The sequence below is a fragment of the Ascaphus truei genome, chromosome 1 (genome assembly GCF_040206685.1).
Source record: "Ascaphus truei isolate aAscTru1 chromosome 1, aAscTru1.hap1, whole genome shotgun sequence".
Lineage (NCBI taxonomy): Eukaryota > Metazoa > Chordata > Amphibia > Anura > Ascaphidae > Ascaphus > Ascaphus truei.
The window spans coordinates 521,463,178-521,535,266 of NC_134483.1; the positions used below are offsets into that span (position 1 = coordinate 521,463,178).

At 44.5% G+C, this 72,089-nt stretch overlaps 1 protein-coding gene across 1 annotated transcript; it reads right to left on the minus strand.

The window, feature by feature from the left end:
- Window positions 1-15,366: 15,366 nt before the first annotated feature.
- On the minus strand, window positions 15,367-59,540 carry KRCC1 (lysine rich coiled-coil 1). The gene is made up of 7 exons (XM_075571893.1): window positions 59,286-59,540; window positions 38,807-38,913; window positions 36,735-36,836; window positions 36,438-36,648; window positions 34,916-35,164; window positions 26,251-26,347; window positions 15,367-16,672 (listed from the first exon to the last, which is right to left on the minus strand). The coding sequence occupies exons 1-7, from the start codon at window positions 59,419-59,421 to the stop codon at window positions 15,895-15,897; spliced, it is 1,680 nt and encodes a 559-aa protein (XP_075428008.1). The 5' UTR covers window positions 59,422-59,540; the 3' UTR covers window positions 15,367-15,894.
- Between the last annotated feature and the right edge of the window lie 12,549 nt (window positions 59,541-72,089).

Sequence of the window (72,089 nt, forward strand, 5' to 3'; positions counted from 1 at the left end):
GGACCCCTGCTGTGTTAATATGATGGGCCATTTAGTCTGCAGTGGACCATCTCTGACCACCAAGCCCTATAATGAGTTTCAACCCAAGAAATGGACGGATAATGGCCGCTGCATCTGTATACCAGGGTGGGGGCCCAATTCCTATTCCCCCTATTGTACATAGTAGCCAGCAACCGGCAGGGCCTGGTTAGGTCAGACATTATCACAAGACATTCGTATAGTAAGGTTTGGCATTTATGAAATAATCCCGTTCAGATCCTATCAAAAGGACCTAACATTACACTTCTATAGTAGTCCCGATATATATCCCTTGTGTGTATTGCTGCACTATTATCCTCCAGTGTCTCTCTTTAGGTTTGTGTTATCTAGGGGCCCTTGTGGGTACCGGGCACAGTGTTGGAGCTCGTTTGTATAGTTTATTGTACAGTTGCAGGCCTGTTTCTTTCACAAGGACTTGGAGAAACACTTACTGTATGTGCGGTCAGTGGCATGGTTGTGTGATCCCCTTGTGGGTTACTCATGACTACCAGGACTCGATAGGCTGAAACCTGTCTTTGGACCTTGACCATCCTTTCCGTGGCTGCTCCGACCCTGTTAAAGCTGGGATGGTTCTGTTTGAGTGCTGATCTTTGCTGACATCGCTCCTTGGGACAGGGACTGCACGCTCTTCCTAGTCTGTAGCTTTGCCCCCCTCATACTCCGCTTGGGACTTTTAACCTCTCCTCGGCTCCTCCTCTCCTGATACCCAATCCCATAAACCCTTCTTGGGGTTCTTAATTATTGTCTCAAGAGCTTGTCCATCAATCTTAGATATCCTTTGAAAGGGGTTACATATAAACCATCAAGGAGGTCCACTCAATATTGAGGTGTATTAAGGATTTTGTATTTGGCAGAAGAAAAATATTCCTGCAATTTCAGCCACAAACATTTCAGGAAAAGAGAATGTGATGGCAGATTACATAAAACACAATCCGGTTATGCCAAATTAATATTCTTTACTTCCTCCAGTATTTCAGATAATGGTGACAGCTAGCAATACATTTAATAGGGTACAAGCAGAAGGTTCCGCTTTATTGTGAAAACCTTACACATCCTCACATACAGGCATACCCCGCATTAACGGACGCAATGGGACTGGAGCATGTATGTAAAGCGAAAATGTAGTTAAAGTGAAGCACTACCTTTTTCCCACTTATCGATGCATGAACTGTACGGCAATCGTCATATACGTGCATAACTGATGTAAATAATGCATGTGTAACAGGCTCTATAGTCTCCCCGCTTGCGCACAGCTTCGGTACAGGTAGGGAGCCAGTATTGCTGTTCAGGACGTGCTGACAGGCGCATGCGTGAGCTGCCGTTTGCCTATTGGGCGATATGTCCTTACTCGCGAGTACTTAAAGTGAGTGTCCTTAACCGGGGTATGCCTGTATATTGTCTAGACAGCATGACTATTTGCTGGAATTTCTGGCCTGTTTGTTTTCCCTCCAATAGCCATGATCCAGTTAGTACTGAAAAAGATCAAAAGCCATGAAGAGCATGTTTTTCAGAACTAAAGAGATTGTCAGTAATGTATCCCTGGGAACTTCATCTCATGGAATACCATTCCCAACCCATCTTTCGTTCATTTAATGACCTTGAGTCTGAGAGGTCAATACTAACATACAGAGATCTGTCAGACCCAGTGAATGACATCTTATTGCAAGCAGGGGGAAAAAATACATATCAGGCTTATTACAGAGTTTGGAAATATATGTCAATCAAAACATTGTTTTCAGAAGTGGGAGTATCAACAACATTTAGGATTTTCTACAAGTGTTTCTGTAAGGGTCTGCAACCTGCGTCCATTAAGGCCTTGGGGAGCCTTCCTTGAGTAGCCCATTGCACCTTTTCTTTTATTTTAAACCGCTTGCTGCCAGGAGGACCATCAACAAATCTGTGACAGTGAAGAGGGTTAAAGGTGCAGTCTATTCCCGCCCCCCTCGATATGAAGATGGAAACCAGGGATCTCCACAGCTGAACCACATTAATTCAAGCTGCAGGGACCCCTCGGTTCTAGAGGAACAAATCGGGAAAGGGAGCACCGGATGACATCGCAGCTTACTGTGTGCCCATGTAATGCAGGAGTTTTAAACTGCAATATTTTGTTTCCCCTGGAGGGGGCGGTACTGGTGCTACGTTTACAGGTATATCTTGAGAACCAGGGGAGTTCCAGAGTTGAAATAAATACAAGATAATAAAAAATGCACAAATGCGCACCAGGGATTAGTGGAAGGTAATTTATTAAAAATACACACAAACTCTGAGGGGATCCAACCCCACCTCAGAACAGCTGTGCAGCTGGACGACTAAGTACTACCCAGGAGAACACCTGATGGAGAACACCAGGAGAACACCTGATGGATCTCAGCACCGCGGTCCTGACGAAGTACTTGGTACGAAACGCGTAGAGGTCACGACAGGTCATCCTGCGCGTGTATGCTGGTAAGCTGAGACGGAGCCTGCAGGAGACAGCAGCGGTTTTTTCCATCTCCGGATCCTGTGCAGCCACCGCGAGTCTGCTGACTGTCTCAGTGTGAGTGTCCGTTTCCCCTTGCTAGTGCCCAACCCTATGGCGGTTTCTATACAAATCTGTTGATAGGTTGTTTTCATGTTTGTTTTTTTCTTTCATGTGTTTTTATATAAATTTTACTGTATTTGTATACTGTGCAGCTTAGGGTTTAGTCACCATCAGGTGTTCTCCTGGGTAGTACTTAGACGTCCAGCTGCACAGCTGTTCTGAGGTGGGGTTGGATCCCCTCAGAGTTTGTGTGTATTTTTAATAAATTACCTTCCACTAATCCCTGGTGCGCATTTGTGCATTTTTTATTATCTTGTATTTCAGGGTGCCCTCCCCCCTTTTTAAGGGGGGTTCACCTAGATTTGAGAGTTTCTGGGGAGACGCTTTATGTACATGCTGCAAAGGGATCATCCACACCATCATACAGAACGAGCGCTGAATATCCTGTTTTTTCTACTTTGAAATAAATACAGTTCAGCTCTAGGGACCCCCTGCTTTCCATCCATGTTTAAAAAAAAAAAAATTCAAGCAGGGGAACTGTTCCAAAATTACTTAAAAAACAAAAACAAAAAAACACCAATTTGGTCAAACAACGTATTGCAAAACATTCTCAATAGATTTTGTAATCTGCTATTATTCCATGTCTAAATGTTTTTGTTTTTTTTTAACTCAACAATGATCATATCCAAGTGTTTTTCCTTGGTTGAGCATGAGGTAGATTTGGTAATTGTTACTGTGCTGTGGTTACTAAATATACAATAAATGATGGCACATTATAAGTGTTACATGATGTTTTGCATGTATCGCAATTGCATTTTTTTTTTAGCAACATTAGTTTATTCTGTCAATGTTTTTCGACGCTCCACACATATTATTATTGGCCCTGCTGTCCCCAAAAATTGGTACATATGGGTCCCTTCCACCAGTAATTATTGCTAAAAAAAATCCCCCCAAATGTATTACCCTACTGATTCGTCTACCAAAGATCCACCAAATGTCTCTGCAAAAACAATTAGCCTCCCTCCCCAGGGCACCTACCCCCATAATCCACCTCCTAGAGTAATGGCCAATAAGTCTATTAGCCAAATGTGGCTAATAGGGATTTTGAACAGACAGTACATAATATACATCCCCCCCACCCCAACAAAAAAAATGTAAAACACAAACATCATATAAAAACTGGCATTTGAATCTATTGATCGTTACTGATCGTCACTTACCCTGCTGAGATGAAGGCCGTCCTCCTCATCCTTAGCTGCACAGATATCCAATAAAGGGCTGATGTCCAACCATAAAAATTCAAAACAATCCTAGCCGATGGCCAATAAAAAAAAATTAAAATTAAGAAAATCCCTTCCCGAAAGCACAAAAATAAACAAAAACCAATATGGGAAAGTAAATCTAAGCCCAATGACCTACTTATATTCTGCTTCCATCCTGGGTGTCCGTTGGTGGATCCTCAATGACCTGAAGCCCTGGATCCTCCATTCATGGCAGAGTAGTCTCCGGTGAGAAGTTGATTTCTTCATTTCTTGAAAGCGGTAATTTTTCTTTTCTTCTTCTATGATTTTCAATTGTCGCCTGCTTCTGGTCAAATGAGACGTCCCAGACCTTACATAAGACCTGTGACATCACATTAGACCAGTCACATGGTACACCAACAATCAGATTGGTTGATGTGCCATATGATGATCCATCACTTTTGTCTGAGAATACCTCACTTTTGCTTGAGAGGACAATCACAATGGTACATCAAGCAATCGGATTGCTTGATGTACCAAGTGATTCTTCCCTTTTGTCTGTGCTGTGACGTCCCCTCACATTTGGCTAATATGGCTATTGGTCATTACTGTAGGGGGTAGGTTAGGCTAGCCAGAGGTTACAGGTGGGATAAGAGGGGGGATTAACCCCTTGTATGCAATAATGATTGTACCGTTATGACATACAACGGGTAGTAGGGTATTTCTACTAACCCCTTGGTTACCTTAGTGGCCATGATTGCATGAATTATTATGTGTATTCCAAGGGGTTAAAACACAGGTCATGGCTGAATTATTTGGCCTAGTCCAGGGTATTCACATTGGCTAACTATATTGCCTGAGCAATAAAGGAAGCCAAAGTTGCTCAATTCAGAACCCTGGACAAGGCCAAATAATTGTTTGATACCCAACGCCAGGTATAGTCATTTCATACAAAAAATGCGTTAGCAATGTGTAATTTCCCTTGTTAACTTTAACGGACTGCTGAAGATATGCACTGAGGTGGTCCCCACCTCTTTTGCATATCATTACCACAAACGCCCGTTAAAAAGTTCATGGCAGGTTGTTGTTACTTTAACACAGCACTTAACGCATCATTTAACGGCTTTTGAAAAGACCATTATCACTTAGAGATACGTCAACACAAATTAACAGATCATTACTTTTTAACAGACCACGGAGTATCACAAGACCAAAACACCTACTAGAACTTTGCAGTAAATCAAATTCTCAAAGTTACAATTTTTTAGTTATAGTTTTGTCTCACCGTTTTCACTGTATTGGTAAATGGGGCTAAACATTTTTTTTAAGGCAACCAGAGAATACAGTCTCAAACAATAGTATCTGTTATGAAACTATAGACAAAACAATATATTAAAATTCCATGGTTTCAACCTTTACGCTTATAAACCATCAAATATACAGAGCCACCAGAATAAAAAACAAAACAAACAAAAACTGGACTACAAAGAGACGCAAAATGAAAACCCCCATCCCTCTAATAGTGACCTACAACCCCATCTGGAAGTACTGCACAGGATTACAAAATATCTTCATCCTCAAGTATCATCCCAAGGATGAGATTGAAAGTATTCCCAGAACTTCCACTGCCCTTGTACCGATTAGCACAGAAACGACTGCTTTTTAGAAGCACCCTTTCACAACCCAGATAACACCATCTGGGTCGAAGTGTCAGTTTTTGCATTGTGATCAGAGTACATACTGTATTTGTTATTTCTATTTGGCGCATCATGGAGCTCTTGTATTCAACAACTCCGAGAACACAAAACATTTCCCTGACTATATTGAAGATGTGAAACCTGCGGACATGTCTGAACCACAGACAGAATCTTAATCCCACATACTAATAAGGAGTACAAATTCAAGGCTAATTAAATTGTGGCTCATCAAATGTGATCCATCTAATGATATGCACTTAATGCCCAAGTAGCAGTTTTTATGTGGGTGAAGCAGTAGAAGTCCTTATAAAAATTATCAACATGCATTGCCACACCATAAACGGGCAAAAAATAGACGGTTTCTAATCACTTCTGCAGCCCAAGACATTAAAGTAACCATCCTGTTTTCATTACCTGCAAATTCGACACTTTATTCAAACTTTATCCCCAACGTTGGAATTTCCCCCTCTCACTGGTTTCGAGCGGCTCTGTAGAGAAACAGCCCACCAGAAAGGTCTTATAACGCAAATTTGTGGAGAACTGGAGAGGGCCATAGAAGCCCCCACACACTACTACATGCTACATTGGGCAGCAGAATTGGATCTAGTTATAGACCGAGAGGACTGGGAAAGTATTTGGGAAACTGCCTCAGGAACTTCTATATGTACCACAATCAAAGAAAATATATACAAAATACTGTTTCGCTGGTATCTTAACCCAGTTCGAATAAATCAAATCTACCCCCCGGCTTCCGATCTATGCTGGAGGGGCTGCGGTCAAAAGGGGGACATGGCCCATATTTGGTGGACATGTCCGGAAATTCAGAAGTATTGGGAAACTATACAAAATTTAATAAAAGAGGTCACAGACCTCATAATACCCATTGACCAGCTGACCTACCTGCTGGCCAGACCCATAGAAACACTGGACCGACCAACAGGCAAATTAGTCTCCTTCATTCTCACAGCGGCTAGGTGTGCGGTGGCAGCCGCCTGGAAGAAGGTGTCTCCCCCCTCTAAACAAACAGTAAAAAAAGGGTGCAAGAGGTGATGGAAATGGAGAGACTGTCAGCCTTTTTGAAAAGGTCCACTACCCCTTTCAATAACATATGGGACCCATGGCTAACACAAATGACTCTCCTGCGCCGAAATGCCTCATAATGGTAGCAGAAATCACCAGAATAATACAAAGGCCCAAGCTGTGGACACCAAGGAGAAGGGGAGCAATGCCCCCTACGTACCCCCCCTCCTCCACCCCTCTCCCCCCTCCCACTCTCTCTTCCCTTTTCTGTTTCCACACTCGCACCACCCCGGCAGACCCCGGAGGGTCAGGGGGACGTTGAGACTTTTTCCCCCACTCCAGATAAAGTGAGAAAAAACCTGTATTAGGCAAAAATATTGTCAATACTTGAAATGCTGTGAAATGTTATAAATGCCTAATAAAAAAATTTGAAACAAAAAAGTAACCATCCTGAAGGGGAACAGGATACAAACTCATGCCAAAATGTTGTCATGTTATCCCACATAAATTACAGACCTATACCTCTATTCTTTAAAAGAAGGTCTCGTATTTAACTCCCTAAACACAAACTCCTGCTACACAACTGATGCACATCTTATAGCAAGAGAATTAACAGCTCTACTCTAAACCTACAGATGAAGCCAACGTTATTGCATCCATTATTGTGTGGTAAAGCACTATATTGTGCGATTTCGCAACTCGTGGCTCCATTGTATTGAATTGCAAAGTTAGTGTTTAAAAAGTACCATCTTTACCATTCATTTGTTTGTATTTTTTAAGAAAAAGTCTTAAGTCTATAGGTTAATGTGGCTGTGGCCAACGAAAATAGCATTGTGGTGATGCGAAACGCGCATTAGTCGCTCCAGTAACAGGTAGTCTGATGGCCGGTCGGACACCTGTTTCCTTGCTCACTGCTAAATCTGTTGGATTTTAAATCCGAATCTAGACTAATAAGACTGCAAATTAGTCACTAGTCTAAATAGCTGGCAAACACAAAGGGCTCCTTTTCACTAGTTCTGTCTAAGGGCTGTTATATAGTGTGTGCGGCAGTGCTCGCGTGTGCCTGTTCGAAGGCGCATGCACGTGCCGCATGCTTTGTGTGTGTGTGTGTGTGCTGTGAAGGTACCATGTGTGTGTGTGTTTGTGTGTTTATGTGTGTATGTGTGTACACACACACACACACACACACACACACACACACACACACACACACACACACACACTGCTGATAGCGGCGTGAAAAGATGATTTTCCCAGTCATCCCCGCTGTCTGTCAGCTCCCCGCTGTGCGCGCGCACGGCCCTTGTATAGAAGGGCTGACTAACCTCAGCCATCTATAACTGCTGTGCGCGCACACGGCGTAACACGCGGCCGCACTGTAGAACCAGCCTAAGATTCACAACAGAGGAATTGCAGTGTCTGGTATCTTGCTACTGTAGCTGCTCTTAGTAGTCCGATGGCCAGTATAAACCTAAGTATGCAGTCATTTTGAAAGCCAGCTGAGCTTATTTTGATAAGCAATTAAGAGTTAAGGAAATCCTCACATTATCATTACTATTCAGCAAGCCAACGGGTCTCTGGATCTACTCAATTACGATAGGCTCCATACTTGAATATTTTTGCTACTGAATGGGAATATAACACCTTCATTTGCCAGACTGCTGACTGGATTTTAAATATACGTGTCACTTGTCTATTTGTAAATAAATGATGTTACTTCCCCTGTTAGTAGCTAACTCGATTGCTACTACTTTCATGTTATCTATGATGTATTCATGTTCTTAAAATTCATTTATACATCACTCATCTTTGTCACACCATTGTTTCACTGCTTATTGTCAGCGGTTATGCGTGCAGGGGCCAGCGTTCTTTGAATTACATATACTTATCTCTGAATTCACCTTAACCTCCTATAATAGTTTGTAATTTGTTACTAACTGAGCAAAAGTTGCTTTAGAGCATTGCTTATTGTAATGGGTGCTCGCCACAAACTGGACGGCTCCGCAGGGCCGAGATAGGGATATTGACACACCGACCTGAAGCCACGTCCAGTGTGCAGGTTTGTAGTCGTGTAGCCGGGCCAGCAATAGAGAAGTGCAGATTGTAGGGGTCACTAGCCGAGGTCAGGGATAGGACAGGTGCGGATCGTAGGAGTCACTAGCCGTGGTTGAGGACTGGAGTGGTATGGATCGTAGGGGTCACTAACCGTGGTCGAGGGTAGAAGAAATCAGCGGAGTCAAAAGCGGGATAAGGCAAGGCAATACAAAATAAGGCAAGGCTGAGTGCTTGTGACCAGCACGACATCACAAGAAGTTTATGCTCAGCCAAATTCCTGGTGAAAGAGGCTGAGCCTACTGTAAATAGCAGGAACGACGAATTGGATGCAGGATTACTCCTGCAGGCAAGCAGAAGACCCAATCAGGTGACTGGAGCTTGATGGGCGGAGCCTGCGCCTGATCCTTACAGTACCTCCCCCTACACCCCTTCAGGAGTGACCTCCGGGCGCTCCAGGGATGGCTTGGCCGGGTATTTCTGGTGGAAGGCCCAGACCAGACAGGGAGCATGCAGTTGATCCCAGGGAATCCAGGACCGTTTCCTCTGGACTGAATCAATTCCAATGTATGAGATACTGGATACCCCCTCAGGACTTCCTGGAATCGAGGATAGACTGGACCTCGATCTACTCGTCCATCCACAGGAGTGGGACCATACGGATCCTGTACAAATGGTTTTAGCAGGGAGACATGAAAGACCGCTGGAATTTTCATGGTGGTTGGTAAGCGTAGTCGGAAAGCTACTGGGTTGACCCTTTCAATGATCGGGAAAGGGACGATAAATTTTGGTGGCAGTTTCGTGGTGGGCGCCTTCAACGTGATGTTTTTTGTTGATAGGCATAACATGTCTCCAGGGTTGTATACCGGGGCTGTACGACGATACCTATCCGCTTGCCTTTTCGGGTGGTTACTGCTTTCCGAAGATTTTCCTGGATTTGTCCCCATAGTTCCTGAAGCTGCCGAATCTGGTTATCCAAAGCTGGGACGCCGGACACAGCTCTGGCTGAAGGAAGTGCTGATGGATGACATAGTTCGAGAAGAACGGCGACTCCTGCGTTGATTCGCTTAGTAGGTTGTTATGGGAGAACTCTGCCCATGGCAATAGATCAACCCAGTCATCCTGAGTTTTGAACACGAAACAGTGGATGTACTGTTCGAGAGACTGGTTCGTCCTCTCAGTTTGTCCATTCGACTGGGGGTGATAGGCGGACGAGAAGTACAGCAAAACTCCAAGTTTCTGGCAAAAGGCTCGCCAGAACTTGGAGATTAATTGTGACCCTCGACCCGAAACAATGACCAGTGGAGTCCCATGAAGACGGAAGATCTCCCGGATGAACACCTCATAAGGTAGAGGCATTGGGCAGGCCCCCCAAAGGGATGAAGTGAGCCTGTTTTGAAAAACGATCCATGACCACTAGGATCGTGGTCATGCCCTGTATAAGGGTAGCTCCATGATGAAGTTCATCAATATGTGGGTCCACGGACGGTCTGGAATCAGGAGAGGTTGTAACAGACCCATTGGTGTCAAGGTGTCTTGTTCTGGGTGCAGATAGGACAAGTAGCCACGAAAGTCTTCACATCTTTCTGGATCACGGGCCACCAAAATTTCCGCTCCAAAAACTCCTCTCTCCAGCATGCCCCATGCTCTTGGAGCTATGACCCCACTCCAAGGCCCTATTTCAAAAGGGGTGTGGTTACAAAGAGGCAGCCCTCCGGGACGTCGAGACCCTCTAGGATCTGAGGCTGTCCCTGAACAATGTCCTACACAGTGTCAAAGACGTCAGCGGAAATGATGCGTGAAGTGGGCAAGATAGGTTCTTCATGATCCTCAGCAAAATCGTACACCAGGAATTGACGATAGAGCGTCTGCTTTTACATTTTTGGAGCCGGGGATATATGATATGATATAGTTAAAGCGGGAAAAGAACAGTGACCACCTTGCTTGCCGAGAACCCAGTCGACGGGCGCCCTCTATGTACAACAGGTTCTTATGATCGGTAAGAATCGTGACAGGGTTTTCAGAACCCTCCAAAAAGGTGTTTCCAGTCTTGCAGAGCCATTTTAATAGCCAAGAGCTCCCAATTGCCTACATAGAAGTTGCGTTCTGCAGGTGAGAACTTCTTGGAGAAGAACGCATATGGATGTAATTTAGCCTTCTAGTCCTTCCATTGGGAAAGGATGGCCCATACACCAATATCAGACAAATCTACCTCCAGGGTGAAGGGAAGAGCATGATCTTGGTGCACCAGATCTGGAGCAGATGCGAATGCCTTAAGTTTACCAAAGGCCACCAAAGCCTTCGCAGGCCATTGTGAAGGATCCACCCCTTTGCTGGTCAAGGTTGTGATAGGAGTCAGGACTGAAGAAAAGTTCTGGATGAACCGACGATAGTACTTCTCAAAACCTAGGAAGCGCTGAATGGCCTTCAAGCCAATAGGATGTGACCACTCCAGAAGGGCCTTTACTTTAGCTGGGTCCATAGAAAAACCCATAGCTGAAATTATGTACCCAAGGAAGGAAGTGCTGGACTGGTGGAACTGGCATTTTTCTAGCTTTGTGAATAGGTGTTTCAGGACTTGTTTCATATGACCTGGATGTTCCTGCAGTGATGTGGAGAAAATCAGGTCATCCAGATACACGATAACGTATTTGTCCAGAAGATCCCGGAAGATTTCATTAACAAAGTTCTTGAATACTGCCAGTGCACTACACAGACCGAACTGCATGACCCAGTACTCATAGGGTTCATCATGAGTATTGAATGCCGTTTTCCACTGATTCATCGCCATGGCGAATCAGGACCAAGTTGTAAGCTCCTCGTAAATCTAGTTTTGTGAAAATGGATGCTCCCTGCAACCGATCGAAAAGTTCAGAGATAAGGGGTAACTGATACCATTTTTTTTAAAACCGTGATCTTGTTTAAAACCCGATAGTCAATGCACGACCATAGTGACCCGTCCTTTTTCTTTACAAAGAAATAACCCGCCCCGGCAGGAGAGGACGACTTCCGGATGAAGTACTCTGAAGGGTCTCCTGAATGTACTCCATGATGTGGGTCTCTGGAAGGGACAGCAGATAGGAGCAACCCTGGGGGAGGGGGGGGGAGAACAGCACATGGTAGCAAGTCAATGGGGCAGTCCAAGGATCGGTGCTGTGGTAGTTCCTCGGACTGGACCTTGTAAAACACATCCCAGAAGGTGGCATAAATGGTGGGCAGATCCAACGGTGTAGCCTCGGGCGGTAGAGTAATCCCTGAATGAGTCTGTATTGGTACCGAGCAGGTCTCTAGGCAGCGAGGATACCAGCAAATGAGTCAGGACTCTGTCCAATCCACGTGAGGATTATGGAATAGCTTCTTGATCAAGGGGATACCGTGTTTCTCAACGAAAGCCTGATCAATGAAGTTGCTATCTGACCCGGAGTCCAGGAATGCTTGTGTCTTGACCGTGAAGGATTTCCCGGTCAAAGTGATGGCAAGTAGAAGCCTAGCGGGTAGGACCGAGGGAGAAGAAGAAAGTGTTCCCAGTGTGACTCTCCTGGGTCTCACTGGGAAATGGCATTTCCTGACTTATTGGGACAAAGAAGAGCCTGATGTCCAGCAACGTCACAGTACATACACAAGCCACTACTACTGCACTGCTTCTCGTTGGCCGAAAGTTTACTTCCTCCAAGTTGCATCGGTTCCTCACGCTCCGGGAAGCTGTTGGGAACGGAAGGTGCAGAACGAGGTTGCAAAGATCGACCGCCACCGCCTCTGTGCTGGGCTCTCACGGCTCTCCATTCCTGTAGACGTTGATCCATTCGGATGCATAGAGCGATGAGATCCTCTAATTCTGCAGGACATTCCAGCAAGGCGAGTTCGTCCTTGAGACTCTCAGTAAGGCCTTGCCAGAATACCGCGACCAGTGCTTCGTCATTCCATCCGGTCTCTATGGCAAGAGTCCGGAACTAGACTGCGTAACGGGCCAGCAATCAACTGCCTTGAGAGATATGCAGCAGGGGACGAGGAAACCATTACCTTGCATCCTGGAGTGTGGAAGACCCTACGGAGTTACTATGTGAATAAAGATAAGTTACTTGTGAGGTCCGGTCTCACCCCCAGATAGGTGAGGCCGAAGCCAAAGCTTCATTGGTTAACAGTGAGACAATATAGGCCACTTTAGATCACTGAGACACAAAGCAGCAAGGTGCCAGTTCGAACTGGATAAAACATTGATTTAGGAACCCGTGACAGCCGAGGGGGTCTCCGCCATAGCGCTTAGGCGTAGGGAGTCGTGGTTCAGGGGCGGCGTGGGTAGAAGTAGGTTCCAGAACAGCCACTACTGGGGAGCAGGATTAGATGCTGCGCGTCGTACCTGGTCTGTGGCAGATTGTACCACTGGCTTGGTTCTGAGTCATGCGCATAATTTTCGTCCAGGTACTGTTCCAGTCTTTTGAACAGGTTGGCGTGAAAGGTCAGAACTCAACCCACCTCAGCGGGGTCCACGTTTGTGGGGCTGAGCATACTGCAACGGGTGCTCGCCGCAAACTGGACAGGACCGCAAGGCTAAGGTGGGGATATTGACACACCGACCTGAAGCTGCGTCTAATGTGCAGGTTCGTAGTCGTGTAGCCGGGTCAGGGATGGAGAGGTGCGGATTGTAGGGGTCACTAGCCGAGGTCGGGGATAGGAGAGGTGCGGATCGTAGGGGTCACTAGCTGTGGTCGAGGGTAGGAGAGGTGCGGATTGTAGGAGTCATTAGCCTTGGTCGAGGGTTGGATCGTAGGGGTCACTAGCTGTGGTCGAGGGTAGGAGAAATCAACAGTCAAGAGCAGGATAAGGCAAGGCAGAGTGCTTGCGACCAGCACGACGTCACAAGAAGTTTATGCTCAGCCAACTTCCTGATGGAAGAGGCAAAGCCTAAATAACAGGAGAGACTAATCGGATGCAGGATTACTTCTGCAGGCAGGAGAGAAGCCAGACCCAATCAGATGGCTGGAGCTTGACGGGGTCGGAGTCTGCGCCCTATCCTCACACTAAGATCTAATGTGGCTGAGTCCTTGAGATACTGTATGCAGCAGTTGACGATTCTGGACTGCTCTGTGTGATCTTAAACGAGTGTGTCTATGCCTCCAGTACAAAAATGAGAAAAGTGCTGTCCAACCCAGAACCAAAATGCAGATGTGTCAACTCTAACACAGGTTCTGTGAGTAATTAATTTGGACTCAGTCTTACCAATTTTTGCATAATCAGTCTCACGCAGACTTTCACAAAGTCTCACGGATAAAAATCAGTACTTTTCCTTTTTTTTAAATCTCCATAACCACTCAAATCTGTGATTTCAATCCTTGGAGAAGAACATCTCTGAAAATTAAAACGTAAAAGTGACATGCTTAGTGACAGTGGTTAACACTGAACATACATCTATTTTGAAATAATGTTTAATTGGCTGTGTGTTAAAGGAGCAAACCAAGCAATATCCTACATGTGCTTTTTAAAAATAAATAAATAATAAGTTCTGTAGTATTAGATAATACTACCTTTTTTATATTTTTAAATTCAACTCAATGCCATTTTAATGCGTTGTAATATACTGTACTGAGCATCCTTTGATTTCTATAGCAGGTTTTAGCCCAACTCCCCAGCAGTGCAAGGTCTTTGCAACATTTTCCTGTTTGTGATAATTTGTTGTCAATATTCCCAGCAGTTTGAGCTATAAACTGTAACACTAGATAATGTTACCTTAGTAATCTAAGAATACATTGAAGCTGCTGAGTTACACTGACTGAAAGATTGAGTGAAACTGAAAGGCAGCCATTTAGTGAACCCTGGGAAACAGGATTTTGATGATCGATCACGGGAGAACCAATCAATTGGCATCTTAGGTAATTAGTTTTCAATAAATGTCAGTCGAGTGAGCCTCTGACTAAGCCACCTGCGCTGAAGCAGGGACTGGTTGAGCTACCTGTGCTGAAGCAGGGATATCCTGAAAACCTGACCTGTTGGGGGAGCCAGAGTGGAGTTGAGCACCCCTGCTTTATAGCATATAGGCAGCAAGTTTTTAATAGTTCTGTTTTCCATTACAGATTATAATCTGCTTCCCTTTCACCAATCCCTTTATAAAACATCTTCTCTTACAGTAATGGCTTTAAATACAAACACACTCCACTACCTCTTCCATCTGTCTGTTATAGGCCTAAAAAGCCCACTAAATTAACACATTATTTTTCAGCTCTGGGGAGCCCACTGCATTTAAATGCACGCCTAATAGGAAGCAGCAACGGATGATTTTGCGGCTCCCTATGGGTACGTGGGACCTGCAAGTTCGGGCAACCATTTTGATTTCCCTGGAGGGAGCACAGTTAAGTATACGGAGTATCTTGGGACCCGCAGGGGATCCCTGAAGCCAAAAACTCCAACCTCCCCCCCCCCCCGGTTCCAATGCTAAAAAAAAAATCCACAGGTGGGACTGTTGCTAGGAGCAGTTCCGCCTGCTCGTTTCTTTTTGACCATCTCTCTCTTTTTTTTTAGCATGGTTGGGAAGCAGGGGGTCTGGGGAGCTGAACCGCGTTGACTACCGGGGAAGGTGCCTGCGGCATTCCCTCCAGGAGAAACAAAACCGCGTTTACATATCACACGTTACACGGGCCAATCCGCGTGGATTTAAATCCCAGGAGTGTAACCCCCTGCTTCCCACCTGCGGGTGATGGGTGGAACCAAGCGAGGAATGTTGCTTTAACATTAGCATCCTACAATAAAATGATGAAATGAAGGAAATTATTTGTGAAACACAATGAAATGCGACAACTGTAAAGCCTAGAGGATTGTTTTTTGTTTTTTTTACTGATAGAAAAGTTGCTCAAGGGTTAACATCAGAAAATGATACACACTGTCCTTAGGTTATATTACCTTGTATGTAGCAGCTGACAGATTTGTGCCTAAAGAAAATGCGAGTAGAAGGAAATACCAATTTCAAGTGTTTCACTGAAAACAAAAATCACCCAAAGTAGGACAAATTCCTAACAAACAAAGAATAAAAATAAATTATGCGTTTTTTGCGAGACAGACCTGCAAAATGCAATACAAATGCCAGGCTGCCAACTATTGTGCCCTGCAGGTCTCTTTCACAGTTTGACTAGCATAGTGATAAAATATTAACTGTCCTCTTGGTGGCATCCACTTTCCTAGGTACTGGACCCATGTCTTGGTGATTAATGTGCAATTTTTTTTTTGCTAGCTTGATGACAACATTTCATATTTTAAACGAATGTGCCCTCCAATCTTTGTACAGACTGGAAGTCGAATGAGTTTTTGTCCATCCCCACTCTAGGTGCTACCGATTTCAGAATCCCAGTATGGACTCATCCCAGAGTATTTCCTCTTCTGTTCTTTTGTCCCCCTCCTTCTTATCCTTCTTGGGTTTTTTAGTCTCTTTTTCAACAGGCTGTTGCTCTTTCTTTTTCCTCTCTTTTCGGTGCTTGGATTTGTCACCTGCTGCAGACTCGGTCTCAACTTTCTTTCCCTTCTCGCCTTCTTGTCTGTCATCATCTCTTCCTGAATCTGTGTCCTTTTTTTTCCTCTCTGCACTCTCATCCTCTCTTCTGAATTTGGCACCTTTCTGTTTATTCTCTTTCCGGTGCTTCCTTTTATGCTTTCTGTCTTTTCTATGAGATCCACTGCTCTCGCCTGAGGACAATCCCTTACAGTCATCACTAGAATCCTGACTGGACGGAGTATGGACAATGTGTTGGGTGTTTTTAATGTCAAAGTACTGACCCTTCTCTGGATTTTGAGATCTGCAAACATTTTCCCAATGTGAAGACCAAGGAGACACCCTATTACCTGCTGGTTGTGATGGATTGTAAGCTGGATAAGAGATGGAATTATCAAAATATTCGTAAGGGACACGTGTCATAGTTTTCATGTGTTCTGGTGGGGGTCTACCCTCAAATTCCTCTTCTTCATACTCGCAACTATCATTGTAATCCTTTTCTTGCCTGAAGTAAGTCTTAGGCTCCAGTCCTCTTGCCTTCTGAACTTTTATGTAGTCTGCTAATTCATCTTGGAAAGAATCATACGACTTCTTTGATGTTTTCATTAAGTTAGCCAGCATGCTTTCTCTAAAAAAAAAAAAAAAAAATATATATATATATATATATATATAAAGTTAGGTTTAAAAAGTAACTGCAATTAATTTTTTTCTACAGGAAAAAAAAAGGAGAAATACGAAAAAACTGAAAAGTGATTTACACAAGCTATTAAAATGCAATAATGGACATAACTTGAACGTGGAAAACAAATATATAGAAATAAAGGTTATAGAAGGGCTTGCATTCGAAAATACAATACAACAGCCATATCTGGAAACTTTGTATTAACACTATATATATAAAAAAAAAATTGCCACATCTTTATAGTTGTGTTCTGAGATTAGATGTTATGGTTACAACTGCTGTCTGAGAGCTACACCAATTGCATGTAGTGAACACGTACAGTTTCATTCTGTTGCTGCAATTTCATTGTAATATTACGCAGATCTCAGATTTACACATCACAAACAAAACTATCTGCATACAATAGTACAAAGAAATTGTATAGACAAACACTACATACTGTACAGTAGTTCAGCGGAAGAAAAAAAAGAGCAAAAACAGTGCACTGCCAGGGAGCCAGGTGGTGGAAAAAATAAAATTCTATTTATTCAGCAACACTCAATAACATAACCCCAGAGGGTGAGACAAAAGCTCCTACGCGTTTCGGACCATTTATTGCCACACACACACACACACACACACACACACACACACACACACACACACACACACACACACACACACACACACACACACACACACACACACGGAAATATTACTGTATGCTCATTTGCATGTCTTAGACAGGTCTGCAACCCCGCCTTTCACCATTATCACCCAGCACTTCCACTGCAGCAAGGGATTCTGGGAAATGAAATGCAAATGTGCACAAAGTGTCACCTTTTGCTTCAAACCCATTTTTAACATGGTTCCCTATAGGCTTAAGCTTGCTGCATGGTCACAGCTTTGAGCACAGCCAGGGTAAAAATGGTTTTGAAGCAAAAGGTGACACTGTGTGCACATTCCCCCTGGGTATAAAAGCTGACACACCACCAAATTGAGGCGGTTGATTATGGGACAGTGTGATACCCTTTTCCATACCAGAGGGTCAAGGAGATTAGGAGGGGCTCTTGGGGCCTCAAGCCCCTGGGGTCTGCTCCAGGGCTGGAAGACTATCATGGTGTTGTACAATAAAACTGCCGCTGGACCAATTGTGATTATTGCCTGTGGGGACCATCCTGCATCCAGCAGGATCCTCTTGGGATGGAGGCACTGCACAGTAAGAACCGAGAGAAAGCCTGCTCTATTGCTGCTCCCAAACTACAACTGTAGAGCCACTCAGACCTCCTGAACCAGCAGGTGAGCTACAGTACCCAGGGGAAACACCCATGTAGTGGCCAGATCTTCCGTGGCATGGGGATACAGGTGCTACATTTGGAGGTGCTGCTGAGATGAGCAACAGGGATGGCAAAGTATGGCTGGGGAACCCGCTGAAGGAGAAGTGAATGGGGGCACTCACCGTAGCCAGGCCAGAGCGTTCCCAGTCGGTTGCTAGCGGGGTACCCCCGGATGGTACCCGCTCAAGATGCAACCCCACCAGCTGCCGCATGAGAGGTGTCTGAACCACACTGTATCAAGGCCATCATTTTACCTTGTCCAGGATGTTATGCAGATGTGAGAGGTGTTTGAACCACACTGTATCAGGGCCAGGTCCCTTCCACTTCCGAAGGCGGAGAGGTGTATGAACCACACCATATCATGCCAGGTGCCGCAGATGGTATGCCTATAGGGAATGGTCTTGAAAGATAGCACCCCGCATTGGACTGTCAGGTGCCTTTGCTGAGCTATGTTCCATGGTTGAGAGGTGCCTGAACACCACTGTATCAGCTGAGGACGCGCTGCAGCACATGCCCCAGGGGGATGTGACTTAAAAGATACCACCCCCGCGATGGGACTGCAGGGTGCGCTCATCTTCTATGAGCAAGATCTGCGAGTGGGATAGGGTGCTCGAACGAGGACCTGGCGTGAAAGGTAGTCCCAATGTGGGGGGGGGGGGCTATCAGCTTGCAGTTGGGGAGGAAGACTGTGCCTGTGGAGCATGCCAGCCAGTATGGGCACGTGAAAAACACCCCCCCCCCCAAGATGGAGCTCGTCGCAGGTACTAAAGGAGGAGAGTTCAGGGTCCCTGAGAAAGATCCTGGCGTCTGATCGCAGTTCCCACCGAACAACAGAGGACCCGTCTGGTGAGTTGCAAGATGCAAGCTCGCCGTTGCAAAATATCTGGGATTGGCACCAAAGTACATAGCCGCGCAGCCCCCCACTATTCCGACTGGGACTCCTGATTTCACCAGAGGGAGGAGTCGAGGAGCAAACGGCTCAGTATGGAGTGTGACCGGATGCGAAGCCCGCCAAAGCCCAGATGCATGTGTTTCTTGATCCAGCAAGACCGATGTGCGACCAGCTCCCCGTCAGCTACCTTGAAATGGAGGCTAACCAGGCCCAGTTGTTTGAGCTACCTGGAGGAATACTTTGCACTACCCTTCAGGGCCAAAATATGTTACAGCTCTTGTGCCCGTGGTGCCACCGCCCCGGAGGAGGGTTGGAAGTCATGTCCCGGTGTGAGCGGTGCGATGTGCCCTACTTTCGGCCAGTGCGGGAGGCCTGGAATCTGCCTATGTCCGGTGTTTATCCGGACGAAGGACCGTGTAACTACCCACAGGTTCGCTGGTTACAGATATTGAAGGATAATGCTCTGGCAAGTGCGGAGCCAGTTTGTAAGAACATGATATACTAAACATTTCACCCGCAACAAAGGAATGCGTGGGAAACATCCCGATGCGAGTCCTGAGCTCGGGGCGATGTCCACCAGGGGGAACGCCTCGGTCAGTGGCTTTGTTTCTCTAACCACCAGTGCCAGCAAGGGTGCGGAGCTGCCACTGCCAGACCCGGCGGTGTTTCCGGTATTGACCTTGCCCGAGAGAAGACCGTCTGTGGTGGGTTTTCACGAAGAAGCGGAGGTGCTACATCCATGCCAGGAGGTTCCTGTGACTACATCAACCCAGCCGATCATCGCGGGTGCCACAGCCCAGTTGAATAAAGCAGAGGTGTCCACTTCCCAGGCCGGCTGGTACCGCCAGCATTCCCGCTCCGGTGATAGATTTGTCCCCAGTGGTGTGTGGTGCCGAGACTGCCGATGCCAACTAGGATGGATTTTGTGATCTTGTTGAATGCTCTAGGACGAGACTGTCCTAAGGTTATGGGGACATCGGGACTTTCTTCTTCCTCTCTCGTAAAAGAAGGGACACAGGACATTGCGGTGCCAGTCTGACCCCATGTTACACCCCATGTTGATGCCCCAGTGCCATGGATAGGAGGCCCTAGGGTTAACCGGGGAGCATAGACCCTTGTCACGTTCGCCACTCTTCCTCAGAATCCCATGGATTTCCGTTGTACGGTTGTGAGTACTGTAATGTGTCAGCCTGCTGTGGGAGGTGGAAGGTTAGACTGGTGGAACCCCATGTTCCAACGGTATGTGCCTTGTATGGGGAAACTCAGATTTATAGCTGTATGGGATGCCCAGATAACTGGTGGGAGAACGGGGAAAATACCCCAGAACAAAGTGCAGAAATTGTGCGGCCGCATAATAGTAGCCTGGAAATAGGCCCGGAGGGGTAAACTTGTTCGGAAGCCAGACCCCGACCTCTACTATTGATACAGCAGGGGCAGAACTGCAAATTGTAAAGGGAGATACAGCAGGGATACACTGCATAGTGAGCCAGGTGATTGCAGCAGTAACTGTACTGCAAACGGAGCAAATTAGGTCCATTTTCAAGAAACATTGGGCAGTACTTTCTCTTGATCCTGTTCTAAAGCCCTTAATTTCTTCAGGCCCTAATATTGTCTTTAGAAGAGCTAAAACAATGTCTAATTCCCTGTTTCTAGTGTCTTTACATCAGGGGTTGAGACCAGAACCAACCTTCCTAGGGGATCATTCAAGTGCAATAAATGCAAAATATGTATTAGAATGAACTCCTCCAACACAAATAGCTCTACAGTGACAAGATAAATCCACAAAATCCACACGTTTATTAATTGTAACTCATCATTTATCATTTATTTAATAAAGTGTGGACGACAATACGTGGGTAGGACCACAGGGTGCCTTAAAATCAGAATGATGCAGCACCGTTGGCTTATATTGAAGGGGGATCTTAATCATCCGGTCCCTAAGCACTTTTCTGGTTGCCCAAGAGGTGGTATCGAGAACTTCAGGTCTCAGGGTATTGAGTCTGTCCTCCCCCTACCTAGGGGAGGAAAAAGAACAAAAATTTTAGATCAACGTGAAGCATTTTGGATCTTCACGTTGAAAACTAGAATACCCCATGGGATTAATATAGATTGGGATCCCACTCATTTTCTCAGATCCTGTTGTATTCTGTATAGGGCAGTATGTTATATCTTAAATTGGCATTTAATGGTTATTGTATTACTTTATTATGTTTGCCAACAGCACTATATTATTACAACTGGCTTTTTGTTTATGTTAATAGTGGGTTTGACTGGATATCCAGTATTTCATGTAGGTTGTGTGATTTGCCAGCAATAATTATATGTACAGTATAGTTTATTATTATTTTTGGGGGATTATGAATTTAGATTTTTTTTTCTCTCTTTAGTTGTATATATACAGTTAGGTCCGGAAATAATTGGACACCGACACAAGTTTCGTTATTTCGGCTGTGTACCAAAATACATTCAAGTTACAGTTAAATAATGAATATGGGCTTAAAGTGCAGTGTATCAGATTTAATTTGAGGGCATTCACATCCAAATTGGAGGAAGGGTTTAGGAATTCCATCTCTTTAATATGTAGCCCCCTCTTTTTCAAGGGACTAAAAGTAATTGGACAATTGACTCAAAAGCTGTGTCATGGACAGGAGGGGGCTATTCCTTCGTTCTTTCATCATCAATTAAGCAGGTAAAAGGTCTGGAGTTGATTCCAGCTGTGGCATTCGCATTTGGAAGTTGTTGCTGTGAACCCACAACATGCGGTCAAAGGAGCTCTCAATGCAAGTGAAACAGGGCATCTATAGGTTGCAAAAAAAAATTTAAAAATCCATCAGAGATAGCAGGAATATTAGGAGTGGCCAAATCAACAGTTTGGTATATTCTGAGAAAAAAAGAATGCACTGGTGAGCTCTGCAGCACAAAAAGGCCTGGACGTCCATGGAAGAGAACAGTGGTGGATGATCATAAGATCCTTTCCACGGTAAAGAAAAACCCCTTCACAACCTCTAGCCAAGTGAAGAACACTCTCCAGAAGGTAGGCATATCATTATCCAAGTCTACCATAAAGAGAAGGCTTCACGAGAGCAAATACAGAGGGTTCACCACAAGGTGCAAACCATTCATAAGCCTCACGAATAGAGAGGCCAGATTAGACTTTGCCAAACAAGATCTAAAAAAGCCAGCCCAGTTCTGGAACAGCATTCTTTGGACAGATGAAACTAAGATCAACTTGTACTAAAATGATGGGAAGAAAAAAGTATGGAGAAGGCTTGGAATGGCTCATGATCCGAAGGATGAACCAGAATTTGGAACACTACTTAAGGTGCTTTGTGCTTGGTGTCCGAAACACTTGACGACTGGGCCGAGTTACTACCCTGGGCTGAGTTCGCGATCAATTCACACAGAAATGAGTCTACCCAAGAATCCCCATTCTTCGCAAATTATGGCTTCCACCCCGCTCATCTCCCCATTTCCAACATTCATTCAGGAGAACCAGCAGCCGACACTCGGGTAACCTCCCTACAAGACTCTTAGAGGAAGATCCAGACAGCGCTCGTTGGTGCTTCCCAGAGATACAAATCCCAAGCCGACCGGCATCGTTAGAAGGCACCCGAATACAAGCCAGGGGATAGGGTGCGGCTCTCAGCCAAGAACATCCGCCTCAAGACCCCTACCCCGAAATTGGCACCCAAGTTCCTGGGACCTTTCGAAATTCTCAAGCGTATAAACCTAGTGGCATACCGTCTTCGATTGCCCGCAACCATGAAGATACCCATGGTGTTTCATGTGTCTCTACTGAAGCCCTGCATTCAGAGTACCCGCTTCCCGGCTAACAACCATAGGCCCAAACCCATCTCCAGACATGGACAGCCAGAGTTTGAGGTCCAGGCCATCCTGGACTCCCGGTTCTCCAGGGGCCGTTTGCAGTTCCTGGTACATTGGAAGGGGTACGGCCCGGAGGAACGATCCTGGATCCCGCTGGATCAGATCCACACCCCAACGTTGCTCAGACGCTACCACCTCAAGTTTCTGCACAAGCCTTGGGTGGATCGTCCTGAGGCTGATCGTCGAGGAGGGAGGGTACTGTAAGGAAGCAGGGGACACGCCGCCCTCGGCACAGACCTCCCCTACCTGCCCGACTGGCCGCTGCTTCCTCCGCTCCTGCTCCTCGCCATAGAGTGTGGCACGCACTGCCCCCCGGCTCTCACATGCCGCCGTCACTACCCATGCTTACAGAGCGTGGGCCGACCCAGGCTCACATTCCCCAGCAGCCCAGCAAGACAGCTCATCACCCCCTGCCCTATCACAAGAGCCTCCTCAGCTCACCTGTGCCCTGCCTCCTCCTCTGATTGGTCCACCGTGCTTTATTATCCCTGTAGCTCCTGTGCAATCTCGCTCTGCATAGTTTAGTTTGGCTCGTGCTGTTTGGATCCTATGCCCAGCTCCCTCTTGCGTTTCAGATCTCGTTACCGGACCGGCTTGTCTTCGTAACCTCACTGGCTCCTCGACCCCGCTTACCTCTCAGACCCTCAGACACAGCTCACGGACCACTACGACTCGGATCTCTCCTGCCCTCGACCTTCGGACATCACGCTACACTCTCTACGCCCGGATCTGGCAAGTACTACGGATAAACCCTTGTACCCTCGGCCACGCTATCAATCCACACTCCGGGTGCGCCCTCACTGCTGCGGGTGCGTGGTCTACTCACTTTCCACCTCAGTACTGGGGGTAGGTCTGGTCTGCGGACAGCACAGCGTGACAGGCTTACAATGGCACTGGGTCACTCGTTTTTATTGATGATGTGACAGAAGACAGAAGCAGCCGGATGAATTCTGAAATGTATAGGGATATATTGTCTGCTCAGATTCAGCCAAATTCAGCGAAGTTGATTGGACGGCGCTTCACTTTACAGATGGACAATGACTCAAAACTTACTGTGAAAGCAACCCAGGAGTTTTTTTTTAAGGCAAAGAAGTGAAATATTCTGCAATGGCCGAGTCAATCACCTAATCTCAACCTGATCGAGCATGCATTTCACTTGCTGAAGACAAAACTTAAGGCAGAAAGACCCATGAATAAACAACAACTGAAGACATCTGCAGTAAAGGCCTGGCAAAGCATCACAAAGGAGGAAACCCAGAGTTTGGTAATGTCCATGCGTTCCAGACTTCAAGCAGTCATTGCCTGCAAAGGATTCTCGACAAAGTATTAAAAATTAACATTTTATTTATGATTGTGTTAATTTGTCCAATTACATTTGAGCCCCTGAAATAAGGGGACTGTGTATGAAAATGGTTGCAATTCATAAAAGTTTCATACAATATTTTTCTTCAACCCCTTGAATTAAGGCTGAAAGTCTGCACTTCTATTGCATCTCGGTTGTTTAATTTCAAATCCATTGTGGTGGTGTACAGAGCCAAAATTATGAAAATTATGTCAGTGTCCAATTATTTCCGGACCTAACTGTATGTAGCCAGGCCTCCCTCTTACCTCCAGGCTGCGTGAGGGAGACGGCTGTGTGGTTGCTGCAGGGAGATTGTGACCTGGTGAGTGGGCCTCAGACCACATGTTGCCAGGAAACCAATAGGGTTGCTGCATTTATAACAGTTAGAACAGTGATAACAGTTACGTAGTCGGGAGCAGGACAGCAAGGAGATAGGTAAGGTCCAGGGAGAAGCGCTCCGCTGGACTAGGCCAGAGTATCCCCCTTCAGGTCCCAGCTAGGCCCAGACCATCTCTAGCTTGTGGTGGCCCTTCAGATAGGGACGCGCCCCTTAGCCTGTTAGTTCTAGTACTCTTGTACCGGTGACAGATGCACGCGGTGTGCGTGACCTGCATCAGGGACCAGACCAGGCCCTCATCTCAGAGACTATCTATAGGTGGGATGCTCCGGCAGAGGCGGATCTTCGGTGGAACAGACTGACTGGAACTTGGCTTTACTCAGCGACCCCCGGGCAGGTATTTTTCACAAGTGCACCAACACATCGTGGGGCAGCGCAGTCTCACACTTGGGGCGGGATAGGCCTTCGTGGCCTGGACACTGGGACACTGGTGTCCCAGCACCCGAGTACTGTGCGGAAAACACTGCGGGTCCGTAGAAGCTATACTGTATATGTATATTGTGTGTTCATGGTTATTGTTTAGTACCTTCCAGTAAATACAGTTACCCATACTTTGTGTGTGTATTACTGGGCATATTGTCTTGGGAGGGGCCATCTTACTGCACAAGGATCCCTCTCAGGTGGAGGCACTGTTAATAGATACTGATACACACACCCCAGGCTCCCCGTGGCGGAGGATCAGTCCTCCTGTTTGCCACACATTTATAGCAGCACACATAGTCGCCCTGACTCAGGGGGAAAGGGGGCTACATATAGACATATAATTATTGTTCACATTTCAACCTCATGCTCTGATCTTGTGCTATATCTTTTGGGTATCTATCTATAAATATTCAAATATATATATATATATATATATATATATATATATATATATATATATATATATATATACATACATATATATATATATATATATATATATACATACACACACACGCACACACGCACACACGCATACCCCGCATTAACGTACGCAATGGGTCCAGAGCATGTATGTAAAGTGAAGCACTACCTTTTTTGCACTTATCGATGCATGTACTGTACTGCAATCGTCAAATACGTACATAACTGATGTAAATAACGCATTTGTAACTGACGCTATATTCTCCCCGCTTGCGCACAGCTTCAGAACAGGTAGGAAGCTGGTATTGCTGATCAGGACGTGCTGACAGGCGCATGCGTGAGCTGCCATTTGCTTATTGGGTGATATGTCCTTACTTGCGAGTGTACTTAAAGTGAGTGTCCTTAAACCGGGGTATGCCTGTATATACCATTTGCAGTGCCCACTTTTTTTCACTTGTCTACATAGTACGCTAGCAGAAGCACCAGCTCTAATCTTTTGGATTATTACTCATGTTTTATGCATACTGTACTTAAAAATGTTGCCATGTCTTTGAGATGTATACCTTTATTTATTGACTTTTTATAGATGCAAGGTTCATTCTGAAACATTACTGTGTAGCTGTCAATAAAACGGTTATGTTAAATAGTCCAGAAGGAAAGGGATTTGTATTTAGCATGTGAAGGGCTCAATTCTCCCCCAATACTCTGAACACCTTGTTAAGTGCAGCATGTTCATTTTGTAGAGGGGTTTTATCCCCGTTCAGCAATCATCAAGATCTGCTTTAATGACATTGATCTAGTTACGGTCTTGGCATGTTTGCCAAATAGAAAAAGACTATTACTTACTTAACCTGATGCTTATTCCCTTGCATGTGGGACTGGTACATTTCTATTGATTGAAGGGTAACACTGCACACCGGGCACACGAATTGTCCATAGCCCGCTGTAAAAAAATAATACAATTAATAGCCAAGAGTACAAAATACAGGAGTTAACCCCAGAGTTGCAGCAACACATTTAAATGCTTCCCTAGTCGCTCTGGCAAAAAAAAAAAGTAAAAATCAACGATTTAACTTCTAGCGACAGAAAATTATGATACTAATAAGATGGGTTGACATTAATTTGTATATCCCCTACTAGGCAGTGGTAACATAACCCCTAAAGTTCTATGGTGGCCGACAAGGTTTGTGTTGCACACTCCTTTGGTGCTCTTGTAGGGGTTGTCACCGTCAAATAAAGTGAATCCCGTCTCCACAGGTAAGGCCTGCAAAGTATTGGTCTAGAATACATTGGATACTCCTCTCCTTGCGAAGGGGAGACACACAAACCCTGTTATTTTGTTCTGTTAACAGATGCAAATCAACACAATTCAATTAAAAAATTGTTATGTCAGCGTTTTAGTAACTTCATCAAGCGGTCCACAGGAAAACGTAAATTTTTTTTACTCTGTAATACTAAAGAGAGATCGGTTTGTTAATGTTGCCGGGGGTAAAAAAATTAATTTTTGCTAATTTTTTCTCACGGGAAGTAATGTTTTGCTATCTTTGTGCTATTATGTGCTAATTATGTGACTACAGCTGAACCCCATTATAACGCGGTGCTTGGGGTCCACATAATGCGACTGCGTTATAACGGGATCACGAAGAAAAAAAAAGAAGAAACAATGGCCGCTGCGATCAGGGGTTCCGCGTCCGCTGGAGAGCTGGGATAACTCTCCCAGCTATCTCAGACCCCGCGGCACCCCCACGCAGGATTTACACGGAGCAGCTTTACAGGATGCTGGGGATCTGGCACCACGGGTCACGTAGGGGTGTGTGTGTAAGATATAGGAGTCTGTGACAAATTAAGGAAGAGGGGGGATATTGCTGGCAGGTGAGAGAATCTGATATATTACTATACACATTCCCTGTATTGAGACAAGCTGGGAGCCAGTTAGTATACAGCAGCCAGCATGAATAATAAAAGTCTATTTACATAGTGGCAGTGCCCAGCTCCTTTCATATCTCTTGGTCGAGTGAGTAGCTGTATTATCAAAAACTGTGGCTCTCTTTTTTCTAACCCATTGGAGAAGTAAACAGGATTACAGAGAAGATGACAAAGGCATTATGTGAGATATTCCTCTCTCTCTCCTTCGTTCCCAGTTTTGCCTCTGATGGGTTAGACACCATAGCTCTGTACTTGTTAAATCAACCTTTATCTCATTTAGTTAGTTGGTGTGTGTGTGTGTCTGTTAGCAATAAAGCATTGAATGTTAAAGCACACAAACAAAAAAAAACAACGACAGCTGACGTCATTCGCTCGGCACCGCTTTAGAGGAGTTGGGTCGCAGTTGCGTGGTGGTGCCGGGGGAAAGAAAGGTATAAAATGTTCAGGAGCCACGCTCAGACCGAGTTATAAGCGGATCCGCGTTGTAGCGGATTGTGCAACAAGGGGGTTGAGCTATATTTCCAAGGAGAAAGCAAAAACAAGTCAGAGTGCTCTTATTTCCTGCACTTTCCTTTAAGACATTTATATGTGGGGCTCAAGCATAGCTCTCTGATAATCTTGCTGCCTTTAAAGTGGGTGAGCCCACGCAAATTAGGCACCAAAAAAATAACATGTTAAACAGCACTGACAGCGCGATACAATAATTTTTTTATGAATATATAAAACGTATAATATATTATATTAAAATACTATTCTAGTATTACTGAAATTGCAAAGCATTGAAAGTCCCCAGCAGCATGCTACAATTTCTATTATTCTTTCACGGTTGTCCTGTCTCCTAATTGTACACTTTTATTAGCGTTAATGCCTGATCATCGCTCAATAACTAATATTACAGAATATATCACAAACGCCGCTGCTGGAGGCTCAAACTTAATTGAGGGAAAAAAAGAGACCAAAATGACATAGCGGCAGCGATCACTGGTTATTACCAGGGACTAGAAACTCACAATGGCGGCCATCTTTAATAGGTCTACAGAAAACGTTACTACATTAATATTACTCCACTAAAAAATATATTGACGCGTTTCACAATGAGGAATGTGGGTAGGATGAAATACGGGAAGTTTAAAGTCTCGGTCACAGAATGATCATATACCTTGCAGTATAGAGACTGCTATACCAATTTGCATGAAACCATTAATAATATGCCTGAGTACCCTGAGGTAAGTGTATTGTCTAGATGACTTATTTTATTGAAAGCCACTATATTGCTATTAGGAAGGCAAACCGATCTCTTCTGTATTTTAAAAACCAGCCTCATCAGCAAAGATCCATGAGGCCTAGGGAAGATGGCGGCTCCATGTCAAAAGGGAGGATCTCAGATAGAGAATTGTCACCAGAGAGTGAATCGCAAGCTGTCTCTAAGAAAGACATGGAGGGCTTCATCAAAGAACTTAAAACTGCAATGAATGCTGAATCCCAACAATTATACAAAACTTAAGGAAGAAATTAATTCCATTACAGACTATATAGTCGAAATGGATGAACAAATTGAAGCCATAACAAACGTAGGCTCACACTCCAAGGATATTGCTGAAATACAAACGCAGGTGCACTCAATACTAGAAAAATTGAAAGACTCTGAAAATAGATCCAGACGGAAAAACATAAGAATCAGAAATGTGTGTGAGGAAATAAGTAACGACAGTCTGGATGCTTATTTGTCAAGACTCTTTACATCTCTTGCAGCTTCAAACTGAGAGCTCATAGAGCTTCAAAGCCAAAAAACCTGACGGCGGACAAACCACGTTACATTATTGTCCGACTTCACTACTTCCGAACAAAGGAAGAAATTCTGAGCGCATCCAGTGCTCACAGCCAAATAAAATTTGAAGGATCCACATTACAACTTTTCCCAGACATGGCCCAAGCCACACTAGCCAAGCATCGAGAATTCCGCCCGATCACACTCATCCTGCGTGAAAACCAAGTCAAGTATAGATGGGATTTTCCCTGCAAGCTATTGTTCTCTTATAAAAACAGGTTCCATGTCTTGCTCCTTCTTCGGGTGAGACCATCAATCCTGGAATCACTGGGCCTAAAATGACCCACTTCAGAGATAACACCCCAGGACACCGGAGGAGCTGCATCGAAACCACAAAGATCGACGTGGACAAAAGTCACCGGGTCCAAACATCAAAGTCTAAAGACAGCTTAATAATATGTGGACTGTTTTCACCACATATTGTCGACCCAACTCCTCTTCTACTCTTCCGATCAGACTAGCCTCCACACTGGTTGTGGAGACCCTGGAGACTCCCAGCTAAGAGTCGTCTAACCAACCAAGTCTGAAGGAACATTAACCCAGTTAGGGTCAGATGTACTTATCTGTTATATTTTCCTCTTGTCTGTCTTATTAATAGTTTTCCTTCTACATCAGAGACTTCCTTTAGGTACAAAAGACATCTCTGGAATTCGAACAGGATGTTGGAGGTCCTGCAGATCTGAAGAGGCTCACCCGAACTGACCTCATAGTTTGGTTACAGCCTAGTCTTAAACCACCAAGATGTCAGATCATTAAGGTTTAGTTCCATGGAGACTCCTATATTTATGTAGGAGAGTTGGAGGATTAGATGTCCCAGTTCGTATTGTCCCTCTTCTCCAGTTCCGTCCCCTGCTACAACTGTTATGTTGAAATTGCTACTGTTACTCAACGTGTTTCTGCATTTGAATGTAGAATTGTTTTGTTGTGGCCCTTGATGGTCCCAGGTATACACCCCCCCCCCCCCAATCACACAGCCTCTGTTGCTAGAAACGTTGTCTGCTTCAGAGTCTTTAAAGTACAGGCCCCCCACAGGTTGGGATATGTGGCATCACGGTTACCCCAGTTCGGTTCCCACCTCCACCCCTTTTACCCTCATGCCATCAATCTTAATTTCCCTCAGATTGTTAAACTATTCTCATTCCACCCCTTCCTCCCACCCAGCAGGTTTTCTCCAATCAATGTTGATTATGCTACACCACTTTGTACGAAGTTCTACTATACTAATATAAATGGCATTTAATAAATCTCCCAGAATGCGAAAAGGTTGAACTCGCCGCAAAACAGAAAAGTGACTCTCCAGGAGATTGAACGATTGAAGGGAGACTTGGTTCTTCTCCAGGAGACGCACTTAAGACAAAGGGACCAACACCTTCTTTTTAGTAAATTATATCCCCAAATCTATCAAGCGTCATCAAGCAATAAAAGGGAATGGAGTTGCTCTTTTCATAAAGATCTGAACTTTACAATCTATTAAAAAAGATAGCTTTGGTAGATACCTGATAGTAGTGGGCACGATAAACTCCTCCCAACAAAATCACAATAGTTAATGTTTATGTCCACAGCGAAGGTCAACCGCAGTTTTTTCAGACTCTAATTAAAAAAATTGAGGTTGTCCAACAGGGCATACTAATCCTTGGAGGCGATTTTAACGCTATTTTTGATGCATCTATGGACAAAACATCACCCATATCTGCAGTCTTCATGGGCAATGCGTCTAAGAGAATTAAACTTGGCGTGGTTGACGCCTAGAGACTGCTTAATCCGCTAACAAAAGATTTCTCCTTTTATTCCCATCCCCACGACAGCTACTCTAGAATCGATTACATTTTCATAGACTACCACTTAAGTAGAAATATCACTAAAGCAGATATTTTGCCATCGGCATGGTCTGATCACTCATTTCCTCATTGGAGCATTTTAATAAGGGGAAAAAAATCAGCCAATGGATGTTAAACAAATATTTATTATTAAACGATGACACAGTAGCTGAAGTCTCAGAGGAGTTGATGCGATATTTCAACATTAACTCCACTCCAAACGTCCCCCACTCCATTGTATGTGATGCTCATAAAGCTGTAATCAGAGGGAAATTAATTGCCTTGTCCTCCTGGAAAAGAAAACAGGAAAAAATCAAATTGATACCCTAACTAACAAACTCGAACAATTAGAAAAGCTTCATAAAAGAACTCCAACAAAACAAATTTATAGCCAAATGATACAAACAAGAGGTGAATTAAACCAATTCTTAGCTGCTACAGCAGAGAAGGTCATGCGCTGGACAAATTTTTTTTATGACAAAAGTAATAAGCAGACAAAATGTTGGCAAATAAACTAAAAGCAAAGCAATGCCTATCTAGAACGCACAGTATTCGCACACAAAAAGGTGGCATAACTTATGATCCTGAACATATCTGCTACGAGTTCAGAGATTTTTATACAGCGTATTACAACTTGCCAGAGACGAAGAAGGACCTCGGAACCTCAATTGTCAACAGACATTGATTCGTTCTTATCCAAATGCAATCTTGCTAAACTTTCGGGTGAATATATTTTACCGCTAGAATCCCCAATTATACAACTGGAGATATCTGATGCGATTAAATCCTTAAAGGGGGGGAAGGCTCCTGATCCGAATGGATTTTCCAATCTCTATTATGAAAAAAATTGCAATGGTCCTTATACCCCAGCTCACCAAATTATTTAACATCTTTCTAACAGGACAAGCCCCTCCTAAAACAATGCTGCAGGCATCCATAGCAATTATTCCCAAGGAAGGTAAAGACCCCTTAAATTGCTCCAATTACAGACCCATATCCCTACTGAAAATAGATATTAAATTATACGCCAAAATCCACTGTTGCCTAAATTGATTCATCCGGAGCAGGTAGGATTTATAAAAGGGAGAGAGGCTCTAGATAAGACATTTGGTGTTATCAACCATACACATATAGCTCGCAAATCCAAATCCCCAGCCTTCCTATTATCACTAGATGCCGAAAAGGCTTTTGCCCGCCTTAACTGGCAGTTCATGTTCGCTACCCTAAAAAAAAAAAATGGGATTCATCGAAAAATGTATTGATGGTATCAAAATTCTATATAGCTCCCCTTCGGTCACAGTCAAAAGCAATGCAGTCAACTCCTCTTTATTTCTCATAAATAACGGAACCCGCCAAGGATGTCCTGTCCCCTCTCTTTTGCAATAACCATTGAACGATCAGCCCTAATTAGAAAAACAACCCCAACATCTCAGGAATTCACATAAAAAATCATCAATATAAGATAGCTCTATTTGCCGACGATATAATACTGTCCCTCACAAAACCATTAATTTCACTGCCTAACCTATTCGAAAATTTGGATTCCTTTGGCAATCTCAGGTTATAAAATTAATAATACGAAATCTGTAGCACTAAACTTAAAATGTACCCAGGCACACAGTCAACCTCATCCAAACCACATTTTATTTTAAATGGGATCCTCAAAAAATTAAATACCTAGGTATCCATCTCACAAAGATTACAACTCCATGTATAAATGCAATTATGCCTCTCTTTTTAAACAAATATACAAAGATCTGTCCAATTGGGACTCCTACCAGATATCCTGGTTCGGTACAATCAATTCGATAAAGATGAACATCCTCCCTAAGATTCTATATATTTTTTCATACACTACCAGTTCAAGTCCAGGACAAAGAATTGCAACAACTGCAAAATAGAATCCTTCGCTACATTTGGCAAAATAAAAAGCCAAGGATTAATAGATCCATTCTATATCGCCCCAAGTCAGAGGGTGGATTGGCGCGTTCAGAGCTCAAGAGATATTACAAAGCAGCTCACCTAGGCCAATTAATCAGTTGACATGATAACCCAAATGAGAAAAGATGGGTAGAAGTGGAGAATTTGATTTGCCACCCTGAGGAGCTCCAGGATATCCTCTGGCTGGAAAAGAACAGTAGACCACAGTCCGTATCTAAAAATCCAGGTTTAACCTTCTCATGTAATTTGTGGGATTCGATTAAATCGAGTTACTATTTGAACACCCCCTTCTCCATGATGTATCCTTTGTTCTCAAAATCTTCTTTTTCGCCAGGTTACAATAAAAACCAACCAAATCTATGGACGCAGCATGGAGTTAGTACGGTGAGAGATGTGATGGATTTACATACTATTAAGACCTTCCACGCAATACAATCACAATTTAACATCCCAAGTGCCGAATTTTATAGATATCTACAGCTTAGACACCTTTTCCAATCTAAATACAAAGAAAAAGTACCACTAAAAATGATCCAATCTGAATCCTGGTGTAACACCCAATTTTTAACCAAGGGACCCCTCTGTCCTCTACCATGCAACCCGTAACATCCATATTGACACGAAAACAGACCATTACATGTTGGTATGGGAAAGGGACCATAACTATAGAAGAAGAAACTTGGCGAGTTATTTGGGAGGCAGCAGGTAAAAACTCCACCTGTGTAGTGATCAAGGAAAATGTATATAAAATTCTATATTATTGGTACTTCACTCCGGTAAAACCAAATTCCATCTATCCAAGTGTTTCGCCTATGTGTTGGAGGGATTGTGGAAACCAGGGCTCCATCCTACATATCTGGTGGGAATGTCCTAAAATTAAACCCCTCTGGGACAAAATTCTCCAATTGGCAGAGGTGGTGTCTGGTTTTCATATTCCTAGAAACCCTGTCTTTGTGATTCTGGGGGCGCCAATTCCCAAATTAAGCAACATCGAGTCTAAATTAATCATTCATATCTTTAATGCAACAGGATGCTCCATTGCTCGCTTCTGGAAACACAAAACCTTACCCACTTTCCAGTGTTTGTAATAAAATATGGGATGTGGCATACCTCGAGAGATTGTCGGCTTATCTCCACCAATAGATTTATTGATACTTTGTTTACACACTTTCATAAGCAAATACGATTCTAGGTGATATATGGATCTAGTGGAGTCCTAATGCTGAAGGAATATATATATATATAAAATGTTAATAGTGGCACTGTATGTCTTGTACTTGTCTTACAACACACGTCACCTCCTTCCCCCCTTTTTCCTTCCCCAATATTATTTAACCCCAATTTCTTGTTCTGTAAAATGTTATGTGATATATGTTAAATATCTTGTGAATCTGTCATGAAAATGCTAAATAAAAAGTAACAAAAAAAAACAAAAACCAGCCTCACATCCCCGTAGTCCAGGGGTGGCCAACTCCAGTCCTCAAGGGCCACCAACAGGTCAGGTTTAAGGATATCCCTGCTTCAGCAGCGGTGGCTCAGCCCACCCCTGCTGTAGCCCCACTAAATATGTGAGAACAAAGTCTAAGCTAGTGTTCAAATTTAAGCATATTACATTTTTGAAGGCTTGATGTGACAACAATTTTTTTTTTTTTTTTTTTAAAGTGTAAGATGCAGACTGGGCTTAAGCAGCAGCCCACTTTAGGTGAATTAAACAGGAGCTGCATTTAACACCCAGCTGTGAAACAACTCTGCCACTTCATGTGTGTCATACTTGAAGATATTTAAAAAGCATGTTCTTTGCGGCAATGCACAAGGCCAAACCTACTAAGGGAGAGATGCGGCAGTGCACACTTTAGAGAATGCACAGTGGAAATACATGTAAAAATAAAATCCCACCCCAAGATCTCCGAGGTAGAAAAGTGATGCAGATTTTTTACACGTTCAAACCCCTGGAGATCCCATTCCATATGCCAGCATAGGTTTCGCTTCGTCCGCTTACCACTCGGCTCCTCCATCCCTTCCATCATCTTCTTGCGCGCCTCATTTCGAGCGTGTTTCTTTCCATTGTAGTGCTGCTGGGCCATCAATGGTTTATTAAAGAAGGCAGAGCAGAGCCTGCAGTGTTTGTCGGGGTCATTTAGCTCTGACTCATCGTCAGTGGAGGGAAGTTGTTCAGTGATCATTTCCTGCTGATTGGGTTTCTCAGCCAGAGGCAGGGAAGGATGGGTAACAGCAACAGGTGGAACAGCTGGGAAAAGCAACAGAAGTTACTGGAAAAGGCAAAACTTCTGCCACCATCGTTTTTTCAGCTTAGTAAAGACATTCCTCATGCAGAGACCAATAACAGTTATTTGCTTGGTTCATCCTTTCATATTTTACTCTTTGAAGCTGTGATCAACTACATTATAATGCTGATCAAGAAGCATTATCTTCATCCAGCATAGTCATTTCATTTTGAACTTTGTCACATGGGCACTTGTGTATCTGATGTTTTGACACACAGGCATGTCTGGTATTTGTAATATATACATACAGATAGTCTTAAGACCACGCGTATTTTTTAAAAGGGAGAGCATTGATTTTTATAAAAGGAGCAGCTGACCAAGTACGTGAGTAGAGTGAAATAAAAACGTTACTACCCTGTCAAAAAGTGTTGTGGGCCTTGGAATAAGGCAAAGTATTTTAAACTTGGCCCTCCAATAGTATGCAAACATCTCCATATCTTTTGTCAATATACGGTCATTGAATAGCATGAAATCTTCTCCCTGTGCCTGGTATATTTTACTATATAACTATGCTTTCCTTCCTCTCTCCATCCTCATAAATCTGTTGTCTCCATTCCATCATTTCAAGATCATATACAAAATCTGATTAAACACAAGTGTATAATGTTTAAGTTGGTCATGAATGGGAGCTATTGCATCATGACCTCTGCATTACCCTGCTTCTCACCATATTGAATAAGGACCTACATACCTTCAATGTATATATCAGTAAAGTTATTATAGGTTCACTAGGCTGATCAGGAATTCTTACTTTGGTTTTACCCAGAGCATTGTTCAACATAAGTTGCATTCTTTATGTGCTTCTTCTTTCTGGTATACTCTTTACCGAAAACCAAAAGGCCCATATGTACATCCTCATTAGCACTTAGCAGCAGATACTGTGCTTGCAACCATTCCACCAATGAATCCCATAATGTTCCCATATATGCCTAAAATTACTTCCCCCCACCAATTAAAAGGCGGAGAATACAATTCAATACACATCACATTTTTGCTTTACGACTGACTGTTTTAAAGGTGGCGATAAATTTTTGGGACCAATATAAAAGATCTCCATACCCCTTAGTAAACATGACCTGGAGTATTTTTGCCATCTAGATCTCTCTTACTTGGGTTACAAACGCCACAAGTAACGGAGTTAAATGCCATATGCGACCTGCTGTGTTTAAGACCGGCACCTAACCGAATGTACAAACTCAATTTCTTGGGGTGGAGAGCCTTGTTTTATTGCCTCACCTTTTTCTGGCCGAGAAGTCAGCTGTGCCAGTACAATAGAGGTCACGTGATCAGTTTGTGGTGCCCACTGAGAAGGTTCTCCAAGTAACTGCCTCAGCTTCTTGCCGTGGACCTTCCCCACGTAATGCGATTGAGCAACAACTGGAGAACTAAAAACCATGTTGCAGAGACTGCAAAACTGGTTTCTGTCCATTGCTCTAACTCCATCCACCTGAGGACAAAGATGATTGTTAGACCGGCTCAGAAAGACGCAACTGCGAAAATATGAGCTTCTGTAGGCTGGATAAAAACACTCACGTGAAAATCAGCACGATCTATTTTCTGTTTTTTAACAGGGATTTCTTCCTGCTCATTTGGTGTCTGAAAGTAAAGACGGACTTTCTGTGCATGCTTCTTACCCTGAAATGCAAAAAGTCTTTAGTCACTTACAAAACCACAATAGTAAGATTCATGAAAATTCAAACATCATTCATACCACTCTTACAGCCAGGCTGGTGAATCGTATGCGCACTTAGTAGACAAGGTTTTACTTTCAGATTAAGCTAAAAAACCAAGAGCATAAAAGCTGCTTCTCAAACTTCCAACTGATGAGTGGATAATAAAAGGGACCTTCTTTCCTTAAACTTTTCTGTATCTTAATAAGGATCAAATTAAAAACTAATTGTGTGGGGAAGTACTGCAAAGTTGCTCAATGTACATCTGAAACACTAAGTTATGGTGTATTCTAGTGTTATCCATTAACAAGTGTGTATACAGTATGTGTATTAATAATCTCAAGTACATTAGTGTGCCGATTGACACAATATTTTTGATAATTTATGAAACATTCAGTTTGAAGGTCTAAAAGATGCAAAAAAAAAAAAATTATGAAGATAGAGAGTCAATACATTAGCTCAGCAGTGCTCAACTCCAGTCCTCAAGACCCCCCTCCCTCCCCTCCAACAGGTCAGGTTTAGGATATCCCTGCATCAGCACAGGTGGCTCAATCAAAGACTGCATCACCTGTGCTGAAGCAGGGAAATCCTTAAAATCTGGCCTGTTGGGGGGGCTTGAGGACTGGAGTTGAGATCCCCTGCATTAGCCGTTTGTCTCCTTCACAATGCCCACATACTGTGAGCCCTTACTGCTTGGGAGGCCTTTGCTCTGATCATGATTGTAAAATGTAAATCGAAACAGACTATGGTGGCACACCAGTGGTTTAATGATCACTGATCTTTATAAAGTGCTATTTTCATCATAACGATCCAATGTCAGATGAGTTAATCGAAGCGAGGTCCATGTCAAAGCACCAACACCAAGGTATATAAAGAAGGTCACATGACACAAAACATTACAGTTTTTGTAATGATGTTTCTTTCGGATTTCGCATTTCATTTTAATCAAAACGTGATGCCACAGGATCTCTTTCTTCCTTCCAAAACACAAGATTGATACAAGGATCCCTGCTTTAAAGTTTCCCAAATCTTAAACCATGTCACAATTTATGGCAAAATGTTACAAATATCACTTTAAAAATGATGTTTCGCACTGCTAGTAAAATCGTAAACTTGTCATTCATTTCTATAGAAAAACTGCCATTAGTTTGAGAGAATGACATAGCCTTTCATGAATTAACAATGGGAAAAAAATCTGCAGTAAGTGGCAGTAAATATTGAAGTAGCCAACAGTATGAACACCTCGTGTAATTCTAACGAGACTCCGGGAATACCCTTGGAAAATTTCTGAAGCCGTTCATAGACCAGAGCATGCAGTCAAAACCTTACAAAAATGTTAACATGTTTAATTATTGGTCTTTATTAGGTATACAGATGTAAAATGGCACATTGCATCTTCCATCATAATTAAGGATTTCATCTGATGTACTTTTAAAATGTAATCTAGAACAGGGGTGTTCAACTCTAATCCTCAAGCCCCCCCAACAGGTCAGGTTCAGGGTAGCCAAGCTTCAGCACAGGTGCTCAATCAGTCCCAGCTTCAGCACAGATGGCTCAATAAGTCCCAGCTTCAGCACAGGTGGCTCAGTCTTTCACTGAGCCTCTGATTGAGCCACCTGTGCTGAAGCTGGCATATCCTGAAAACCTAACCTGTTGCGCGGGCTTGAGGACTGGAGTTAAGCACCCCTGCTCCAGAATAACAGCACTGTCCCATATCTGAAGTAATATCATAGAGCTGGTGCTAACCCATTCAATCAGGAGAAACCTACAACACACTGAAATACAATAGAATCAATTGCAGGCTTCACTAGAAATTAATAACGGTTTGGAAATAGAATGTTGAATATTGACTGGTCAGTTGTTGCTACGAAATGATCTGATGTGCAACAATAAGGCGCTCTATCACAAACAATGATTATTATTGATCATCATTACCTCATAATGGGAAATTCTGTTTGATTCAAATGGCAAATTAGCACTACAGACTTTACAAAAGGTGTCTGTAAAAAGGTCCTTTTTGATTTCTTCATCCAAGACTAGATCTGGGTAGTAAAAAAAAAAAAAAAGGAAATATTTAGAGATAAAGTGGGTTAACCAATGTATCCACTAAAAACATACCATAATCCCTTTATTATTGATTCAGCACAACTATATTCCCAAAATATATACTCAACTGTATCATCACAAACAATTCCCATTGCTATGACAAATACAAAGTATGGACAGTGTTTAACAATACTACATGACTTTTATGAAATTATGAGCTTCTAATGGTATTAACTGGTTAGAAATTATTTCTTGGTTTCCTTGTAAAGTCATACATGACATTTTAAATACCATTCATTTATACAGCTCAACCCCCTTATAACGCTGGGCTTGGGGTCCAAAGAATCACATCGCGCTATAAGCGTATCGCGTTCGAAATAATGTGCAATTGTATGCATTGTACAATAAAGTATTTAAGATACCAATAATCGTGTTGTAAAATATTCATAAATACGAAATTTGGAAGCCACGCTTGCATCGCGTTATAAGCGGATTCGCGTTGTAACGGATCGCGTTATAACGGGGTTGAGCTGTACTTAAATCACAATAGAACGCTAAATTATGTTCATCTTCTGTGAATACTAAAATGTCCCTCTGGAGTTGTAGTGACTAACCCCCAAATGATATAATCCAGTAGTCCACGCAGCACATTCTTAAAGATTTTAATGTTAAGTAGAAAAAAAAAAACATAAAAAAAAAAAAAACTTTTAAATACTATTTAATTAAATGATATCAGGGCGATGTCCATTTTGAAAAAAGGATTTAAAATCTGATTTTTCATGGCTTCATTCATTGTAACACCGCCGGAAGAAGAGATCAGTGTATCTCAACAGCTCGCACAAATAAAAGCATTTAGTTAGCCTCAGAATGGTATCACCTATTCGTTTTTGATATCTCTCTCTCTCGCTCTTTCATTTCCTAAGCAGTCTTCTGCCATAAGACACCTTCCTGACCATTCAAGCCAATAGGAAGCAAAGTATCTTCCAGCGCCAGAAGCTATTTAATGGCAGCAGACTGCTTGGAAAATATGGGCCTCAGTGTGAATGGATTTAGAATTTCAACTTCAGTTATGCAAAACCCACACTTCTACATTCCAAGTTTTGGTAAAACATATTTACTATGACCAAGCTTACGCTGTTTTATTTTTTTTTGTTCTTCAGAATTAAATACACCTAGTCGCCTTTCTTTTTTCTGAATATCTAAATTAGGTCAATGCATATTATTTAGGATAATGCGATTAACAATAATCAATGATGAATTAGGCCTCGGGCATAGTCAGCGCTTATGCGCTGACCCGTGCTGAGGCGCGCTCTCACTTACCAGTGAGCCCCTGCAGCCGCAATGAGAGCGGCTTTAGTAGGGGCTCGCCTACGCTTCCGCAAGTGCGCGGAAGCGTAGGTCTTAGGAAATGTTTACATTCTCGCGCTCACGGGAGCGCAGGGCCGGTCACGTCAGCGGTTCGCCCAATGAGGGCGAACCAGCTCCGTGACGTCACTGGCCCGCCCCTCGACACGCCCCCGGACAGCGCGCTAACCAAGACCAGGGAAAGCATCCACTTTCCCTCACGGGCACCCACTTTTCCTCCGCACGGGCTGAGTCACCATGGACTCAGCCTTAATCATTTATATTCACGGAGAACATTCACCTTCTCTAAAAATAGACACGGAGATGCAGAATTTATTCATATACTTTCAGGATCTAAAGTTCTATTTCCATAGAGAAAGTGTACACCAGGGTTGGCAGGTTGCTTTGCTATGGCTCTTGCACATAATGTCCCTTTTTATCCTTTTATAAAAGTCAATTGGAGAGATTATTGCACAAGTGGTCCCCCCCCCATTAGTGATTAGAAATCATTGGTAATACTCAGCATTGTTCATGAAAGTACACTCATTTTGAATTGTAGAGGTTCCCACAGTTACATTTTCATTAAGACTACATAATGTGCATTTAGCCAAATGTAACCTTCTCTGTTTCAGAAGATAATAGATTTGTCACAGATCAATAAACATGAGAAGTACTGTACACATCAGTGTCAAATTAGCAACCCGCCTAACCATATAGTGAATGAGCACAAACAGCCATGAAAAGCATTGCCAACTTCTAAAGTGAAGCAGCATGTTACGAACCAATAAATGCAGGAGTAACAAAGGACTGCAGCAAATGGGGCAGGAAGTAACTTCATTACAAAGTAAAACTGGGAAACCAAGCTGTGTCGTGTGCAACAGTGAATATATTTTATTTTAGATACTGGTTCATGATCTGGTAGTCTATGCCTTCTGTTTGTGCTAAGTACTCATCATTGGGATGCTAGACTATTAGCTGCCTCAGGTGGTGGTAAATATCCCAGGTGAGGTTTAGCGTTTCACGGAAAAGAACTTGCTCCCATGTGGTTGCTTGTCAACCATGCCCTATAGCAGGTGTGCTCAACGTCAGTCCTCAAGCCACACCACCTCCCCCAACGGGTCAGGTTTTCATGATATCCCAGCTTCAGCACAGGTGGCTCAATCAGAGGCTCAGTTGAAGACAGCCTCTGATTGAGCCACCTGTGCGGAAGCTGGGATATCCTGAAAACCTGACCTGCTGGGGGGCTTGAGGACTGACGTTGAGAACCACTGCCCTTTAGGTTTGCATACTAAACTATGCATCTGTACAAAGGAGGCGTTACTCCAGTAAACACTCCGCTTTTTGTTCTCAGCATAGCAACACTATGGGGCCCATATGTACTGTGTTAAGATAAATAAATATTTGCTCTAACAAAGCAATTTCTTTTATCTAATATTGATTCAAGTGGAAGAAGTTCGTTAATAAAGTCCGGAGGCATTTATGCCACCTCAGACTTTGCAGAGAGCGAGCGCCGTCAGGCGCAGAGTAAGCAGGGGTGATTTCTGGCCAGTTGAAATGTGCAGTTGCGAGCGGTGTGGGGGGGCGTGTCGGGGCCCCTCATTGGGCGAACCTCTCACGTGATGTGCCTGCGAGCGGCAAAACCAAATTGATGTCTCTGCAAGCAGCTGAGAGCTCACGGGCACGTGCGCACGCTGGCCAGTCTCATTACGATCATGTGTTTGATCGCGTGTCGCATTAGCGCGCAAGCGCCCTGAATGAGGCCTTAGAATGAGACAGGAACCTGTTCCTGAATACGGATAATGAACAATACTTTTAAATGTTTTTTCAGTAGCATTTATGACTTGACAGTATTGGGACATTCATGATAGCTTTTCTATAACGGACGTTTTTCATGTTTTTTGGTCTTGGCCAACATTTGAACACAAATATATGTACTTAATATTTATTGTGGTAACACATCAAATATAATTGTGAGTTAGTCAAGGACATTGCAGAAGTTTCATTACAGGATATTGAATCGTTTGAGAATTCTAACTGGTTGCTTTGTCTCAATAACATACATCCCTGAATGGGGCCTTTGGTCTTTAAGGGCAGCAATACGCATAGGATGTTATTATAATACACATAACCGTTACATTACCTGCACACTACCAACTTGGTTGATCTACCCACCAGCAGTTGAGTTAGCATTATAGAATATGACTTACATAGGGGGTCAATGCAAAGAGGCACAGAAATCCTGCAAGTAAATACACTGTCTCTCTTTTAGTGTTGACACCCTGTATAATTATTAGGGAAATCTCAAAAGTAAAGATAAGGATTCTCACCAGAAATCTGAGTAACAATATCACTTCGCTATTGGGATTCAGCCCATTAGGGAGGGGACATTCACATACAACAGAGGTCAACCTCCAAGAACCAAAATCAGTGAGATTTAGCAGCTCTGGGTCAAAGAAAGAACCGTAGCATTTCAATGGGAAAGTACTGATTCACATTAGTGAGACTTAACTGAAATCTATGAAACAGCTTATGTTAAAAATGAGTGAGAGTGATTCCAAATAAGTGACACAGAAAATCAGTCAGTTTCCATGTCTGCATTCACTGTCAAAGATCCAGGTTATAACCAGAGATTGTATACCTTCTTGGCATTAAGAGCTGGCCAAATGGATAATGGTTGCATCATGCAAATAAAGGTACTGGGTTCCATGGCATTCTGCTAGATCATGACATGACGTCACAATGTGGTGCTCCGATACCATCACACACACACATGTAGAATGACAGCTTAACCCTGATGACCTGCACGTAGTAATCCCTTAATGGGGTATGAGCCCGTATCAAGAATATATTACATGTTCTCTGGCATTGCTTTTAGACTTAAGCTTACTGATATAAACGTGTTACATTTTTACTAATGTTAAAATAGGGCCCCAACTTCCAACTCTGCTAAACAACGGCAAATAATTGCTCGCGGACAGAAAACACACCCATTTTGGGTGTTATAAGGGACAGGATACATAGAGATCAATTACTCATGGGTTAAAAAAAAAAAAACAGATCGAATATCAATGATTTGGTTTTCAATATGGACCTCTTTCAAGACGCCAACGTTAGTATTTAGCGTGGTCTTTTGATATGAAGAGACTTGTACATGGCCATTATTGGGATATGCCTACTGGTAAGTGTTCTCGGCACTAAACTACTCAAACCTAATGCTGTGAGTTCCCTTCTTTCCAAATGGATGTACATTATATAACATTAGCAGTAGAAAGTAGAAAACTTAAAAGTAATAGTTTAGTGCTGTGTATCGACAACAAGTAACTAGTAACAAAGCCATTACTCCAAGTGTCCAGTTATGTTTAATTCTATTTGGACACATTATTTTAGGTCTGAATGGGCCAATTACATTAGCAGTGCAAGAGTAAATTATTATAAAAAAGATTCCAGCATTCGAATTTGGGAGGTGGGGGGGGGGGGGTGTGTGGTTCTGGAGTTGAACTGCATTACTTTTAGCTCTAGGGAACCCTAGATCAATACCGGTTTAGTTGCGGCGGTTTCAGCTCCCTATTAGGGAAATCAAAGTGAACTCCAAATCAGATGTGTCCCACTGGCTCTCACCGGGGGTGTGACTTGCGCCTTCCTATCAGACGGCAGCAGAGGACATCTTTAAATGCCCATGAAGGAACATTAGCAAAGAAAGTATAGTAAGTATCTAAGGATCAGGGGTCCCGCGTGCTAAAAAATTATGTGGTTCAGTTCTGCGTCACCCCCAGATTTTAATGCTGTAAATTTTATTTTAAAAAACACAGAATTTGACCGCAGAATACAAAAACACTTGTCCCACCAATCGAGCTGCAGAGAGACTTTATTCACATTTTGGGACACTATAAGATTTTTGGGACCGCGCGCACTTAATACTTTTTTCTTGTTTCCCACCTAATCTTCCCCTTTTTTTTATCTGCTGTAAAACTTCAAACCCTATATGATCCTTGAGATTGCTGCTTTAAAGCAGCCGGCAGTGTAATATACTCTCTAATACAGTGGTTCCCAGCACAGATGGTTCAATCAAAATGATTCAGCCAACTGTGCTGAAGCAGGGATATCCTTAAAGACAGAAAAAAGCCGTCTGTATAGCTCAAAGGCAAACACACCAATGGCTGATATAGCCTAGTATTAATAGTTGGAGAATAGCTGGAGTAATTCAAAGGGAGGGAGAGTTGGAGAAACTGCTAGCAAATCTGCAGTGCGTTAAATATACAGCTGCATAATGCACCGTGTAATTGGATCGGTGTGGAGTAGCGCTTGTACTCACAATGAATGCCGTCCTTAGCTGCTCTCTCTCCCAGCGTCACGTTGTACCTGGAAGGGTGGCGACGTCACTCCACGGCGCGGAGACACTCCGAAGTTCAATAGAAAAAAGTAGAAGATCGATGCGGCAACCACTCCAAAAGACTGGGACTCACCAGAAAAATTAAAAAATCAGGAAATCTTTATTAAACTACATAAAAAAGGAGATACTCAGGACAAACAGAAACAGGAAATCCTTTTTTGTTTGTCCTGAGTATCTCCTTTTTTATGTAGTTTAATAAAGATTTCCCGATTTTAATTTTTCTGGTGAGTCCCAATCTTTTGGAGTGGTTGGGATATCCTTAAAACCTGATCTGTTGGGGCTGGGAACTACTGCATTTAATGGCTATTTCATCATTTTAGATCGGATTAAAATATTTTTGTATTTCAGCCAGAATATAACTGGGATGAAGAAAAAAAATACATACCTTAAAGCTTACAAAAACGATTGCTTTTGTTAAAGCTAATTTGGGGCTTATACCTAACTGTAGGAATTTTAAGGGTACAGGGTCTGAGTTAGCGTTAAGAAACAATGCTCTATTCAAGTAACTTTCAAGGCAAGTCCATTTTTTCTATGGGTAATGGGTTACAGCGTGAATGGAGCCAGCTGCTAGTGTTGTGACTTAAAAAACGAATAATGTTGATCCATGTTACTCTAACAGAAGGAGGCTACAGTCCGCGTCTTTTTGACCCCATTACTATTACTGAGCTCTGGATTTTAAACACCCGTGTCTTCAAACATCTTTCTGAAAGTTATTCATGTTTTTCCCACAAATTTGAATCAAAATGCTAGATTATAAGATCATCTTTTAGAAATGGCTCTACACCATTATATTTTTATTTTTGGTATTGTTGCAGTGGCTTCATTTAAATATATAAAAAAAAACGGAAGGAATAAACAACGACACTACAAAAACTGCAGTAAAAAGTGAAGTGTGTTGATTCACACGATGCCTCATGAATTCAATGCGTTTCCGTTCCACCTGAGACCGAACTGCGCTGGGATTCATATAAGATAGGAGTAATCCGCTCCAGTCCTCAATGGCCGCCAACGGGTTTTCAGGATATCCCTGCTTCAGGAAAGGTAGACTGAGCCACTGATTGCTTCAGCACAGGTGGCTCAATTAGTGGCTCCGTCTACCTTTCCTGAAGCAGAGATATTCTTAAAACCTGACCTGTTGGTAGCACTTTAGCACTGGAGTTGACCGCCCCTGTTGGCTTCATGTGAATAAAAAGCTTTTTGACTGCAGCATTTGGAGTGCCCGCTGTTCATTCCTCCTTTTGAACAATTAGCCATGGACTCCCAACCCAAGAAGTTCTCCTGCAGCACAGGTACACCACATTTCACTCTTTTTGGGATTTTGTAAGTAGTTTGAGTGCACTCTTAGCTTCTACTGTTTCCACTTTGGGGGGAAAAGTAGGAGCCTCCCTATAGCATCCATACCTACCTAGACTAACAGAGTATAATGTGTAGTATTAGTAATTTATTACCATGTTGGATGTCCTTTTAAATACTTTAAAATTCCAAAAAAAAATAAACAAAAAAGCACTCTCTCCATGGGGATGCAAAGTTAATGGACTCTTCAAGAAATACTAGGAGTCGCCATCAAATGTGATAAAAAGTCTGGAAATCTCTCTGACCTGCAATCCTGGATTCCTTTTTGTTTACCGTGAACTTGAATATCTGATCATACACAATGTGTTTGGCTACATATTTCTCAGATGTATTAAGAAGATTAGTACTAGAAATGTACAAATCCTCTATCAGAAAATTCTTGAAAATACAGTAAAATGTGATATTATATAACAAAAATGGTGTAGGATTATGGGATGAAGACCCATTACTCAGCAGTACCAAACACGTGTCCCTCTGGAGAGATACCCCTATGTTCTTTTTACATACAGAGAATGTTTTATTTCACGGTTCTAACTACAGTCTGAATGTATTCAGTTTCTACTCTTACAGAAAAGAAACAAAATGCTGTTGGCACCTAAAGCCCATTCCCCAAGGAGTCAAACCTCACAGACTGTCCCTTTATTGTGGCATAGGACATTAGGTTACCACTGTTTTGCCACGACCAAATCGGTGTTCGACAGCAGAGGGACTCCCCGTCGCACTCAATCCACCGCTTGAATCCCCGCCACCAGTCGCTTCTAAAGTTACTGTTTAGTGTAGAGGTTAATTTAAGGGGTTTTAGCAGTTAGGGTAGGGGGTTAATTTGAGATTAAGGGGGCCTTCGGGCTAAGGGGGGGGCTTCGGGCTAAGGGGGGGCTTCGGGCTAAGGGGGGGGGCCTTCGGGCTAAGGGGGGGGGGCTTTGGGCTAAGGGGGGGGGGGCTTTGGGCTAAGGGGGGGGGCCTTTGGGCTAAGGGGGGGGGCCTTTGGGCTAAGGGGGGGGGCCTTTGGGCTAAGGGGGGGGGGCCTTTGGGCTAAGGGGGGGCCTTTGGGCTTAGGGGGGGCCTTTGGGCTTAGGGGGGGCCTTTGGGCTTAGGGGGGGGCCTTTGGGCTTAGGGGGGGGGCTTTGGGCTAAGGGGGGGGGGGCTTTGGGCTAAGGGGGGGGGCTTTAGGCTAAGGGAGGGGGCTTTAGGCTAAGGGGGGGGCTTTGGGCTAAGGGGGGGGCTTTGGGCTAAGGGGGGGGGGCTTTGGGCTAAGGGGGGGGGCTTTGGGCTAAGGGGGGGGGCTTTGGGCTAAGGGGGGCCTTTGGGCTAAAGGGGGGGCCTTTGGGCTAAAGGGGGGGCCTTTGGGCTAAAGGGGGGGGGGCCTTTGGGCTAAAGGGGGGGGGCCTTTGGGCTAAAGGGGGGGGGCCTTTGGGCTAAAGGGGGGGGGGCCTTTGGGCTAAAGGGGGGGGGCCTTTGGGCTAAAGGGGGGGCCTTTGGGCTAAAGGGGGGGGGCCTTTGGGCTAAGGGGGGGGGCCTTTGGGCTAAGGGGGGGGGCCTTTGGGCTAAGGGGGGGCCTTTGGGCTAAGGGGGGGGGGCTTTGGGCTAAGGGGGGGGCCTTTGGGCTAAGGGGGGGGCCTTTGGGCTAAGGGGGGGGCCTTTGGGCTAAGGGGGGGGCCTTTGGGCTAAGGGGGGGGCCTTTGGGCTAAGGGGGGGGGCTTTGGGCTAAGGGGGGGGGCTTTGGGCTAAGGGGGGGGGGCTTTGGGCTAAGGGGGGGGGCTTTGGGCTAAGGGGGGGGGGGGCTTTGGGCTAAGGGGGGGCCTTCGGGCTAAGGGGGGGGCCTTCGGGCTAAGGGGGGCCTTCGGGCTAAGGGGGGCCTTCGGGCTAAGGGGGGGGCCTTCGGGCTAAGGGGGGGCCTTCGGGCTAAGGGGGGGCCTTCGGGCTAAGGGGGGGGCCTTCGGGCTAAGGGGGGGCCTTCGGGCTAAGGGGAGGCCTTCGGGTTAAGGGGGGGGCCTTCGGGTTAAGGGGGGGGCCTTCGGGTTAAGGGGGGGGCCTTCGGGCTAAGCGGGGGGCCTTCGGGCTAAGGGGGGGGCCTTCGGGCTAAGGGGGGGGCCTTCGGGCTAAGGGGGGGGCCTTCGGGCTAAGGGGGGGGGCTTCGGGCTAAGGGGGGGCCTTCGGGCTAAGGGGGGGGCCTTCGGGCTAAGGGGGGGGCCTTCGGGCTAAGCGGGGGCCTTCGAGCTAAGGGGGGCCTTCGGCTAAGGGGGGGCTTCGGGCTAAGGGGGGGCTTTGGGCTAAGGGGGGGCTTCGGGCTAAGGGGGGGCTTTGAGCTAAGGGGGGGCTTTGAGCTAAGGGGGGGCTTCGGGCTAAGGGGGTTTAGGCACTTACCATATCAGTGAAGTCGCCGGCGTCAGTAGGTTTCAGCGGCGGGCGAATAGCGGAAAGCACTGGTAGTCACTTGGTCGTGGCGAAACTGCCATTACCAAATGTCCTAGACTGCTCTATTGTGCAGAGCTATTTACCTGGCTTTAAAGAATAGCAACATTACGTGGGTGTTGGTGCTACTGTACTTCAGGCTACATCGCAAAGAAAAAGGAGGGGATGGAAATATGCAGAGATTTCTCTAAAAGAGGCAGTCCAAGCGTCACTTAAAAAATAAATAAAATGTGTTATAATATATGCAACCTTTGATTACCTTTATTGAAAACTTATTACCTAAGCTGCAGATCAATTTAGTTCTCCTGTGATCGAATAGCAAAATTCACTAAATGGCTGCCTTACAGTTTCAATCAATCCTTCAGTGTAACTTAGCAGCTACAATGTATCCAGATAATACTAAGGTAACATTATCTATTGTGACAGTTTGCTGCTCAAACTTCTGGGAATATTGGCAACAAATTATCACAAAGAGGAGTGTTACAAAGATCTTGTATTGCTGGGGAGGTGGGTTAAAACCTGCTATAGAAATCAAAGGATGCTCAGTATATTAGAATGCATTACAAATGGCATTATAAATTGAATTAAAAAAAATGTAGCAAATATTACATGTATCTAATACTACAGAACTGATTTATTTAAAATAACACACATGTAGGATATTCCATAGATTGCTGCTGCTGCTTTTGTGCTGGTGAAGCAACCTTTTCGTTGTGTCTGGCACTTTAAATGAATCTCGAAAAAAATAATTCACGTGGCCAAACGTGGCCCGCTTTTTGTGCTGCAATGCAGTTAAACACCACAGCAGGAGAGTAGCCATGTTTCAGGAACATTACGGCCCAGAACCACTAAACGGCAGAACGAGTAGAGATGGGCAAATGTGTCAAAATCCAAGCCACAAATTCTTCACAGGTTTGTGAGCGACATCCGATTCGCTGACGGATATTCGGAGACGTTTTGGACAGTTGAAAATGTGGCGGATGCTCCCGAAACCGCTGTTGCTTTCCCTTCGCACGCATGTTAAAACATCCGCCCGTGAATGTTTCAACCAGGGGTGGCCAACTCCAGTCCTCAAGAGTTACCAACAGGTCAGGTTTTCACGATATCCCTGCTTCAGCACAGGCCGCGCAATCAGTGGCTCAGTCATTGCCTGATTAACCTGTGCTGAAGCAGGGATATCCCCAATACCTGGCCTGTTAGTGGCTCTTGAGGATTGGAGTTGGCTACCCCTGGTTCAGTCATTTGATTAGCCCAGAAGTTCCTGACCGTTACATAAGGGTTCTGTGGCAGGGAAAGGGGGGGGGGGGAGTAATATAGGCATATTTTCACTTATACAATTTTTACTTTAATGCACCTCTCCACAAGTTGAATAGGACAATTGGTGAGAGTGGTATGTAAGGAGAGGGGCCGATTTATGTCTCTGAAATCCCAGAATTCCCTAGTATTTGTGTTTTTCCTTTATAGTTTAAAAATCTCTATTTAGGAGATTAACAGTGAGGGGTGCAGCAAACATCGGAGAGGTTTCTCAGGTGCTGGGTCGTTTGGAGAGATGTATGCTCGGCAGAAGTCTCTTAATGCCTGTTTGGGGCTTGTCCCCACAATCCCTCAGGGTATAGTCTTTACCCCTCACAGACATTTAATATGGCTGCCGTTGGGGTGCAGAGCCTATGTTATGGCCGTACAAAGTTCTATAACTTCAAATAGGCGACCACTGCAATATTTCAGTTGGCTGTGTTTGTCACGGTTTGCAGTGTTTCTATACTTTTGAACTAGAAGTGACATAACAAAATAACATTTCAAATAGTTTTATAGAGCTGTTTTTGACTAAAGACCTATAGTATATTGTATGAGTCTCTTTGGGGAGGGGGGCGGGTGATCAGTTGACAAAATTCAGAAAAAACATCTAAGTTTCAATATTTTCCCCCCATATCTACTCTTATCTACTTTCTCGTTACAAGTGCATATTCACATCTAGAAAAACCTGCTGTCAACCAAACTGGAAGTAAAAGTATTCATTTTCACATAGTCCTAAATGTGTATTTGTAGAAAGGCCATGCATAGTGTAAGGAGGTTTAGTACAGTGTGGGACGCACAGGGCTCCCCAACATTCCCCCTTTACTTCTGTGAAGAGAAAGCTGGGAGCTCTTATTTTACAGTGTGGGACCCAGGGATTCCTCTGGAACTGAATCGTGTTCATTTCAGCCTCATGGCGATTTAAATGGCCGCCCAATTGGAAGCTACGACTGATGACGCTGCGGCTTCCTATTGACCTGCGGAGACCTGCAAGATTCGGTGACCAATTTGTTTTCCTTGGAAGGACATTTAATACAGACACCGGTAAGTATATCGGGAGCCTAGAGCTGAAAATAACACGGTTCAGCCCTGGAGGACCTGCGGGTTTCCATGCTGCAATATGAACCAATACTGAGAATATATTCGGTGGTTTGGGGCATAAGTCCCAATCACAGTGCTCAATCCAAATCTGAACCTTTAGACAATAATGAGTACGAGTCCACATATCATGGTGACAGGAAACTGTATCAGCCAGCAGGTAGACTAATGAGACCCAGTGCTATATGAATGCAGCAAAAAGACACTCAGTGAAATGGCAATAGTCCATGTGTCATAATAAAATAAAGGGTTAACATACCATTGTTGTATGGGACTCAGCCATACCAAACCCTTATGCTGCCGCACTATTCCAGGTCATCCAGTATCCCTGTGAGGGAGAAATATACTCACAGCAGGCTTGTTCCAATGCAGCGTGCAGCACGCTCAATATTCACATAGAAGTTGAAATCCCAAGATTCCTGCGGTGCACAGCCAAATAGGGTAGAGGACCAGCAAGGTGTAGTTTAAAAATATACTTTATTGAAACAGCATGGTACAGGGGACACACACTCTGACGCGTTTCGGACTGGTATAGTCCTTAGTCATAGAGCTGATCCGCGCCATTCATCCCCACTGATTTAAAGGGCTAAGCCCGCCCCCCTACGTCATCGCGCTCCCCGTTTACGGGGAGCGCGATGACGTAGGGGGGCGGGCTTAGCCCTTTAAATCAGTGGGGATGAATGGCGCGGATCAGCTCTATGACTAAGGACTATACCAGTCCGAAACGCGTCAGAGTGTGTGTCCCCTGTACCATGCTGTTTCAATAAAGTATATTTTTAAACTACACCTTGCTGGTCCTCTACCCTATTTGGCTGTGCACCGCAGGAATCTTGGGATTTCAACTTCTATGTCAATACTGAGAATAACTATGCCTACCAGCAATGTCAAAAGTAATTACTTCAAAGAGCAGATTCCAAACAAAACATTGTCTACTGCTGATAATGACCGATTCCTACTGCTCCCTGTCGAGACAGAAATACTATAAGGCAAGTTCTGTAGGTTAGCTCAGAGGTCCCCAACTCCAGTTCTCAAGGACCGCTAAAAGTGCAGGATTTAATGATAGCCTCTCATTAGCACAGGTGGCCCAATCATTTTGACTATCCACCTGTGCTCTAGCCGGGGTATCCGTAAAACCTGCACTGGTAGTGGTCCTTGAGGACTGGCGTTGGGGACCTCTGGTTTAGCTGACAAATGGCAGATACAATACAGTACAAGCCTTTCAGATAAGGGGATGCTCTGCAGATTTTATGGTTTAACCCTGTAGTGAGGGTAGAGGTGGAGAGTGATACGCATCATTACACTATATTAAATGTTCAGTTTTTGTCGTCAAGAGCCCCGTACATGAATTACCGCTTTCGGTTGCGGTGGTGTAAATACATACTTGACTCAAACACATATAGTATTGCCATGTTATGAAGGACAAATACTTAGCTAGAGAAACATGTAATATTTCACGAATAATTAATTTTGTAATCTGCCAAGGTGGACATTTGGGTACAAAATATATAATATATAGACTTAAAAAGGCTGTAGCTCAGATTTTTTTTAAATTTTATTTGCTAGCCACTAAAGGTATCATTTTGACAACGTATTTAATGGGAAGTGGTTATATGGGTGCCACATTAAAATGTTAAAGGTGTAATGTAGGATCAAACGGAACTAAATTAGTGATCTGTTTAGCAGGTTAAATATAAGTGACTGATGCCCTTAAAAATTAGAAAACGAAATTTTCTGAAGCCATTTTTGAAAGCCATTCCTGGAAATGGTCCAAATATTGTAAATTGCAGCTTAGGGTGGGTTTTACTGCTCCTATTCACCTGACAGTATACCTTACATAACTGATGCTCAGATAGGGAGAGTGGAATAAATAAATGGGTTTACACTGTAATTGGGAAGAAGAAAACAAGACTGACGTGTTTAGGAATCGTACGGTGTGGAGATCCACCCATATCACGAAGAGGAAGTCCTCAGATCCGAGAGCTATGTGTACTTCCTCTGCCGCTCCCATGCTACAGAGGGCCGTGCTGTTATATTGGCACAAGTCATGTGCGTGCCGATCCTTGTTCCCTTCCAAGAACAACACTAGGACACTAGGACACTAAAGAGGTTAAACAGGTTCCACTTGTTTCTCTATAGTGATCTTGCCTATTGACGAAGGCTGGTAGTTGGGCTCTACTGCTTCTTTTTAGCATGGATTTAGAGCAGCATTAGAAAAGGCAAAAGTACATTTAATGTGGAAAAAAATTAAGAAAAATAGGTAGTGTAATACCTAAACACTGAAAATAATTGCTGGTCAAATAAAAGGCATCATATTACCTATGCGTTCCTCTTTCCCCACCATGAAATAAGTGACTAATATGGCTACAATTCTTGTCCAAGGTACATTTCAGTAACTGGAAGACTCTTACAATGCGCGTTATCAATATACACTGCAAGAGATTTCCATGGAAGAACCTTGCTCATTTAACAGCCCTTACATCACTGTAGTAAAGCCTAAGGCCTTGACCCCGCTGCCTACTACAGCGTCCGAGAGCCCTCCTCCCCTCAATGGCGCCGGGCCCGCTGCGAGGGGGGGTCGCAGCGCTGAGGCGAGAGTTGCTCCTGCTCTCAATAGAATTGAGAACAGGACTCGCGGCGAGCGATACGGCACGCCCCCCGGCGGTTCAGCCAATGAGGGCGAACCTGCCGGGTGACGTCATGGTCGCGCCCCCGTCACTCCCCGCCACGCCCCCCGGTCTCTCTTCCTGCAGCTCCCTGCAGACCAGGGAATCGGCTGCACGCGCCGCCAATCTCGCGGGCGCGCGTTGCAGAGGAGTTACCGGGGCCTAAGACTGAGCATGTAAGCGCGCGCACATCGCATCGCAGCCTGTCTGAACGCAACCCAAGGCCGCGCTTATAGTGCTGGCGACGCGACCGATGACGTCACCCGTCGCCACCAGCAAAAATTATCATTTGTTTTTAGCGACTGTCGCCAATGACGTCACAAAAGGGGGCGGTCCGCGCAATGATTGGTTTAGAGACAGTCACATGGCGACTGTCTCTAAAAAAAATCAAATAGACCCAGCTTCCAATTTTCCAGATGCAACGTTGGTCTGTCGCGTGAGTAAATTGTTTTGTTTGAGCAACGTCGCGTCGCCGGCACTATAAGCGCAGTCTAAGAACTATCAGCTATAGTATTTAAGCATGAAATGAAAATAAATGTCCGCATTAAATTTACTTATGCTACCATGTGTGTTCTGATCTATATAGACTATGGGGACACAGTATAGGGCACGGCATCCCAAACCCACAGCAAACTTGATACAATTCAATATACCCTTTTGTCCTCCAATGCAACTACAACACACATCACTGCGAAATGCTCAAAGAACTAGAATGGTCATCACTAGAGTCTAGGTGCAATGTTTATCTTTCCTGTCTTGCCTTCAAATACTTTATGGGCAAGCTACCCATCAATCTGAGCAAGCCCCTCACCCCTACCACATGCAGTACTTATCTGAGATTAGACTCCAAAGGACTGTACATGGCCCCAGGGTTCAACAAAGTATCCGACCACTCCTCTTACCGTGCACCCCAAAACTGGAACAATCTACCGGAGACTCACAGCCGCCACCAGTCTAAGTTCTTTCAAAACTAAAAGATGTCTCACATTTTAATCTGCTCTGTAACTGTTATACGCCTATAACATATACTGTACTATCTCTTACTGTGCATGCAATGTCTTGTATATAATGTATAACCTTGCTCACTTAATGTATTTGTAACCATGCATCTGTCATAACTCTATGCCCAGGACATACTTGAAAACGAGAGGCAACTCTCAATGTATTACTTCCTAGTAAATATTTACTAAGTAGCATTTTGCCATAATACACACTCCGGCGCTGGAAGACACCTTAGGCTAAGGCCCCACTGCACGCGCCGGCCTTGCGTCCTGGCGGCGCATGCACTTCACCGCGATCTGCCGTCTGTAGGGAGCTTTTCTAAGGCGTGGGGGGCGTGGTCAAAACGGGTCGGGTGGGCGTGGCCATTGTATGTAAATACTGAAGTGATATGGTACATTTTACTGTAAACAGAACATTTGACATACTGTGCTCTCATAAATAAAAAGCCCACAATAAGATGCAGGTACCAAATGGACCGGGACACTGGCGGCAAATAGCACTAAGAGAAAGTATGTCCAGATAATCTCCCAACTCTCAAATACTCGTTTCAGCTCATTTAGTGTCCGGAAATAGCCAACATTACGTTATTGTATAATTTGGAGTTCCAGGATTAACTTTACAAACGTGTGTGTGTTTCTTGTAACAAAGCTCGTTGTTTGGGGGTGGTGGTATATCGGATCCAGTCTCTGATTGGCTCCCTGGCACACCACGTGACGTTAGGGGCTGGTGAGGCGCACGTACACCGCTGGCTGCAGCGGGGACCTAGCCGCACTGTCCACTGACTTGAGTGGTGTCTTATGGCAGAAGACCGGTTAATGAATATGGCTCAATATACCTTCACTCCCCTAAAAACAACACACACCTCTAAAAGAGATTACAATTATATCATGAGATAGCACAGTATCCAACTATTTGTAGTATTAAAAACTAATGGATGCTTTCAAGTAATGTCTCGTACAAAACACAAATGTGACACCCACATTTCCTGGCACAACGCAGATTATATAATACTGAACCAAAAACAACTTCATAAAACGCAACCGATCAATCATTACCATAAATCTTCGGTTAAAATTGGTCAAGACCGGAAAATGAAATTTAGCCGTCAATGATTTTTATTGGGGGAGAGTCGTCATGTGGTGCCCTTCCCTCGCCATGTGAATATGGCTGCGCGGGCGTGCAAGTCACCATGTGAGAAGAGGCAGCAGCACTGTGCACTGCACCAGGCAGCCAACAGGGGGGAGGAGTGAGGCCAACAGGTACCACTGCCCCAGCTCACCGACCCCCCCCATTACCGTGTCAGGAGGCATATATGCTATTTGTGAAAAAATATAAACACAGTATGTTACTATTTGTTATTGTTCTATATTATTAAACACGGAAAAACAGATTTTTTTTTCGCGTGGAAAAAAAAAATATTTATATATTTTTTTAAATAAATAAAATACACAGATGTTACAAAAAATAAACACTGAAAAACAGAATATATATGTACAGGCATACCCCGCTTTAAGTACACTCGCGAGTAAGTACATATCGCCCAATAGGCAAACAGCAGCTCACGCATGCGCCTGTCTGCACGTCCTGAACAGCAATACCGGCTCCCTACCTGTACCGAAGCTGTGCGCAAGCGGGGAGACTATAGAGCCTGTTACACATGCGTTATTTACATCAGTTATGCACGTATATGACGATTGCAGTACAGTACATGCATCAATAAGTGGGGAAAAGGTAGTGCTTCACTTTAAGTACATTTTCGCTTTACATACATGCTCCGGTCTTATTGTGTACGTTAATGCGGGGTATGCCAGTATTTGAATAAGTAAATCTTTTGAGTCTAGCAGCACACGCACCAGAGAAGCCGAGACAAGCGTCACATTATTTTACAAATAACAGCAACACCTATCTTGAGGAATCGATATGATGGCTGCTACAAAACATAGAAATAAAGAATGGAAGTGATATTTTTAGTAGCCATGACATGGATTTCTGCGATGTACATTTTCTTCATCGTTTTAGAGTTGCCCCAATTTGTCTGGTGCTTTTGCTCCGGAAAGAACCCCTGCAGCAGCCATTCGGTATCGGGTCTGCTCGGGGTACTAGGTCAGCCATTTTGTTGACATTGTCCCAACAAGTTCTATATTAGAAAAGTCTAGTTTGTACCAAGTATGTTCATTTATTTAAATGTTCTTGACCAGTAACCCAAAAGAAAGAAAATTCCTATGAGGTGCAAGTGGAAATGTTCTAATAATGCAGGGATACAAAGAGCTATAGATATCTATCTCGATAGATATGTCTCTCTCTAAAAATATATATTTATATAGATATATATCTATAGAGAGAAACAGAGACAGACAGACAGAGACAGACAGACAGAGACAGACAGACAGAGACAGACAGAGACAGAGAGAGACCTATATATGTACCTATATTGTATTTACTCTGGCTTAACACTAGAAGATGAGTGTATTGCCATAATGTACAAGTTTGAGTTACTTTCTCACAATTCAAAAGTAAAATTATGTGCCCAGACCTGCAACCCCAAAATACAGAGTACAGTCCTTTATTGCTACATATCCTGAAGGAGGAATACTAAAAATATCATCTTAACCCAGAGAAGAAAAAAAAATTCTGGGGGTGGTTGTGGTGGACGCTTGTAATGTTCAACTCCCCTCCCCCCCAAAAAAGGGGGAGAGGGCAGACTGGAGACCTTTCGTTCTACCACTTGTATAAAGAAATGTAAAGCTAATCAGTGCTGTCCTTAAAAATTGGGAAATGTAGTGGGTGAAAATTTCAGCAACTCAATACAGGGTTTACTAATCCTGACTACTGTGCCTCAATGTATGGCATACAAAGCTCTAACCCTAAGAAAGGATGGGAGCTAATAGGAGGCAGTGGCCAGTTCTATTATTACATCAATTCCATATCTAAAATGGAGGGGTCAAGGGGACGGCCCCAGTCTCATGTATTCACACATGGGAATCAGGGCACCCCAGTGCCACATATTCACACATTGGACCCCGCAGTCCCATATATCCACACATGGCAAGCAAGAGGCTTCCCAGACCCATATATGCACACGGAGGTCCAGGGATCTCAAGGAAGCTTTTCAAGTCCCACATCTACACATTGGGCCCAGGTATCCCAAGTCCCATATATACAGTACACCCATGGAGCCCAATGGACAACTAAAGTCTCAAGTTGTGCCAAGGGCTTCACCAATCTCCTATATTCACTTGTGGGGCCTAGGAGCTCGCCCAGTCTCATATTCACACGGGGCCCTGGGGCTCCGCTGTCTCATATCCACACAGGAACCAGGGGTTTGGCCCATATATGTATACATGGAAGCTGGGGGGCTCGCCAACAGTCAAGTCGCACACAAGACCCGGGGGGCTCTCCAGCCCCGCATATATCACCACACAGGAGCTGGGGTCTCTCTCCAGACCAGTATGGTCACACACAAGACTCCCGACGCCTGGACCCCCAAGATCCATATATTCACACATGTACGTGGCTGGGGAGCACCCGAGTACCATCCTCACAGGGGGCCGGGGGTCTCCCTAACCCCGTATGGTCACATACGGGACCTGGAGGTCTCCCCAACCCCACATGGTCACACACCGGCCCCGCAGGGCTCCCCAGTCACCCATGGTCACACACTGACCCCTCAGGGCTCCCCTGCCCCGTATCGTCACACACAGGCCTCGCAGGGCTCCCCAGCCCCTTATGGTCACACACGAGATCCTCCAGTCCCATATATGCAAACATGGAACCCCACACTACATTTGCACAAATGGGACCCAGGAGGCTCCCGAGTTCAATATATTAACACATATGGGACCCAGAGGGCTCCCCAGCCCTGTAAGTCAGTCGGGAGCGCCCTGTCCAATAGTCACACACTGAACCTAGGGTGCTCCCCAGCCATGTATATCTCCACAGGGAGAGCCTGGGGGCTCTCTAGTCCCATACATCCACACATAGGAGTCTCCTGTACATCCACACACAGGAGCCGGGGCTCTCAAACCTCATATCCACACACAGGAGCTGGGGCTCCCCAACCTCATATATATCCACACACGGGAGCAGGGGGGACTCCATCACCATATGGTCACACACACACAGGAGCCCCCAGTCCCATATATCGACACGGGACCCCACAGCCCTATAGATTCACACATGGGACCCGCAGAGCTCCCCAGCCCTGTATGGTATTACAAATTGGAGCCCAGAAGGCTCCCTACTTCAATATATTCACACGAGACCCAGGGGGCTCCCCAGGTCCCCTATATTCACATAATGGGGCACAGGGGGCTCCCCAGGTCCCCTATATTCCCATATTGGGGCACAGGGGGCTCCCTAGGTCCCCTATATTCCCATATTGGGGCACAGGGGGCTCCCCAGGTCCCCTATATTCACATATTGGGGCCCAGGGGGCTCCCCAGGTCCCCTATATTCACATAATGGGGCACAGGGGGCTCCCCAGGTCCCATATATGCACATATTGGGGCACAGGGGGCTCCCCAGGTCCCATATATTAACACATAGGACCCAGAGGGCTCCCCAGACCCATATCCTTTGGCTGTTCTCTATAAACCAGGGTAAAGAAGCTAATAAAAATAAACCCACATTGCCACCCCAGGAAGCTCTGATTATAACGATGGGCCTGGCCTACCCTGCCCCCCTCCCCCCCAGGGCCCTTAGGCCACAGCTGCGTAGCACAGAGCTGCAGAGGGCAGCTTCCTCCTGGACTGGGGCCTGAGTGGGTCCCTCCTCTCCCTGCTGCTCCTCCTCGCCTGGGCTCACTCACACTCACCTTTCTGGCAGGGAATGGTGGTTTGTGCATTACTACTAGTGTCACCCCCCGCCACGGGGACGCTACAATTGGCAGAGGGGCTGCCCTGTGTTATACTCTCCACTAGCTGCGGGATGGAATCACCCTCCGACGCCATGTTTGAGGCACTCGGGCTCTGCCCCCTCCCTTCCCTCGCACTCCGGGGACTGACTAGGAGGGAGGCGTGGCCATGTACGTCACAAAGAATGCGGGGGGAACTAAGGCGGAGGGAGACGGTTATTAACATTAAGCGGCCGCTAGTCTCGTGACCGGAAATGCGTTGTCACGTTACTGTGGGGGCGTGAGAGCGTCGAGCCCGCCATCTTTGTTCAGGGCAGGAGTCCACTCCATTACTTCTCCTGTATAGTAGTGGAGAGCAGAAGTAATGCTTATCTTTTTTAAAAAAAAAAATGTATTATTATTATTTAAACTTAATTTGGGCGCTTCAAGGAAAACTTGGTACATTTTATAAAGATTCCCCCTTTCTGTATTTGTTCAGAATCACATATTATATACTGTGGTCAACAAAAACTGCTAGGTGATAGAGCTTAGCTCCTTATTTTAAACGTGTATATTTATGTAGCCAGGTCCCCTCTCGCTCCCGGGTCCTCCATTCCTCGCCCTTACCTCCGCCACGGTGGGGGCTATTGCAGGAGGCGACGGGCTTGCCGACGGCTCCCTCCGCAGGGTGCCGCCATGTTTGGTTGCGCACGCACGCGCGGAAGCATGCGCAGATGCGGCGCTCAGTAGTGGAGGGCTATACTAGTGTCACACATGTGCAAAAGGTATTGCAAAGGCCATTACAGGTTACGCATGCACAGTATACTATGCGCACTCTGCGGCCCATAGAGATAGGCTCCGCGGGGACTACAAGCCCCATAGTGCTCAGGGGCAGGGATACCACGTGACGCCAGGGAGCCAATCGTGCAGCTAGGGCTCTTGGAACAGGAGATACATGTTCGCTTCCTGGAAGAGGAGGAGCCAGTCGGAGCTGGGACACAGACAGGGAAGGAGGTATGTGTGCAGGGGTCTGTATGACCCTCTGCACTAGGCCAGATTTTCCCTAGGCCCCAGCTAGGCCCCGACTCACCAGTGTAGTTTGTGGCTGCTATAGGGACAGGCCCTTAGGTAGGGACCCTGCGCCCTTAGTTATTGGAGTAGTCAGGGTCACAGTGGCTAAGCAAGCTATCCCTGCAAATCGTGGTCTGGGCTCAGATCACACTGGAATATGCAGAGACACTGCAGCGGGATACCACCCCACGTGGAGGCGGACGCACCGTGGAGGACATCGCTGGATCGGCGAATCCCTATCTGGTTTCCTGTCGGCGCACCCGGGGACTGAAGCACACGGTAGGTACCTTTTCAACAAGTGCACCAACCACTACACTTTCCATAGTGGGCCGCGCGGTATCACTCATTGGGGGGTAGGGAGTGGGACTCTTGGGGCAGGGTGTAGGCTACACGGGAATGGATGAAGAGACCCTTGTGGTTTCGAAACGCGTTGGAATAGACTGCGATCCGATAACCAAGTGAATAAGCACATCCTGAAGTCTACTCTTTGTGAATTTCGATCGGTGAGGAGATCGAGGCGCGACATTCATCGCGGGAATGTGATGTCACGCATTCCGAGACGGAGAGTCGGGCGGCTGCAGACATGCAGTGATTCACCACAAGCCATCACCCTCACCAGCTAAATTCGTTTCTGATAAAGCGGACACTACCCAAGGGTACTAGAAGTGTATCCCAAGACCCACAAGCCATCAACCTGTGGCCAACCTAGATGACATCATCCTGGAGACACCTGGTTGGCGTTTGGTAACAATCCCTGAAATGCTGTCTTAAATCATCTTTAATGTACGCTTAATGCTCACCTGTATTGCACAATTGAACATTATAATTTTTAATGCACTATGAGCGTTGTGCGCTGTGTTTTTGTGTTTTTTTCTCTGAAGGCCTGGAGTGCCTCGGGTGGCCAGGAAGTGGCATCTGACCCTTTTTTAGTTAAGGCTATGATTGGGGCTACCGTGGATGAAAAATTTCTAATGAATCTACGGTAGTAATTCGCAAATCCTAAAAATTGCTGGATCGCTTTAAGAGAAGTAGGTTGTGGCCAGTCCAAGACTGCTTTGAGTTTGGCCGAATCCATGGAGAAGCCAGAGTCCGAAATAATGTAGCCTAGAAATCCCGTTGAAGTCTGGTGGAACTGGCATTTCTCTAGTTTGTCATAGAGGTGATTCTCTCGGAGACGTGATAGAACCAGTTTGGTGTGATTGATGTTCTCCAGAAGGGATTTAGAATAAATAAGAATGTCGTCTAGATAAACTATAACAAAAAGATTGAGGAGATCCCGAAAGATTTAATTAACGAACTCTTGGAACACGGCTGGGGCGTTACACAGACCAAAGGGCATGACCAGATACTCGTAATGGCCATCGCGAGTGTTGAAGGCCGTCTTCCACTCGTCACCCTGACATATTCGCACTAAATTATATGCTCCCCGGAGATCCAGTTTAGAAAAAATAGTAGACCCTTGAAGGCGGTCAAAAAGTTCAGAAATTCGAGGTAAGGGATAGTGTTTTTTCAAGGTGATTTTATTAAGCCCTCTGTAATCTATGCAAGGGCGGAGTGATCCGTCTTTTTTTTGATGAAGAAAAAAGTTTTCTTGGATGTATTCCGACATGTCTTTTGTTTCAGGAAGAGAAAGGGGGTAAGATCTAGATCGGGCGATCAAACGGACGGTGAGGGGGAAGTAGCTCGGTACGTACCTTGTCAAAAACATCTTTGAAGTCTGCGTAGACTTCAGGTAAGGCGCCCTAATCCTCCTTGGGTATTTTTAGACCGTAGACTTGTTGTCGGGGGCTAGTAGAAGACTCGGCACAACGGTTACTACACTGTATGGGTTCCTTGTCGGTCTAATCGAGATGAGGATTGTGTCGTTGAAGCCAAGGAAGGCCCAAGATTACCTCCACGGATGGCGTATGGATAACATCTAGAGAGATCTCCTCTTTGTGGCCGTCCTTCATTTGGAGAGAGAGTTTGCTGGTCTCCAAAGAAATGAAAGCTGGTTGGAGAGGATGTCCGTCGATGGCTTCCAACCTGACGGGCACAGATTTGAGGATGAGTGGGATTGTGTTCTTCAAGGCAAAATTGTGGTCAATAAAGTTGCTTCCTGACCTGGAGTCGATAAATGCAGATGCTGTGACTTGGAATTCAGGCCCACTGAGGGATATGGGAAGCATGATCCAGGTCAGCAATATCCCAGGATAGTAGGGGAAGGAGCGATAGTACCCAATGTGATTCCCCTGTACCTCATTGGGCGCTGACATTTCCCGGTTTGAGTGGACAGGGAAGCACTTGATGTCCGGGATGACCACAGTAATGGCAGAGTCTGCTATCCCGCCGGCGCTGTCTCTCCGAGAAGGACAATCGATGGCTTCCCAGCTGCATGGGTTCTGGATCGTCTGTAACAGGTGGATCTGTGGGAGTAAAATGAAAAGCAGGTGATCTGGCCGGCAGGGGCCGGGAGCTAGAGCGCTCTGCCTTCCTCTCCTAAAGGCGCTGATCGACACGGATACACACCGCGATGAGTTCCTCTAGGTCGGTAGATCATTCCTGAGCGGCCCGTTCCTCTTTGAGAGACTCGGATAAACGACAAGGCCACCTGGTTCCAGCCCATCTCTGCTGCGATGGTTTGAGACGCTAGGGCGTACCTGGCGATAGGCCGATGCCCCTGGGAAAGGTGGAACAAGGAGGATGCTGCGGTCACCTTACGGCCAGGGGTATCAAAGACTTGCTTAAACTCCCTCCTAAAGTGTGCAAAATCCTGGGTAAGATCTGGTCTCTGTTCCAGATGGGGGATGCCCAAGCCAGAGCGTCTCCAGTAAGCAGAGCAATGATATACGCCACTTTAGACCTTGCAGAGAGAAAACGGGAAGGAGTTAGCTTGAATTGGATTGCACACTGATTGAAGAAACCTCAAAACCCATAGGGGTCGCCCACATAGCGGTTAGGGGTAGGGAGACGTGGTTCAGCCGAAAAGGTATGTTCAAGTGTGGGTGGAAAAAAGGTTGCAGGTCTCAGGGGGCCAAGCTGTGACTGCTTCAGCGAAAAGGTCGAGAACCTCTGACTTAGGGACACAACCTGAGCCTCCAGTTGGAGACACCTGTCACCAACGGAGGACGAGGCTTGACCCACCTCAGTGGGGTCCATGTTTGGTGGGCTGAGCATACTGTAACACTGATGCTGACCACAAACAAGGTGGGACCCCGGTACTGAGGTGGGAAGGTGTAAACGCCACCCACAGCAACGAGGGCATGTCTGGAGAGTGGAGAGTGGATAATCAGGTTAGCTGCGTCGGTATTGGAGATGGGAGAAAAGTCGTGATACTTGCCGAGGTCGGAGCCGGAAGAATAGTCGATATCCGAGGTGCCGTGGTCAGGGGTTGGAGAGATGCGGAAGGTCAGAGGTAAGTCGGAGTCAATAATCCAGAAGAGCGGAGTCCAAGGTTCAAGCCGGGTCGGTATACAGGGAATCAAACAGCAACAAGGTTAGAACAAGGCAAGACAAAGCTAGGAACGGGGACGTGGGAACACACAGCCTACAAGGAATTATGCTCAGCCAAAGTGCCAGTGGGAAAGCTGAGCATACATAGGAGAACAGACCCAATGAGACAGGGGGAGGAGTGGAGGTGCGGCCTCAGCAGGTGCAGGAGACAGGTGGGAGTGATGAACTAGATAGTGATGTTGACACGCACCTGGGGAGCAGTGCACATACGTCACATGTGCACGCCACGCGGCGCTGTCATATGACGTGAACGGGAGCTGGGGCCAGTCACCGTGATTTCATAAGTACCTCTCCGCCGCGTAGCGATGTCTGTGGAGGCGTTTTAAGCTGCAGGTAAGGAGGGAGCGTGCCACGGGGGACCCGTTCCCAGATTCCTTACAGGTTCATCGTCTCCAACTTGTGGGATAGGGAGAAGGTGGTTTCGGTGCCAGACCCTTACCCGCCCATCCATGTCTTTTATACGGTAGACTGAGAGGCCCGGCATCTGTGACTCGACTTCAAACACACCGTCACGGCAACGGTCAGCGAGTTTATGCTTCCCGGGAATCCCTAGGTTGCGGAGAAGTACTATATGTATTTCCCAGTGTCGGACCTTGTGGCTATAGCGCCTCTTGTTGTTGGCGTTGACTTGGACAGCGGACTTCTCAGCTTGCTGGTAAGCCTGTTGCAGGTTTTCCTGAAGCCCTTGCACATATTTGAAGTGGTAGATAAGGGAATAAACCCCTAATGTGGTGCTTCAAATTGGTGTCGGTATTGAGGACTGTTTAATCCTCAGTGTAGCAGTGGTAGGGCAGATTTGCCAATGTTTGAAGTAATAGAGGAGAGCAGCGGAGTGTGTACCCCTAGATAGGAAATAATAACTTCTTTTGGGCACAATAAGGCACAATCTGGGTTGCCGTATAGGAAAAGTGATCTCTAACCTGACCGGAGTGCTTCTCCCATCCGGCGGTTCCTTCTGTGGCGGATCACGTGTTCCCGGCGGGTCCTCGAGCAGGGAGTGCAGGGACTCGTGTAGCTGGCTCGTGTAGTGCCTGTTGGCTGTCCGTTCCAGAGGAGGGGGCCTCACCGCTGCTCTCCTGGAGCGTGCATCCGTCCCAGAGCAGGTAGGTAAGAGGAGGGGAGAAACGAGGACATTGGAGCACAGCAAAAAGACAGGCTGGCGGCAGTGACAGCGTGCAAAAGCTTTATTCCGGCAACATTGCCATTAAAAACAGGACAGGTTCTCTGACGCGTTTCGTCTAAGAGACTTTTTCAAAGAGTGCTATACTGCAGCCAGGGGTGTTCCCTAAATACCCACAGACACCCACGTGATCAATTAGAAATCCCCGCCCCTGGCCGGTAATTTACAGGCCACTGGATAATTATGTAAATTAGAAGGGTGCTGCCCATCAAATCCAATGGAGGGGAGTTTTAACCATATGGTTCCTGAATACATTTTGGGAAACTAATACTGTAAGGGTAGCAGGTCTATCCTCTGGCTGCCATAGCAAACTGATATGTGGAGAGCATAACATGACATTTAATCTTATTTAAAATATATACATATTAATATACATTAATAGGTAATGCATCATCTGATAATATTAAGCATATTTAGAATGACCATTTAGCTTGCAAGAGATTATCCTAGAGAGCTAGATGTACTTAATTTACCTATTATGCATAAAAATAATACAAAACAACAAACATGTTTAGGACATGTCACAAATCTAAACATTAAAAAATAAAATAAGAACAGCCACACAGAGAGAATAAATAAATTGTCACATCATCCTAGATGAAAGTTCAGGCATCAGACAATGATTGATACATAGAAGACTGACACTGTTGCATTCTATTCTGCATTCTATTATGTATCGTAACAACAGACCACCTAATAATTTTGGACATAACCACATATTATTGTGATACAGAAAATTATATTAGTACAGCCAAGGTTATAACAATAATTTAGCCTATAAAAACAATAAAGGCAAGAAAACAAAAGAGCAGTAGAACAACGGCAGAGAAATATCATAAGTACCGGTCTTATATTCAAACACCTAATATATAATTTTCCGTTTTTTGTTTCAATATTTCAGATTGTAGTATTTTAGTATTTAAATAGACCCTAGGTACTTCAATCAGGGAACAAACAGTTCATCAGCCCATATATACATATATCTCTCTCTATTCAGCAAACAGTTGACTGTGATACACAGGGCTAGCAGTCTATAAAAAATGGGACAGCTCCCAATCCACATTTAGACCTTGTGGATGGAGACTGTCCGTACAAAAGATCCATGACATCTCTTTTTGGTTCAATATCTTAAGTCTATTACCACCCCTTATCATATTAGGGACATGTTCAAGTCCCAAAAAGGAAAAGCCATGTAGGCCACCTTGTCGACAGGAGGAAAAGTGTCGAGAGACCGGGTGCAACAAGTCCTTTTTCTTAATTAGCCGTACATGTTCCTGTATTCTCGTTTTTAGCGCTCTAATTGTACGGCCAATATAGGTCTTGTTGCATCCGCATTTGATCATGTAGACTACATGACTACTGTTGCAGTTGATAAACATATGTATGGGTTTTTTAATCTTTGGTTTTAGACAATCAATTACCTTAGTTGGTCTAGCATACTGGCACACATTACACCGTCCACATGGGAAGAACCCTTTAGGTATATTACTAATTTTTTCCACACTTTGGGATGAAAAGAGACTGGGTGACAAATAAGATGATAAAGGTTTTGCTCTACGAAAGACCAATTTGGGTCTTTCCTTTGTGATGTTTCCTAGGTCACAGTCTAGTGTAAGTGTTTCCCAGTGTCTGGCTATAATGGACCTGATGTCGTTTGATTGACGGCTCTGTCTGGTGATAAACAGGGGTACATTTTGGATGCGATCTCCCTTATTCCCTTTTGTTTTTGACAGAAGCTCCTCCCTTGACATTGCTTTAACTATTGTAAATGTTTTCACTAGATCCTCTTCAGGATACCCTCTGTCCTTGAATCTGTTAATCATTAGATTTGCCTGGTTGATGAAATTTTCATCAGTTGAACACAACCTTCTGAGGCGCATAAGTTGCCCCTTTGGTATACCTTTCTTGAGGGGCAATGGGTGATTACTATTCGCCATAAGGTAAGTGTTCCTGGAGTTGGGCTTCCTGTACACATCAGTCTGAATCTCTCCCATTAAATCAACATAAATAAGGATATCCAAAAAGTGTATTTGATTACTACTGTGCTCATGTGTAAAGTGTAGATTATAATTATTAGAATTTAAAGACTGGATAAAAAGCTCCAGAGTGTGAGTGTCACCCTCCCAAATCAAAAACAGATCGTCAATATAGCGGCGATAAAACAAAATGTGTTTCCTAAATAAATTTAAATCGCTATAAATAAATAGTGATTCCCAAAACCCCATGAAAAGATTCGCATAAGAGGGTGCAAAAGACGTACCCATTGCAGTGCCAGTGAGTTGCAAATAAAATTGTGAATCATAACTAAAGTAGTTGTGCGTGAGCAAAAATGTGATAGATTCAATTAGAAAAATACAAAGTGCAGGGGAGAGATCAGATTTGTTAAGAAAGTGCTGTACAGCCTCTATGCCCTGCCTGTGGTCTATGATGGAGTACAATGACTTCACATCCATAGTCACCCAGACACAGTTGGTAGTCCAATTTATTGTTTGTAAGTCTTCAATTAAATGTCTGGAATCTTTAGTGTAAGAGGGCAGGCTGAGCACTAGAGGCTGTAGAAAAAAATCAACATAACGTGATAAAGCATCTCCCAAAGAACCAATACCTGACACAATTGGCCTACCTGGAGGTTGCGTCAAGGTTTTATGGATCTTTGGGAGATGATAAAAAATAGGTATAATTGGGTCTGGTGTGTACAGGAAGCCCAGCTCTTTAGGATCCAAAATATAGAGGACTTCACCCAATTCCAGGTGTGACCTAAGCTGGACGAGGTATCTTTGAGTAGGGTCTGAGGGAAGTTTTTTATATGTAACAACGTCTCCTAGCTGTCTGAGAGCTTCCTTGTTATAATCTTCCGAGGACTGAACAACAATTGCTCCTCCCTTGTCTGCTTTTTTAATGACAAGGGATTTATCTTTTTGTAAATTAATTAGCTCTTGTCGTTCAGTCCTCGAGAGATTATCCCCTTTGGGGTGACCAATCGTGATCCCCTCTGCCAATATTCTAAGGTCCCTCTCAACAAGTTTCTCAAATGTTGAGATAAAGGGACCCTTAGAGTTGTTGGCGCAGAAGATTGACTTTCTTTTAAAATTTGTATGTTCGTGTTGGAAGAAATCCATAGAAAGTTCATATGGGGATGAATTACCCGTTTGGTCACCAAGGAGACCCTCCAAATCTGCAACTGCACAGTGCTCCCTGTAAGAAAGAATTTCTCTGTTAGTATCATATACATTTAAATCAACATTTGCAACAGAGTCCATGGTCTCTCCTGATTCATTTGGTGAACTTTTGTGTGCTGAAAAGAACTTGGTTAGTGCCAGCTTACGAGTGAAACACTGCAAGTCTATGATGGTACTGAAGAGATCAAAGTTACTTAGCGGAGCAAAATTAAGCCCTTTATTCAGGAGTTTTAATTGGTCAATGGTTAGTGACACGTTCGAGATATTAATGACATTGTCCTCCGCTAATGATACTTTTTTCTCTTCGTGGCCCCTCTTTGGGCTTCCCCTCTTCCTTTTGGACCTCCGCGTCCTAAAAAAGCGGGTACAAAGGAGGAGGTGGATGGTCTTGCATCATCTTCACCGGTATATGTGGTGTGGCTCAATCTGTCCGAGGTAGTGGACTCGCGAAGTACCCCACCTGTGTTTTTCTTCTTCCAGGGATCATCGTATTTCTCTTTTTCAAATGTAATTGAGGTAGGTCTATTTTCCCCCTCTGAAAGATCTGAGTCTGCACTAGACGCTTCAGCATATTTATTTCTGAGTATAGATTTTATAGGGGTTGGTTGGTTGGCACCCTTGTTCTGATTAGATCTATGTTGGGGTGATTTAGATCTACCTCTAAATCTATTTGTGTTAGGTTTTGGGGGTAGTTCCCAAAAATATACTTGATGTTTAATATAATCTTGCTTGTCCCTTTCAAACTTGGATTGTTTCTTTTCCAAGATCGTATTCTCTACCTCGTCTATATTCTGGGACAGGATCAGGTCATTATTAGAGAAATGTTCCATTTTGTTAAATGATTTTAATTTTGTTTTCAAATCCAAAATGTCCTTCTCTAAAGCAGATCTCTCTTCCTTTTTATGAGTAATAATTAGTCCCATGAGTTTAAAGGAACACTCATCTAAGGCCATCCTCCATTTATTTTCAAATTCTTTGTTGATAAATCCAAAGGTGGGAGATTTTTTAATACGTAACCCCCTTGGAATTCTGTTAACTCTCACATAGTTATCCAAGGAGGTTATGTCCCACCATAACCGGATATTGAGTGATAGTAATTGTTCTAACTTTTGAAAATAGGTCACCAGGTCAGATGATTCCTCACAAAACACTTTACCAGTTTCATCAAAGACATGTGCAGCTTTTCTGCTTCTTTTGGTATGGTCGCTGCATCTAAATACAAATGTATCTGCGCCATCCTCTTGAACACAATCCTCAAATGTGTCATCCATAATTAAGGCATAAGTTACACAAGTCTCTGTGTGACAGTCTTAGAAAAGATCTCCAAATACTCAGCAACTGTATAAACTTAGATCATTAAAAATTGAGTTTTAATTATTATGCACAGAAAAGCCACAAGCCAGCCTGTAAGAGGTTAAAATGTCTTTGTCATAAACCACTGGATACAATACAAATAAGTCCTTACCGAATACAGCAATGAGCTACCACAATGCTAGAGACATAGGTAGATAAGGGAATAAACCCCTAATGTGGTGCTTCAAATTGGTGTCGGTATTGAGGACTGTTTAATCCTCAGTGTAGCAGTGGTAGGGCAGATTTGCCAATGTTTGAAGTAATAGAGGAGAGCAGCGGAGTGTGTACCCCTAGATAGGAAATAATAACTTCTTTTGGGCACAATAAGGCACAATCTGGGTCGCCGTATAGGAAAAGTGATCTCTAACCTGACCGGAGTGCTTCTCCCATCCGGCGGTTCCTTCTGTGGCGGATCACGTGTTCCCGGCGGGTCCTCGAGCAGGGAGTGCAGGGACTCGTGTAGCTGGCTCGTGTAGTGCCTGTTGGCTGTCCGTTCCAGAGGAGGGGGCCTCACCGCTGCTCTCCTGGAGCGTGCATCCGTCCCAGAGCAGGTAGGTAAGAGGAGGGGAGAAACGAGGACATTGGAGCACAGCAAAAAGACAGGCTGGCGGCAGTGACTGCGTGCAAAAGCTTTATTCCGGCAACATTGCCATTAAAAACAGGACAGGTTCTCTGACGCGTTTCGTCTAAGAGACTTTTTCAAAGAGTGCTATACTGCAGCCAGGGGTGTTCCCTAAATACCCACAGACACCCACGTGATCAATTAGAAATCCCCGCCCCTGGCCGGTAATTTACAGGCCACTGGATAATTATGTAAATTAGAAGGGTGCTGCCCATCAAATCCAATGGAGGGGAGTTTTAACCATATGGTTCCTGAATACATTTTGGGAAACTAATACTGTAAGGGTAGCAGGTCTATCCTCTGGCTGCCATAGCAAACTGATATGTGGAGAGCATAACATGACATTTAATCTTATTTAAAATATATACATATTAATATACATTAATAGGTAATGCATCATCTGATAATATTAAGCATATTTAGAATGACCATTTAGCTTGCAAGAGATTATCCTAGAGAGCTAGATGTACTTAATTTACCTATTATGCATAAAAATAATACAAAACAACAAACATGTTTAGGACATGTCACAAATCTAAACATTAAAAAATAAAATAAGAACAGCCACACAGAGAGAATAAATAAATTGTCACATCATCCTAGATGAAAGTTCAGGCATCAGACAATGATTGATACATAGAAGACTGACACTGTTGCATTCTATTCTGCATTCTATTATGTATCGTAACAACAGACCACCTAATAATTTTGGACATAACCACATATTATTGTGATACAGAAAATTATATTAGTACAGCCAAGGTTATAACAATAATTTAGCCTATAAAAACAATAAAGGCAAGAAAACAAAAGAGCAGTAGAACAACGGCAGAGAAATATCATAAGTACCGGTCTTATATTCAAACACCTAATATATAATTTTCCGTTTTTTGTTTCAATATTTCAGATTGTAGTATTTTAGTATTTAAATAGACCCTAGGTACTTCAACCAGGGAACAAACAGTTCATCAGCCCATATATACATATATCTCTCTCTATTCAGCAAACAGTTGACTGTGATACACAGGGCTAGCAGTCTATAAAAAATGGGACAGCTCCCAATCCACATTTAGACCTTGTGGATGGAGACTGTCCGTACAAAAGATCCATGACATCTCTTTTTGGTTCAATATCTTAAGTCTATTACCACCCCTTATCATATTAGGGACATGTTCAAGTCCCAAAAAGGAAAAGCCATGTAGGCCACCTTGTCGACAGGAGGAAAAGTGTCGAGAGACCGGGTGCAACAAGTCCTTTTTCTTAATTAGCCGTACATGTTCCTGTATTCTCGTTTTTAGCGCTCTAATTGTACGGCCAATATAGGTCTTGTTGCATCCGCATTTGATCATGTAGACTACATGACTACTGTTGCAGTTGATAAACATAAGTTTGGGTTTTTTAATCTTTGGTTTTAGACAATCAATTACCTTAGTTGGTCTAGCATACTGGCACACATTACACCGTCCACATGGGAAGAACCCTTTAGGTATATTACTAATTTTTTCCACACTTTGGGATGAAAAGAGACTGGGTGACAAATAAGATGATAAAGGTTTTGCTCTACGAAAGACCAATTTGGGCCTTTCCTTTGTGATGTTTCCTAGGTCACAGTCTAGTGTAAGTGTTTCCCAGTGTCTGGCTATAATGGACCTGATGTCGTTTGATTGACGGCTCTGTCTGGTGATAAACAGGGGTACATTTTGGATGCGATCTCCCTTATTCCCTTTTGTTTTTGACAGAAGCTCCTCCCTTGACATTGCTTTAACTATTGTAACTGTTTTCACTAGATCCTCTTCAGGATACCCTCTGTCCTTGAATCTGTTAATCATTAGATTTGCCTGGTTGATGAAATTTTCATCAGTTGAACACAACCTTCTGAGGCGCATAAG

Coding starts and splice junctions, on each gene's coding strand:
- KRCC1 (XM_075571893.1), bottom strand. CDS start 59,421: ATGGCGTCGGAGGGTGATTCCATCCCGCAGCTAGTGGAGAGTATAACA. Junction 36,649..36,734: donor TAGATCGTGCTGATTTTCAC/GTGAGTGTTTTT, acceptor CTTTGTCCTCAG/GTGGATGGAGTTAGAGCAAT. Junction 16,673..26,250: donor GGGAATAAGCATCAGGTTAA/GTAAGTAATAGT, acceptor TTTTTTTTTTAG/AGAAAGCATGCTGGCTAACT.